The 72,089-nt window shown below is 31.3% G+C and overlaps 1 protein-coding gene across 3 annotated transcripts; it reads right to left on the bottom strand.

The window, feature by feature from the left end:
• Nucleotides 1-34,604: 34,604 nt before the first annotated feature.
• Nucleotides 34,605-68,364, bottom strand: LOC143044514 (uncharacterized). Of its 3 annotated transcripts, none has more exons than XM_076216568.1 (4): nt 68,267-68,364; nt 59,306-60,042; nt 39,506-39,643; nt 34,605-35,756 (listed from the first exon to the last, which is right to left on the bottom strand). In XM_076216568.1, exons 2-4 carry the CDS (start codon nt 59,613-59,615, stop codon nt 35,650-35,652), a joined length of 555 nt encoding a protein of 184 aa, XP_076072683.1. In that variant the 5' UTR covers nt 59,616-60,042; nt 68,267-68,364; the 3' UTR covers nt 34,605-35,649. The 3 variants fall into 3 exon arrangements, with proteins under 3 accessions (XP_076072683.1, XP_076072685.1, XP_076072684.1); XM_076216570.1 differs by having other exon boundaries at nt 59,306-59,930; nt 68,267-68,360; XM_076216569.1 differs by lacking the exon at nt 68,267-68,364 and adding an exon at nt 63,695-63,756.
• Between the last annotated feature and the right edge of the window lie 3,725 nt (nt 68,365-72,089).

Raw genomic sequence — 72,089 nt, 5'->3', positions numbered from 1 at the left:
TTATATTTAACGCTTTGAAGTAAATATTTAGCGATGAGTTCCGTATTTAACATAGTATCAACATAGTTCTAACGCACCAATTTGCAAGTACCAGAAACACCTACAAACATAACTTAGTTTTCCTCTCGTTATATCATTATAGATGTCTAGTTTAGAATGCTGATGTTTCAATTTCAATTAGCACACTACAAAGAATTTTTTCACTCCAAATCAGACAACTTTAAACTGATGTAACTCATTTCATCATTCTTTATATTTTTTAAATGAGGTATCAAAAGAAAGAAAAAAAGATTAATCTTTCAAATTGTGATAATTTCGTTATGGCATTACTATTACATAATTAATTGTCATGTAATTAGTTGCTACATTGTGATGTCCACACTTAAATGAATTTAGCTTCCTAGTTAGTCATAGCATCCCAAAATATTTTATAGATTCTTGCACAACACAGTTTGACCCCCAAAACCATGTCTCAGATTTTTCTTTTTATATTTTATTCTCTCATAAATCTGTCAAATTGACCGATATGTTTTACGTTAAAGTCTTACAACAATTTGAAAAGTATAGAACTTATCAACGACATAATTTCTAATCAAGTGAAAAGCAATTATACAATGATATAATGTAGTTTCTGGCATTTTAACTATCGTTATTATTGATCATGTTGATATGTAACATCAATGTTTTTACAATTTCGAATATTACTAATATGAAACTTTTCACACGTTGAAATTTTATAGATTAGAACATGCCCTATTCCATAATGGTGTTAAATTCATCATGAGACTACCATATCTGGCCGAGACTTAAGTCAAGCGCTAATATGGGTCGAGGGATTATATCAGGGCTAATATGAAAAAAACATGTTGAAATATCTTTCCCTTGTTTCATTGAAAATATACGATAAGTTTCGATATTCTAAATCTAAGATTAATATGTCTTTGAATTAATCTGTACCAGTCTCTGTCGTCTAATGAATCTAAAGTACAGAAAAATTAACTGATATGCCCTTCAAATTTATTGATGAGAGCGTCAATGATGAGTCTTTTTTAGACGGAACACGCATTTGATGTACTATTTTAACAGCTGTTATATTTAAGAGTTATTACTGATATGTTTAATGACACAAGACATATCGCCAAATCATCATAATTAATGTATAATATTAAAAGTTGATTCCAGATATGTGTGCCAATGAACTTACCAAAATACAGCTGTCAACATGTCAAGAGGTACGAACCTATTATTTACACCCACAGATCAATAAATATAGAGAAATCGAGGATTGCTTATGAAAGTCCTACTTATTACTTTTCTTAGTTAATTACTTGTTTTGAAGTTGACAAGCGATAAACATGAACGTCTTAAGGGAGCTGGTTTAAAGAAATTTCTAAAGGTGCATTTGCTATGTTAAGAATAGTCAATGAAACTCGCCTCTTAAAAAGAAGTCTACTATTATCATGATTGTACTCTGTAACAAATACGAATGCAAGATAGTATTGATTTTAACATTCAATGCATAAAAGCAGGATTTAATCAGTTGTTGTTTTGAAATCGTACTATCAAACATTGTTTTATTGGAAATATTGCGAGCATTTTGAAAGCAAAACTTAGTGTATAAAGAGTTTTATTATTGAGATAAGTATGCATGGCATCTGATTTTAAGGTGGTACCTAATACTTTACTAAAATTAATTTGGCTTGATTAATTTTCATAAAATTTGGACAAAATATTTACTTTGACCCTTTTACAAAAATATAAAAATGTCAAAAAATTTGAACCTACCAATTGATCAGAAAAATTACACTGGTTATATAGCAGTTTGACAATCACTTATTTTGATCTTTGAGAAGCATAATATTCCCTTAACAACACAACGTAATCAAAACGTTTAGCTGATTTTTTAGAGTTGTCTCCCTGTAGTGTTAAATATCACCTTAATGAGTCAATCAAAATTGCTACACTTTAGTACTTTTTCTGATAAATACACACACTCTTTATACAGATGTTTGCTGATAAATACACACACTCTTTATACAGATGTTTGCTGATAAATAGACACACTCTTTATACAGATGTTTGCTCACAGTTAAAAGGCAAAGATTAAAAGTTAAAAAACAATTGGATTATGGTAATGTTTCAATTCATTATCATATGAGTAACATAACTAGTATGCCATGTCAAGTAGAATCTGCTTACATTTCCTTTTTAGTTGGGCTCACTTAGCTTTCAGTGTGAAATTGTGTTTTGTGATCAGTTTTTTGTGTCTCAAATTTCCTAATATGGGTGGCATGTGCGGACAACAATCTGGAAGCTTGATTTGTGAAGATCGCGTTACTCAAAGTATGTTATTTTGTTTTTGGTTGTGTGTTTTCCTACTCGGTTTTTGCCATATAATTGTAAATATAAAAAAAGAAGATGTCGTATAATTGCCAATGAGACAACTCTCCATAAGAGACCAAATAACACAGCAATTAACAACTATGGATCACCGTACAGCCTTCAACAATTAGCAATGCTCTAACCACATGATTCGTTATAAAAGGTAACAAATTGATAAATGTCAAACAGTTCAAACTAACGGCCAAATTTATGTACAAATATTAACAAACAAAAAATTGTGTAAAACATAAACAAACGACAACCACTGAATTACAGGCTCCAGAATTGAGACAGGCACATATATTCGGAATGTGGAGGGATTAAAAATGTTTACGGGGTCCACGCCTGAGACAGTGGTGTACCAGTACAACATAAAAACGAACTATAAAAATCAATCAAAAAAGGCTTAACACATGAGATTGATACAAATAGAAATACATCCAACAAAACCCCATAGTCGACTTTCCATATCCCTTTTATGTCTGCCTTATCTATTTTACGAAAGATAAACTATTGTCGAAACTTGTGATGATTCAGTGTTTGTTTTCTTGTAATACTCTATATAATTTGTTTTTATTTTATTTTTTCAGTTTTGTATTTTTTGCACCGAATGAATTCTACTAAGGGAGGCTTGATGTAAATAATTATGAAACAGAAGGTCAACAATAAAAACACAAAGGTCAAACGAGTTGGTTAATGATACAATGTTAGTGTGCCATCTCACTGGAAATATTTCTGCATTTGTTTTCGATCTTTCAACAGACTATCGGCATTCCAATGGGAACGAATTCTGCCCTCTCCTTGTCGACTTGTTTCTTTATTGTTATGAGGCTTACTTCATACAGAAAATTCTTAGAAAGAAAGATCAGAAGTTAGCAATATCCTTTAACCCCTTCTTTCCGCTATATAGAGGATGTTCTTTCACTAAATACATGTAATTCAAAATTTGGTGAACGCATCTATCCCATTTAACTAGAGATAAAGGATACAACAGATACAGTTAAGTCAGCCTCATATCTTGACTTACATCTAGAAGTTGACAATGAGGGTCGATTGAAAACAAAACTTTATGACAAAAGAGATGAGTTTAGCTTTCCAATTGTGAAATTTCTTTTACTAAGTAACAATATTCCATCAGCACCTGCATACGGGGTATATATCTCCCAATTGATACGATAGTCCCGTGCTTGCATTTCCTATCATGATTTTCTTGATAGAGGGTTGTTGCTCACAATGAAGCTATTAAATCGAGAGTTCCAAATGGTGAAATTAAAATCATCTCTTCGTAAATTTTACGGACGTCATCACGAGTTGGTTGACGAAATAACCGTTTCACAAATGATATCAGATATGTTCCTGATGTCGTGACTACAATCCTCTTCCCTTTCATAAATGTGACCTACCGAATTAGACTATTTACAGGATTTGTTATCCCATAAGCAATACGACGGGTGCTACACGTGGTGCAGGATCTGTTTACCCTGCAGTAGCACCTGAGATCACCCCTAGTGTTTGGTGGGGTTCGTGTTGCTTATTCTTTAGTGTTCTATGTTGTGTCAAGTGTACTATTGTTTGTCTGTTTGTGATGTATATTAAGCTGAAAACCCCTTTTATTTGAAATAATAAAATCACAATTATATGCTGACCGGAAAGGTTTTTTTCTTGGAGACTATTACTACAAGTAAGTAAGCAAGCACGCGACATGTTAACATATCACATAACGTCAGTTTTGTAGATATAATAGTTAAGCTTATGTTGAATAATTTCAATACAGTATTTGAATACGCCTTCCTTTTTGTAGTTGAATTCAACCAAATGATTGATACACTAGTATGTATTTTTGTTTGTTTTTGGGGGCAAACGTTTAGTATACGTACAATAAAGGGAAATATACAGATCAACAAAATAATCGTCAAAGAACGATAATACACTGTGTAATCTGGTGATCTGTAACCTCCATTGATTATTAAGATTGTATTTGGTTTTGCAAGCTTTTTTGGTATTAGCTATTTAAGAAATAAACGCTGTTGTTAAAAAAGGTCAAAATAGATAATGTTTACAATTTTTTCCCTAGAATCACAGAATTAAATACTTTCAATTGATAAAAACTGATGTTGGCTGTTGAAGATGATGAAACGGTATTCATTATTACGATGGTGATTCTTTGTTATGTTTTAGCTTTGAAGCTTTACAGAAGGATGCTCATTGCTTTTCCACCAATATGAAAAACCAACGACCTAATATAAGTACAGATGTAGGAGGCTAACTTCTATGTGGTATTTGTGTCAAAGGTGACTTTGCATGTTCTATTTGTCAAAGTCACGATCCTTAACCTTGCATATGACTTCATCGACTGGACTCTTAACCTTATTTTCTGTCCATACAGAAATGCAACAGATGTCACATGCATTGTGGAAATTGCGCAGTACCCTATCAACAAATCTTATATTCGAATCGATTCGATGTTTTGTTGCTCAGTTTTAAATTTTCTACTTGGTTTTCGTAGGACTGTTCAGTCTGTTCAGTCTCGTATTGTGTCGTTTTTTCGACAAATGTTTTCTTATTGTTATTCCCATTCATTTATCCTCTCTCAGTTATATTAGTAAATAAGTTCTTTGAAATGATAAATTACATTATTTATATCTATTGTTATATTAGTTTTTGTGTCTAACATTTGTATAACTGTTCTTTTCACACGAGTTTCAGTCCTTCATATCGTTATTATCGAGACGATAGTCAATATCCTAATATGAAAGTAGGCTGTAGTTTATACTCTCCAATATGCATAACTATCATCAGTGCATAATTGTTAAATCGATGTCATAACAAAGTCAAAGATAATAATTGCATTTCTACTACCTTCTATTGTATCCTGTTTATATTATTACTAGAGCTTTGTGGTAAACCTTCATTTCCTATCGGTATTATGTTTTTGAACGATGAATTGCTGGATTCAGAATAACTTCAAGTATACGATGGTTATACAAGAAGTTTTCAAAGAACATATCGTCATTATGATAAACAAAACGATGTGCTCTATGTATTGGTATTTTTGTCTGGAATATGATGATAATCAATTAGCAAATTTAACTGACCATATCGGGAAATAGGTATTTAGTCGGATCTTAACACGTACTTGTGATTTGTTTAAAACCGGTTTTGATAAAAATATACGAAGAAATGTCGAAATGTTCAGGACTTAATTAAATCCGTATTTCGGTAAGATGGTGCAAGCATACGATTTGTATTGCGTCTTACACTTTGAGAAGCGAATAATCTTTAACTACTTTATCAAATATTGTGTAAAAACGTTAATTTTGAGCTTTGAAAGTCAAGTGGCTCGAGCATTTTTCTGAGGAAGTTTTTTTAAAATTGCAAAGAAATATTTTTACAGTGAGTTAGCTTTCATTAGTCTTCACTATCTATAGATTAACAACTTTTGGTTATATTTATAATTTAGAATCATCATTGAAGGTGGAGCACGATTGCACAGTTAATTAGTTCTATTGATGTGCCATTTGTATGTAAGAGTGACATTCCGTTGTTTTATGTGCCAATTCGAAAAAGTTATGCGAGTATTGTCTCCCCTTAACAGGTTCATTTTTTTATAATTAAGTTTAGGTTTCTGATATAATTTTGAATAATTACAAAATGTATCAATTCAATATATTTCAGTTTTTGTTATTGGTGTATCAAAAACATTGATTTACGAAAAAATTTCATAAATTTGAAACGTCTGAAATGATTACATACCAATATACAGAACCGTTCATCATTTTTGAAAATGACTATGAATGAAATTCGAATGATTTATCTTCTCTTGATGATAGATTGATTGGGAAATGAACCAGAGTTATCTAATGGTTATCACAGAGAAAGACTACCGAGCAATTTTTAATTGCAGCTTATTTAACGTTAAAAGAATTTTCCACTATAAACGAATGTTACTTTATACAAATATAAGGACTTTGTTAGCTAAATCTACAAATTTTATAAGATATTATGATTTTTATTGCAATAGATTAATATGCTAAATCAATAGATAGTTTCAAATGACCATTTCAAGAGACAGAATTATAGACAGAGGTTTACCTTTATTCGAACCTCGTCAATTCAAATAGAAGATACAGATTATATTATTAACATCAGAATGAAAGGAATCATATGGCTCTGAAAGGATCGAGGCAACTTTTGTTGACAGAGTACGCATCTTCTGCCATTCGAATCCACAAAGCGGTCAGGTATCTTAGCAAACAGTTTTCTTTTGAACCCATTGACGATAAATACATAAATCGTGCAGGATAAGTCTATATTATATTTTCTGTATTTCATTGACAGCTTATCATTTTACATACCAGAAATGACTATGGACGACACTCCAATTTGTTTATGTTAAAGTTTAATGCAGACAACAGTTTGGTTTGTGTTAGGTTGCTTAATTACATATCCCAATTGGCCGTTTCGTAATGTTTCCATTGACGTAAACGTATAATGATGTAATGTTGATATAACGACAATAAAAAATAGTGAGTCCTAAAATAATATCTTAATAACTTGAGGAAAAAATATTATCACTACGTCGAATTTTAGCAAAATGGTTATTTGTGAGGAATATGCATAGTTGATTCTGATTCAGTGGCTAATTTAGTGAAAACATAATTGGGAACATTTGAGAAAAAAGGAAGACATATAGAATGTTAAAAAACTATGATAGAAATTTGAGATACTAACAACGAAATGTTTAGGAACGAAAATTAATTTGTACATGTTAAAGACTAACATAGTCTATAGTTGTTACTGTTGTAGTTCCTTATCTAGATATTTTGATTGATCATTTCATAAAACTGGTTCCACTAGCCAACTTATAACGTATGGTGATATAACACGTTTGTCAAAATGAGACTAATTATTAAACTTAATAATATATCGATCTTCCATATTTATTTTCCTTTTATCCTTTTTATAGATTCATGCAATTGTTTTCACTTGATTAATCTTGATATATACATGCACATACAATGACAGTGATAAATGGAGGATCTATATTATATTCAGTTAAGGATCACTAACCAGATGCATGGCGGGAATAACGGCTTACTAAAGATACTCTTAGATCAATTTGAAAGGGCAAAGTCCATAAATCACGAAACAATCAAACGTTTTGCTCAACCATACGAACGAATGGAAAGCAGCTGGTATATTCTTGACTTATTGTGGTAACGAAAAGTGCAACACATCCGGAGTCATAGGTGACGCAATTTACATTTGTTTTATAAATGTAATACATTTTTTGTTTATTTTCTGATACCTTAATTGTTTGTTAATGTCTATATTCTTATTCCTCCGTCTTTAATAGAAAGTTTCATCAAACTTGTTTCATTAAGCAACAATTGGTATGTTTTGTCATTCCTTTAAAATTGCTTCGAAAGTAACAATATTCACAAACACAATACATGGCTTATATTAGTATGATTTCATCTTATCAGATACAATTTATAATAAATCCAATTAATGTAACACCCCTTGAGGATACTTTATTTAGCTATGGCTAGAAAATGAAATAATTTCTCAATAAACTAAAACAATGGAATATAATCTTATCGACAAAATGTCATGCTGATATATTCAGTGCTATATATCAAGGCTAGTATCGCGATACATATTTATAGAAGGATTGTGTATGATATATCTTTGAATCTTATATGAAGTTTGGTATTTTTGATATTACATTGTGTTTCTATATTAATTAAAGAACAGGTATATTTTTTGTACTGGAAATTTGGAATATTTTTTTTTTTAATTTACAAATTTTAACATAGACATTTAACTCTTTTATATGACCCGTTTTCTTGTAAGTCTACACTCTAAAATATCTGTCTGTTATTCAATTCTATGTTGTCATTTCTGACCTTCTTTGGGTGCTATAGGGGAAATTACAGGTCAGACATTAGATGAAATATTCCATATCAGCATGATCAGTTATTAGCAATAATTTAGAAATTTGGTTGTAAACATGCAAAGTGCTGTACTAGATAGTTACGGAAATAACAATGACTTTTCATCGATATCAATATTTTATTCTACCATAACTCGTTTATAAATATTATTGCTTTTTGTGATTAACTTCAGATATTGCATCGATAACTTGCTATTGTTAAAGACTTCTGTTGACCTCTAGACGTCTTTTGGTTATCAATTGTAATTTTTGGGGTATTGATGACCTTTTCACATTTGTATGCATAATGTAATTTCAGTCTGCCCTTATATATACGCCATGATGCTTGGTTGTAAAAAAGAGCAAGACAATTTCTTAAATTTTCTAAACATGAATTGGTATTATATTTGTAAATATTGTTGATACTAAGCGTTATAAATTGATGCAGTGACCTTTATTACACTTCAAATTAATTCAATATCACTTGAATGGGACAATCAGCCCTGGCTTTTAGATAATTGGAATATTTTTTTTAATTTATTAAAACAACGTCATAGAGTTGCAGTCAACAACACATCATGTTATTTGTTTAAACCTTCAGCCAACCTTATATCAACACTCATACTTCATTTCACAATACTTTACTATGATCTGTTTAAGGCCGTGTTCACACAAAACGTCGTGTACAGTAAACATGTTTACATTTGGTGTAATTTAATGTACACTAGTTTCACACTAAATTTGTTTACTATACACCTTGTTTAGCTCCCTGTACATAAGATTTGTTCACACTTGTAAACTATATGTCATTTAAATGTTCATTACGTGAAACCGAATTTAAATTTTGGAACAACTTTTCTAGCAATTACGGAACGACCATTTGACTTTAAAAAAAAGAGGGGATGGATTTTTCCACAATTTGAATAAAAAAACATCGGGTCAATCAGATGATTAGAATGAACAAATATTCCCAAAGTTTCCCCATACATTATAATGTTAAATATTGAATTGGTACCATCGAAAAAAAAACTAATTATAAACGCGACAATAATTCTGACTAAGACCCCCCCCCCTCCCATTTTTTAAAGTAAAGTGGTTGCTCCTTTAGGAAAGTCATTTTGGATGATTTGCAGTAGTTTAAAGATGTCTAGATTACGCATTAAAAACGTAGGCTCGCCGTCGGCGTGCTTACAGACAAAGAAAAATAATTGCGATGTTAAGGATCACTACATTTCTATCTTTTCTGTTTGTTTCAAATGGTTTTTTCTTCTCCAAGGAGTATCTGGCAAAGGGAGGGGGTAATGATTTTTTTTTTAATTTCTAATTGTATTTTAACGGATCTGAGATACTACACAAACAAACAATTAACCTCACCCTTTTTTCAGTAATGCAATTAAGAGTGAATCGTTGTTTGAGTATAAACCCAGTGGCAAATATTTCTTTAAGTGTATACGTCCAATCGATTCGGGAAGACCTTTTCAAATGAATTGTGTTGATGGATAAGTCCTGATTAGGGATTAATAAGGCTACGTAAAGGGTTTTAATAACAAATAAGTATATGAAGTTTAGTCAAATATTTCTGTAAAGAACTTTATTAATAAGTGTTATAAGTTTCAAATTTATATAGAAATTGTTTCCTTTTTAAATACACATTGGACAATTAAAGTTCTGAATACCTAGTTTTGTGTACACTTAACCTACACAAGGCCTACATCGACTATCGCATGTATCGACTGCATGGAGACACAACATGATTTAAACTACATGTAAACAGTGAGTTTTATCAAAGGGAACGTAATTGTGTTTAGTTTACGTGTGAGTTACACTAACACAACACCGAGTTTAGGTCAATGTGAACAGGCCTAATTCATACATATTCTACATCATGTATATATTGTTATGGAAATATGTTTTTTGTTAAAATTTCAACATAAATGTATGACACTTCCAATCACTTTTGTTCTATCAACACAGTTCATTATCACTTTCTATTGGTGTGCGATTTAATTATCGATTAGTGTTAAAAATCAAAGCGAAGTCAGATATGTGCCTTCAGCACACAATTTTGAAAATAAAATCGCAAAAAGGACTAAGTTATCTATGCATGTGGTATAATGGCACGAGTTTATTCATAGTAAATTATAAAAATAATCGCATTTATTATTTTTTTAGAAGAAATGTTTTGAAAACGTCACGTGTGATACACTTGCAGAAGAAGTGGTCTGGTGATATTGAAAACTTATTTTAAAAATCAAGGCTTACAATTTATTTCTAAAGACGCGCGTTTCGTTAACGTCAGACTTATCAGTAGCGCTAGGATCAAAAAAGAAATTAGGCCAAACGAATTGCACTGAATGAAACAAAATTCACTTGGAATTCAGATAACCAACAGAAAAAAAAGTCCCCGCTTTCGTGTTAACAATATTTTAAACAGTTGTAATTTTTTATTTGTTTTGTAACAGATGATGATAAGAAATAAATCGGTTCGGCATGGATTGAAATGTTTTATTTTATTTATAACTTGTGTCACTGTCTGTCCTGATATACATCATGTACATCATGACGATCAATTTTAATGAAAAGAACGCATTTTATCAATCATCAATGTTTTTTTCAGTCATTCTTTTATAATTGCTTTAAAAGTTAAAGCTAATGATCACCATAGAACATAACTGATATAAGTTTATTTTATTTTTTGGATGCATGCGTCAAAGGGAAATAACCCCGAATGAGTAGGTCGTGTTAAACATTTTCTGTAACGATAAAAGGGTCTCAACTAATACTTACTAATATTCATATTTTTACTTTGTGTTTGAAATTTGAAAAACATTTTAAAATGGCAATATGATATTGCAAAGATTAATAAATGTTTCAAGAACATTCTTCAGAACAAAAGAGTGAATTTAAAAAAAAACAACTAAGCGGAAGACAGATAACATATTACGATATCCAAAGGAGATGATTTATTCACATCCTTGATAATAAAAGTAATCGGATATCGGAATGCAACAATCATGTCTAGTTTATGTTATTTTAAAATCAATCTAAATTGCGTAATACAACCATTAATAGTTTTTCGACGTATCGTTTTAAACATTACATAATCATATACTTTACAATTGAAAAATTTCTATAAAAAACAACTCAATTTTAATGCATCCACTCTTTACCTAAAAATGATTGCCTTAGATTTTGAGATACAACAGTCCATGCTGTATTTCACATATTATGTCGTGACATAATATTAATAAAACGAGAGAGACAAGAAATGGCAAAAGTGCACTAAACTGATAGTTGAAAAAATCAAACATGTAAATGTAAATATAAATAAGAAGATGTGATATGAGTGCCAATGAGACAACACTCCATCCAAGTCACAATAGTATAGCCATTCGACTTATGTCTAACTAATGTGTCTTTTATTGGATTCCAATGAATTGCATTTCTTGTTTTATGTCTTCTTGATTGTACTTCTTTTTTTCTTATTTCAATATATTTGTAGTCAGTCATTGTGTGTTAGTGAGCTTATTTTCTCGCAAGACATACATTTTAGGTTGTAATAATTGCTATTAAAGAATGAAGAATGATGAAAAGTAATTTTATTTGATTTTCATTAACAAACTTATAACAAATCAACACCCCACATCTCGTCTAGTCATTTAATACTACAGTAAAACAAGACATCATGCACGTTTTTCTATTTTTACCCATGACATTGAAAATAGACAATGTTATTAGGTGTCCCGAGATAATCATTTATTACCTAATATATTCATATTGGTCAAACCGTTGTCACAGAACCCCGAAAATACACTAAAAAGATGTGATGTTACCATATTTGTATATCATACTGCTATTGAAAATCATGTGATATAGGCCATTTCTTGAATCAAAAATATATTTTTCTGAAATAATGTTTGTAAAGCAAAATTACTTTTACTATCTTTATTTTTTCTCAAAACCACTTCAGCACTCTTCGTGAATTTGTGCACTAAACGATTTTCCTTTGTTTCAGTCATACTTGCTACAAATAACAATTGCCTTAGCGGAGTGTAGATGTGTTCAGTATCATTCCTCTTTAGTGTCACTTGGAGATTCAATTCACAGTTTTTGAATTCAAGACTTTGTCAACTCCTGAAGTAAATTATCAGCTAAAAACCAATTTACCTGATGACATTCTAAGCCTATAACTTTTGAACTAAAAAATATAACGGTTTGAGTTGTTAGGTAAAACCGTCATGACAAAACGAAGGAACAACTCAAAATGCATGTATACATATTTTTACAAATAAATATTTTAATGTTAAATATTCTGGAAGTTATCATTACTTTTATAGCATGTAATACTTCTACTGCTACAGTCCATAGTGAGCAAACGACATATAAAGGCAACAGTAGTATACCGCTGTTCAAAACTCATAAATGTATGGACAAAAAGCAAAATCGGGGTAACAAACTAAAACTGAGGGAAACGCTTTAAATATAAGAGAACAACGACACAACATTAAAATGTAACACACACAGCAACGGACTAAGCATTAGACAACATCCGATGAGAATAACCAATATAACATCAAAATCAAATACATGAATTTGGGATAGAAAAGTACCGTGACACGTCTTATAGTAATGTGAATTCACACATATTAATTTCTATATGATTTCCTAGTAATCAAGCAATTTAAATTGTAATTTTCAAATCAAAAGAAGTTCATGGTGTTTTCAATCGTTTTTTTTTTTATGGTATTTACAAAAGGAATAATGAAGTACATGGTAATGAGGGAGGTAACCAACAAAAAAAAAGAAAGACACAATCACCATGTGCATAAAAGAGGGACAAAAGATACCAAAGGGACAGTCAAACTCATAAATCGAAAATAAACTGACAACGCCATGGCTAAAAATGAAAAAGACAGACAGACAAACAATAACACACATGGCACAACATAGAAACCTAAAGAATAAACAACACGAACCCCACCAAAAACTAGGGGTGATCTCAGGTGCTCATGAAGGGTAAGCAGATCCTGCTCCACATGTGGCATCCGTCGTGTTGCTTATGTGATAACAAATGCGTTAAATAATCTTATTCGGTAGGTCACATTCATGAAAGGGGAGGGGATTGTAGTTACGACGCATACAATGTTGCAAAACCGATATGGTCATACACATTTGTTTGGTGGATTGTATATAGTATAACATTATAGCTACATTACATGTACGTTTTGCTATAGTCCGTAGTTTTGATTGGTGACATCAATCAAAAGACATGACAATATAAAATGTAATTTCCGTTTATTGTATACATCTATGACTACACGTCCTTGATAATGTTAACAAATTATATAGAAAAACAAAAATAAACTTGATTCAGATATTTTATTTATTTTAATGTTGTTAGCTTTATATTGTAATCATAAGAACTCTTTCTTTAATTTCAGAATGTTGTAAAAGCGTTGATCGTGTTTCCATTTGTTTTTGAAAGCAAACACTTCGTACAAAATGTGCTTCGGTCCACTCTTTTTCGCCTAAATAACATTATTAAAAAGGAGCATACTCCAACAACCTTTTATATAATATGGTACATAACATATTCCTATGTAATCCTAAAAATGGATAAAACCACACAAACTGATGTAAACCGTCTTTGTTGTATATATTAATTGATAGAATGACCTGTAGTTAACACCCTTATACGTAGCTACTATATTGAAATACTGTTTCGGTAATAATGACTTGATGTCTTATCCTACAGGTCGTTTTGAGAACCAAAAGTTTATACATTATATCAAGATCTAAATTGCAAATACTGTTAATAGACATTACAGACATTTGAAAACCAAGTAATTATTAAGTGATGAAAACGGTATAAAAAACTGATAATTTATCATCTGATTTCATATCAGATCGAACGAAACATATGAAAAAATATGCTTTTCAACAGGATGTCTCCAGAAAATTGACAAATACTATGCATAAAAACGAATAAAAGAATCAACATTGGGCGTGTTTTTGTTAGAAAAAAGGAACGAATTCAGACACAAGCATAATAATAAAGTAACAACGTGCATACGTATAATTTATTTGAAACAACTATCTTAACATTATATATTATGGCAATCATTGAACCAATGTACGTTTATATTCTAACTTAGTTCTTTCTGCACGATTGTGTGTATAAAGTACGAATTCATAGAATTTAATCAAACAAAAGATATGTCATTGAGCGAATTTCTTGCCTATTAATTAACTCTTGCGTTTAATTTCAAAATTGCAGACCGTGAACTTTATAAACAATCAACACATAATATTGGAACACGACATTTTACATCCGCGAAAATAACCCGCTTTACGTTATATTTTTTATTAAGAATTATCAAATATAGGCAAATGTGACCAGGGAACCCCAAGTACTGATCGCCAATATATCAATTTATCGTTATTACATTTTTTTAAATAACAAATATATCGTTTACGTGATGTACACTAAGCTGATATCCCTTTTATTGGCAACATTAAAACAACAATTGTATGCTGACCGGACAATTTTTCCTTAAGACTATTATTACAAGTTGAGGTTTTATCGACAGCAAGCATGCGATCTGTTGATACAGCATATTCTATGTTAAGAATATGAGTTGTTATACATTCCTCTCATGTGTTTGAGCCTTTGGTTTTGCCATTTGATTAATGACCCTCCGTTTTGAACTTTCCACGGAGTTCAGTATTTTTGTGATTTAACGTATTCATTGCCAACATACCAGTTCATCTTTATTGCATATTTTGAAATAACAAATTTGTCTTTTTCCTGGTGTACATCAAATGGGAAACATCTTTTATTGACATTATAATAAAACAACAATTATATAAAGACAGGAAATATTTGTGCTGAAAACAATTACTACATGTTTAATTCTTATCGACAGCAAGCACGCAATATGTTGACATACAATATACCGTCAGTTTTGTAGATATAGTTGGATATTCTATGAAATATTTTCGTTGGGTTATTTATGTGTTTTTGGTTGCTATTGCATTGACATATACCCCACATCTTCTAAAACCTAGTTTTAATTACTATTAAGTTTCAATGAAATATGTTCGCTTTAACTCTTTCACTGTCTCAGGACAGATACATGAACATGTTCATGCTGGATAAGACAAGTTTTTTAAGTTCTCAATCACCTCCTTACAGCTTGATCGATGGCCAAACGTGTAGTACATTAAAAGAAGTAATCATAATTACTAAATAATCTTAAAAGCACGAGTGTGAACGATGCAATCTTTTGATATTAAACCTCCATAATTCATTAAGACTGTTTTTTGGTTGCAAGCTTTTTGCTATTTTAAGTATGTTAATATTGTTAAAAAGAAATAAATACTGTGATAAATAAAACGGTCGATATGGATGATACTGACTAAAGATTTTTCCAGTATCAGAAATTAAATAACAATAATTTAATGAAAAATACGGCTTTGTAGTTAACTAGAGGTACTTTATATCGTTTAAACTATCGATGATATAGTTAAGACAAGTATGAACGTACATTTTGTTAAGATTAATGCAAAAGTATTGGGTTATCTAAACAGACTAATTTATTTAACAAATAAACCAAGTTATTAGGTTAATTCATAAAAAAGAAAGTCCACAAGAAATGACAAAATCAAATGCTAAACTATTCTTCACGTGTAAGAGATTTTCCCAAAGAGTAATCTTAATAAATATTTCTTTATTGATTATATCCATTCATAAAATTGTATTTTAACATAATAAACATCCAAAACATGAATTTGATAAAAAAATCTACAACAAATTAATATAAAAAAAAATATAATGAACAAACAGAACGACAAATGTTTTTTTTTTACTACATTTCTTGGTATCATATTTCAGTAACATAGCAAGCAATAAAATTGAGAATGAAAATAGGGAATGTGTCAAAAAGACAACAACCCAATCATAGAAAAGACAACAATAGAAGGTCACCAATAGGTCTTCAATGCAGTTCTTTAGAAATCAAATCACGATTGTAACACAGATATGTAATTTCAGTTTTAAGATGAGTGTCAAACTTAATCAGACATATACTATATATACTAAACACGTAGTCATGTAAACAATTTTGATAAGTTATAAAAGTGTTACACGAGCGATTTCTCGAAACATGAATATGCACATCGTAATGTACTATTCAACTTTTACATAGGCACATGACTAGTAATAGCATTGTTAAACTAAACGCAAAACTTTGCAAAAATGAAGAGTCTAAAGGTTTTAAGGGCACATAAATGAATTTTAGAAATATTAACAAATCAAGAAACAAAATCCGAAAATAGACAAAAAGTACAAACCGGTGTTTAAAAGGAATTTTAACATTGTAAGTGCACTAGAATTAGATAAAAGGGGAAAATACGTCTTAAATATTTTTTTTTTTTTTTTTTTTTTTGTAGTAAAAATTTGCAATGATCGTTACTTCGGATAGAATATTTGTATATTCACACTCGGAGTTACATGTAAAAACTGTACAGTCTTTTTTTACTTTGACTGTTTCGTATCAAATTTGATTTTTTTGGTAGCTCGTTTTGTATAGTTTCATAAATTTGTTTACTTTCCTGCCTCATTTTTTTATCATGGTATTGCAGACAGATTTTTCAGAGACGTTTGTTTTTAATTAGATACCAACTGTTTGAATATTTTTAAGCAGAACATAAAAAAAACGCATATTATATTTTTGTATCGAGCAACTATCTTCATAAAATTATTTCTCTAAACGTATGGATATTTTATCTCTTTTTATTCCTATTTTCCAATTAACATGTTTTACAACCCGTTAATCTTACTGATAGCACTACAAACCAGTAAAAGTCTGAAATGGCCTATATCTGTACTAGACTGTACGGATTTTTACTCGACCTTTCTGAATTGGTCTGAAATTTACTTGATAATACTCGACTGTAGTCAGAACCATACTTAACAGTCTGAATTTGTACTTGACCAGTTCTTAACCATTTTATACGAGTCTGAACCATGCTTGGCCTAGTCTGAACCATACTTGACCTTTTCTGAACCGTACGTGACCTAGTCTGAACCATACTCAACCAAGTCTTAACCAACCTAGACCTATTCTTTATATCTTATCAACTGAATTTTATCAATTAAGGAAATATTGTTAATAAAAATGAAATTTGAACAACAACTTGATATTAAAAATGTATTCAATATCGTATTGAAATTAAAATTTCACAATAATCAATCATAATATAACTTCAACACAATAATAATCAACACTGACATAATAATATATATCAACCTTAGAATACAATTAAAACAAGCTGATCAAATAATCTAAACAATGAATTGTGACTAATATTTTCAATATTATTCAAAATTTTATGAATATTTCTGAAGTATTCTATGCTAATTGGACTATTTTCACCATTAACTTAAGCCTAGTATAGATTTATGTTGACAGTTGACTTTAGTCAATAATGCAGTGAATGTTTTTTATTAATATTTATATAAAATAGTATATAAAACAACTTAATATATTTAAAAAAAAAGTGAGACCTCAATTAATATAATCATGATAATAGAATTTCCATATCGATCCTTGATAACCTTTTTAAAAAAGGAAATGTGTTCCAAATTAACAGTAAAAATTTATTTCAATTGATTTAGGTATTGTTTGTCAAATCAAGACATGGCATTCATTAAGCAATTTAATATGGTCTAATTGCCTCAGTACATGTGTGTTTTACCTGTAGTAATAAAGGCCCCATTTTCTTAAATTCGTGAATTACTTATCTTGTATATTCAAAAGGCCTTGTTTTTTTAAGTTAAACAGGATGTTGCAATTTTGAATAAATGTTATTTAGAATTTAATACCTCTGACCAGCTGTGATCTTATTTATGAGTCTGCCCCTAGCAGAGGTTATACTTTATATTTCACCACTACTAAAGACCTTTGGTTAAGTATGGTTTAGACTGTAAAAATAGGTCGAGTACAGATCAAGAATGGGTTAAGACTGTTTCAGACTGATCGAGTAATAGTTCAGACTATTTTCAATGGCAAAGATAAGGGTCAAGTACGATTCAGTACAGTCGAGTATAGTTCAGACTGGGGTTGAGTAATGTCAAGTAAAAGTCAGATCAAAAATCATGTCTACAAAATCTCAGCCTGATCGAGTAAAAATCAGTACAGTCGAGTACAGATATAGGCCATTTCAGACTTTAATGGTTTGTAGTGTAGGTTTTCGAAAAAAGAAGAAAGGGTTAGATCAGTTTGCTTATTGACATCTCGTGTGACAATAGTTCAGATCAACTTCAATTGTAAAACACATGTTTAAAAGTGATGTGAATTTTCCGAGAATTTAAATTAAAGAACAAAACATCCAGCAATGACGTTGCTCTCTTTACGCACTTTATTCGTTGCATATATCCTTAGGTTATGTCAAAGAAAAAGAAAATTACCTCGATAGTTTATATTAACTTGAATTATTTTGTATATACAGTAAATAATAGACTACAAGAAATGTTATGAGTTTAAAAATTTCAAAGTCATTAAATAAAGAAAATAAAACAAAAAAAAAATATCAAGTTGAACGCCCAATTATGACTTATTATGTGATTGACAAACAATATTTAGCTTTATAATAAACATTGAAATTCCCTCAAAAATTTATTTGTTTGAGTTTGTGAAGATCTAATAACAGAATTTCTATCACGATTATTCTATAAAAAGGAAAAAATGTGTTCTACATTTCCTTGTATGGTTTTGTTTTGATTTACAGTATGGAAAAAGTTAAAGAAAAAAACTAATAAAGAGACGAATGATAAAAGCTGTTTATTATAAACAAACACAGGATGTTTAATGTCGTGAACAGAGAATTATGAACCAAAAATGAATTAAAAAAAGATCCCCAAGACTTTTCTCGAAAACCCCGGATAGAAATATAAGAATCAACTAGTCAAAAAGATACATGAAATTAAAGGATTACTAGTGTGTTCTTATCATAATATATTTCGATGCTTTTCATCTAACCGATGTGTTTATATTTTTATAATATCAGTTTGCATTTGAATGAAGTCGGAACATTAATTTTCATTTGATTAAAACTTAAATTTGTGATGCAGGGTATCTGTCATTTCAACAACAAAAAATGAAATAAGAGAATGATTTTTGTTCAGTTTTAGGCAATTAACAAGGACCTGTAAAATAATTCATTATATTGATATTTAACATTATAAAAGAGGGACGAAAGATACCAAAGGGACAGTCAAACTCATAAATCTAAAACAAACTGACAACGCCATGGCTAAAACTGAAAAAGACAAACAAACAACAGCACACACGACACAACATAGAAAACTAAAGAATAAACAACACGAACCCCACCAAAAAACTAGGGGTGATCTTAGGTGCTCCGGAAGGGTAAGCAGATCCTGCTCCACATGCGGCACCCGTCGTGTTGCTTATGTGATAACAAATCCGGTAAATAGTCTAATTCGGTAGGTCACATTCATGAAAAGGAAGGGGATTGTAGTTACGACGTAAGGAACATATCCGATATCATTTGTGAAACGGTTATTCCATAACAGTCAACCAACTCGTGATGGCGTCCGTAAAATTTACGAAGGGATGATTTTAGCTTCACCATTTGGAACTCTTGGTTTAATAGCTTGATTGTGAGCAGCAACCCTCTATCAAGAAAATCATGATAGGAAATGCAAGCACGGGAATATCGTATCAATTGGGAGATATATACCCCGTATGCAGGTGCTGTTGGAATGTTGCTACTTAGAAATGGAAAGTTCATAATTGGAAAGCTGAAATCATCTCTTTTGTCGTAAAGTTTTGTTTTCAACCGACCCTCATTGTCAATTTCTAGATGTAAGTCAAGATATGAGGCCGACTTAACTGTATAAAGTACTTCTTTTATTAGTAAGTATGAAACAACGAGTTTATTAATTAACACAGTATCAAAATAGTTCTAACGCTCAAATTCGCAAGTCCAACCAATCACTTACAAATAAATTTTGTTTCCTCACGTAGTGCTAAAAAATTGTATTTGTCCAGTTTATAGTGCTGTTGTTTCCGCTAAGACTGACAGGTAACAAACTTTATGTCATGGGTTATAACCATTATTACATTAATTGCAAGCAGATATCGTGACTTTCCTGTCAAATTAAGCTATATAATACTTCTGAAATACATTTTATATTTTTTCGTAGTTGACGTCATACAACAATATGTGTTGCATAGCCTTTTTCAACGACATCTTTGCTAAACAAATACAGAACAATTATACACAGAGATAGTTGCTTGCCATTCGTCTTTTGATCATGTTGATATCTAACACTGACGATATGAAAAACTACTTCATGAATTCAAATAATACTGATAAGCGTAAATCATGTAAATATAGATATTATTGGCAAAGATCACTCATTTGCAACGAATATTTATGAAAAATGTATTGTTAGATGAATCGTTGAAAATTTTTCGATATTCTAAATGTAATATAAAATTTTCTTTAAATCTACTTCATGGGTTAATATTCTATACAAACCTCCGTCGTCTGATGAATCTAATGTACAGGATGATAAACTGTCGTCTGTTTGTTCTGCTTTGTCGTTGTCATCTGGGTCTTTTTATATACTTGCCACTGTAAGTTGTCGATAGTGTGTTTTTTATCTTTAAGTTGTATTTACAATGCATATATATAATAACCAGCGAATTAAGAATAGTAATGTAGCTCATGAAAAACTGATCCATTTTGGAGCGCAAATGCAGCAAGTAGTATAAGACCCTTTAAAACATGATACACATTATCGCTAATTCCGGCTGACCCGACCGCTTGAACTTTTGACGCCTACAACAATCACTTTTCCATTGTGGCGTCAGATATTTTGTTTTATGACGTCAAAATTTTACGGGAACTTGTTTGATATCCAGTAATGGCAGACAAATAGCAATAAGTTCTATACATGCATCATCTATCTTTCGCATGTGTCAATTTTAAGACTGCTGTAAATCTTATTCATTGAAGAATACAGATGACTTAAAAAAAACATTGTTTGTGAAACTATTTTGCTGTGTTTTGGTGTAACTTTAGATTTTTGTACTGTGTAACAAACAATAACTGAAGTCATCGTCATCAGCTACACTCGACCACAGATTTGCATAAGGTTTTAGATATTTTTGTTTTTAATACTTTTTAAGTGAGTATACAATGATACACTTCATTTCATGCGTCCCAAGTGTTTGTCTATACTCAACCGTTTTTTAAAGTTTTAGTCCTCATTTAAACAGACCAGACACTCATTTACACTCGAAAAGAGATACAGATACGTCCGTCATTACAATTACAAGAAACTTAAAGGTTTTCTCAGAAACTACCAGTAACACATTCAGAACCTATTCAGGACTAAAATGAATGAAACAATTTTGTCGAGTCAGCGCAGCGAACGATCGAGATAAAACAAATCCTTCCTGTTGTGTCGAGCAGCTGATATTATACAATATCACTAATAACCTGATAATCGAATTTTTGGGTTGTATTTTCGTCTTTTTGACGTGTTTTCTTTGTTTCACCAGCAAACCGGAAGATAACTTGAAAAGTTTGGGTCAAACCTTTCAACGTTGGTTCAAAAAGAATGAAGTAGCTTACATTAGGGTCAACGTTATTAAGACCAGGTCATCGTATGCGATGACACAAAGCCGTGATATGCAGTTTTATTAAGAGCTTAACAGAGCGATACAGACAGTGGGACGACCGATAAATGTATATATTGTCAAGCTATGAATGGGAACAAATTTGAGTAAGGGGAAGAGAGAAGAAAAATCCTGTCCATTTGTGTTATTTAAAAAAAAATTGTTGAGATTGAATAAACTTGTAAGTCTTTTTAACAAAAGACAAATTATGGGTTCTTGTAAAAATGACTGTTTTTTAATATTTGCGTCGCCAATGCACATAATTCCTTTTGATCGTTTAATATATAAATGTCAGCTGTTTCAATCAAACAAATGTACCTGTAGGAGAGTTCCGAGATACTTTCTGTTTTACTGTAAAAGTTGTAAAACATTCTCAACACAGGACAGTTCTTTTAACAATCAATTTACAAAATTGTACATGTCAAGAGATGCATACTTTATTCTACACCCACATATCAATAAAGAAATCACATGTTTCAATGGAACACCTACTAACCAAATTACTTTGTTCATTAGTTGTTTTAAAGTTGACAAATGATGATAATGAACGTGTCAAGGGAGCACGTTTCCAAAGAAGCGAATAATCAAGACATTCGCCTTATGTGTCGAAACTAATACAATTAAAATATAGCAATTACCCTTTTAAAATCAAATTCATTACATGCAGGTTTTAATGGTTGGTAATTGACATCTTATTATCAAGCATTCTGTTCTTGGAAATATTGATAGTATTTTAAGAGCAAAACTAAGTGCATCAAGAGTTTTGTAATTGAATTAAGTACATGAGACCAGATTAATTGTTAAGTTAATTTCGACTGCAGCAACTATAGGTATCTACATTTTGTAAGAGATACGTGAACACAAAATCATCGTACAGTTGCTTGTGTGCAGTTAAAACATGTGCAAATCTATTGAATTTTCTTTCTGTTTCATTAAATCATAAGTTATTTGACGGGTTTCAAGCGTAATGCAGGATCTGGTATGATTACCCGTTTTGGTGGAGTTCCCGTTGCCCAAAATCTGAACTTGTCTTTTGTAGCCATTGTTTTGTCCTCTAGATGTTTTTTAAGTTTGCAAAACCGTTGGTTTCTACCGCCTTTATTTTACAAAGAAAAGGCTTGCAATACAACTCATTTCATTTTTCATTTTTTTAATTACTTTCTACGCTCCCAATAACTTAAATAAAAATAAAAATAAAAAGTGGTGTAAATATACATGTATCGGGTAAACTTGTCTTTTAACTTTCATTAATTTTACCGCTATAGAAAAATCTGCGAATTAGGATCTGCTAGCATGTCCCGTCTTTTTTTCATGTTTTGAGTTTGAAATTGTGTTTTGTAGTCTGATGTTTACCTTTACAGTCTGTGCAATGTTATTATAACTTCCCAGGTTTAAGTACACACACATTAACATGTTAATGTTGGCCGATTAGAAAGTTTTCTTCAGATCTCAACCATCCACCTTTGACCCAACATAAATGAGAAAACGTAAGGTTCATCAAAGAGAAGTAAACATAAAACCTAATAGTCACGAGTGTCAACAGTGTAATCTTGTGACCTTTAACCTGCATAACTTATTTAAACGTTGTTTTTTTTTTTTAGGTTTTGAAAGGTTAAGTTATTTATTAATCCAATAATTGAAATACTTTAAGAATGGTAGAAATATATACTGTAGTTCAGAAAAAAATGGTTGATTTAGAATGATTTTACCGGGATCAGTAATTTCTTATAACATTTAAATGAGAAACAGAAGTGGTTGGAAAAAATTATGAAATGGTAGTCCTTATTACAATGATGATTCTTTGTCGTAGTTTTTTTTATAGACCTTTACAGAAAGATGCTTATTTTCTTCCTCAAATATCAGGAAAAAACCGACACATTTATATAAATAAAAATGTATAAGGTTAACTTCTATGTAGTATTAGAGTCACAGGTGACAATGCATGTGCAATATGTCAAAGTCACAACTATTTTCGTGGTACATGTTTTCACCTACTGCGACACATTACCATACTTTCTGTCTAGGCTGCAACAGATGTCACTTGGACACCAGAAATTGCTTTCACTTCAAAACATTTCTTTTTTAAAATTCGAACGGGTTTTTATATTGCTCGATTTTGAATGTTCTACTTTTGATTTTTGCAGGTCTGTCCCGTCTGTTTAGTCTCGTGTTGTGTCGTTTTCCGACTAATGTTTTCTTTTGTTCTTTTATTCCAATTCGTGTATCCTCTCTAAGAAAGCAAACAAGATATTTAAAATGATAAACTACATTGTTTTGTCGGTCATAGTGTCGTTCATTTCCCCTCGAGTTTCAGTCCCTTATGTTGTTATTATCGAGACGATATTCAATATCCTAATATGAACGTAGGTTGTTGATTATACTCTCTAATATAAATTATTTCCATCATTAGTGCATCATTGTTAAATCGATGGCATAACAAAGTCAAAGACAATAATTGTATTTCTACTAACTTCTATTGTATCCCGTTTATATTATTACTAGAGCTTTGTGGTAAACCATAATTTCCTATCGGTATGGTGTAGAAATTATAAGTATTAGAGAACAAAATAATAGTAAGAAGATCTGTCTTCTTGTAATACCGTCTTTGGAAAATACCGGCAATAAGTGAACGGATGAAAACAACCGTATTTGAACGATGAATAACTGTTTACAAAATTTAGAATTTTTGAAATACTAAGGCTTTTCTACCTCAGGCATAGATTACTTAGCTGGATTTGGCAAAACTTTTATGAATTTTGGTCCTCATTGCTCTTCAACTTCGTAATTTATTTGGCCTTATTAACTTTTTTGGATTCGAGCGTCACTGATGAGTCTTTTGTAGACGAAACGTGCGTCTGGTGTATATACAAAATTTAATCCTGGATCTATGATGAGTTTATTTACTGGATTCAGAATAACTACAAGCAGACAATGTTTATACAAAAAGTTTCAAAAGAACGTATCGCCATTATGACAAACAAAACGATGTGCTCTATTTATGAGTATTTGTTTCCAGAATATGATGACTTTCAATGGTGTATTTTGAAACCGCAGTGAATTTCCAAGTCCTCTTGTCAACTTCGAACTTTTGAGCTGCAATTTGTCATTTCAGTATTAAATTATGGGTAGAGGTTTGCCTTTATTTGAACCTCATCAATTCACATAAAACATACAAATCATTATAGGTTGCAGTAAGTTCTGTAAATATTGACAATGCAATTTCCCACAGGAACTCTTTTTACGGCTAAAACTGTATCACTTTTACTATGAAGCTTTGAAAAAATCTTTTCCTAGAATTGAAAGTTCATATGCACCACAATTTTTTTCAAAGGTCAAAATATAGAGCTGTGCGGCATATTTTTAACGTTAAAGTGCCTTGAACTTCTCATAGTTTAAACTAACACGAATTTTCTTAACTACCCCTACCTCGAATGAAAGGTTAACACAGATTTCAATGTAAACAATATGCACATGTATATTTACTGGTAACATTCACAAGTAATGTCTCTGTGAGATTGAACACAGAGAACATAACTGGGAACCAGTATGTAAACAAAATTAATTTTCTATGAATATTCAAGATCTCCGCAAAAGAGGCGTGTTTTGAGAAACAACTGTATTTACAAAGTGCAACCTTTAAACACAAGAATAGAATAATACGTATGACCTTTGAATGAGCGGGACAACGTTTGTCTACAGAGTACGCGTCTGCAATGCAAACATCACCTGCCATTCGAAAAAAAAAAGTGGTCAGGTATCTTAGCCTACAGTTTTCGTGTAAACCCATTCAAGTCAAATACAAGAATTAATAAAAGTCCGTGCAGTTATGTTTCAGGTGTATATATCATATTTTCTGTATTTCATTGACAGCTTTTAATTTTACATACCAGAAATGACTAATGACGGCACACTAATTTGTTTATGTGTTTGATTCATGCAGACAACAATTTGCTTTGTATTAAGCTGCTTATTTACATATCCCCTTTTGACCATTTCGTAATGATTTCGTTTGACTTATAGATCTAATGATGTTATGTAGATTTAACGACATTACAAAATTATGAGTCCTGTAATAATATCTTAATCTCTTCTATTCTAATCAAATTAAAGAATATATCAATCTCTTTGAAGAGGCATTCACTCCAGAGTATTTTTATTTTATTTTTTTATAACGCCTTTTTTGCAACCTGAAGTTAACCTCTTATCCTTTTACATGTGTTATTGGTTCATCAATGAATATTCAATTTTGGACTTGATAAATCTAAGTTATATACATGCAAATACAATGTCAGTCAGACATGAAGGATCTATGTTGTATTCAGTTATACATCACTAACCAGATGCATGGCGGGAATAACGTATTAACAAAAAACTCTAAGATAAATTCAACAAGGGCAAAGTCAACAAAATATGACACAATCAAACGTGTTGGTCAATGTTGCGAGCGAATTGAAAGCAACCAGTATATGCTTGACTTGGTACATATTGTGATAACGATAAGTGCAACATATCCATAGTCATAAGTGACAGAATTTACATGTCTTATATAAATGTTATACATTTTTTGTTAATTTTTAAAACGCGAATTGTTTGTCGATATCTATATCCTAATTTCTTCTTCTTTAACGAACAGTTCCCTCAAGAGCAATTATGAAGCATTCTTTTATAGTTATAGCTTGTGTTTATATACGTCATGACGCTTCATTTAGTTGCAAGGAACGAACGTGTTTCATTTAGCAACAATTGGTATGTTTTGTCATTCCTTTAAAATTGCTTCAAAAGTAAGAATATTCACCAACACAACACATGACTTATATTAGTATGATTTTATCTTATCAAATTCAATTCATAATAAATCCAATTAATTTTATATCCCTTGAGAAGACTTAACTAGGCAAGGCTTTCAGATAGAAAATGAAATTATTTCTCAATAAACTAAAACAATGGAATATATGTTGATATATTCAGTACTATATATCAAGGCTAGTACCGCCATACATATTTATGAAAGGATTATGTATGATATATCTTTGAATCTAATATGAAGTTCTGGTTTTTTTTTACATTTTTTTTTCTAGAATAATAGGTAAATTTCTGTACTAGAAATTTGGAATATTTGGTTTTTTAATTCTAAAATTTTAACAAAGACATTTATTTTTTTTATATATTAAAACTTTGATGTGGTATAATTTCCAATGAGACAACTCTCCACAAGAGATCAAATGACACAGAAATTAACAGCTATTGGTCACCGTACAATATCCTGTTGTCTTGTAAGTCACCTCTATAAAATATCTTTTTGTTATTCAATTCCATGTTGACATTTCTTACCTACTTTTGGTGCAATCGGTGAGCAAGCAGCTTAGACATGCAAGTTTAGAAGATGAAATTTTCATTTCCGATTATGCAAGACAATCAGATAAAGTATTCCATATTAGTTATTAGCAATAATTTAGAAAAAAATTTGTTGTAAACATAAAAAGTGCACGTGCTCTATCAGATAGTCATGGAAAAATCAATGATTTGTTATCGATACCAATATTTTATTCTGCAATATTTCATTTATAAATATAATATGTTTTTGTGATTAATTTCCGATATGGTATCGATAAATCCTATTTCAGAAGACGTATGTGACCTCTAGACGTTTTTTGTTATCAATAGTGGATTTTGTTTGGTATTGATGCACACTTCACATTTGTTGCTTCAGTCTGACTTTTTTTATGTACGTCATGACGCTTGGTGGTAATAAAACAAATTATTCTCTTATTGGTGCCATCAAACGCAAATAAAGTATTTATGAACAAAACCTCAAACACATATCTATGGGAAACAGCTCGCCAAGACGAAAGCAGCAAAGTTTTATTATCAAATAATTCAACTGTCCTCAAATCACTTTGCCAGCACATTAAGACCGCTGCAGCATACATGTCTTACATACATATCTACAATGAGAAATAATGAAATAGAATCTTTCATATCACAAAAGCATATTTTAAAAATGTTCTTCTTAACATCTGCAGAAAAAAGGTAATGCGTTCACAATATTATAAACTTATACAAAACATGTTCAAAGGGGGAGGGGGAAACTTCACTGCAAAACTTCACTGCAAAACTTCACTGCACTAAGACTGATCTTCGAATGATCAAGCTTTGAAAATGTATTTTCAATGTTAACTTTTACCGCAAATGACCAGTCCGTGCTATCATACAAAGAACTTTAAACTCTTAACATTGTTAAGGTGACTTATTGTTATGCTAAAATGATTTAAATATTATTGGTAAACATAAACACATTTTCCCAATATAGCAACAAACCCATGTGCTATCGATAGTTAATAAATATATACAGTATTACAAAATTACGATACATTTCTTCAATATCATTTTTGAAGCATGAGTTTATATCAGATTTGTCACTATTTTCTACTGAGCGTTACTAGTATTAATTAATCCAATGAAATGTATTATACGTCAAATCAATTCAATATCGTTTCAATGCACAATTATCGTTATCTTTTAGATACATTTAAATAATTGTGCAATTCATTAGAACAATGTGATAGAGCTGCAATTAACAATAATCATGTTATTTATTCAAACTTTTAGCCAATGGCTTATATCAACACTCATAATTCTTTTTACAATACTTTACTATATAAAAAGAAGAAGATGTGGTATGATTGCTAATGAGACAACTGTCCACAAGAAACCAAAATGACACAGACATTAACAACTATAGGTCACCGTACGGCCTTCAACAATGAGCAAAGCCCATACCGCATAGTCAGCTATAAAAGGCCCCGAAAAGACAATGTAAAACAATTCAAACGAGAAAACTAACGGCCTTATTTATATAAAAAAAAAATGAACGAAAAACAAATATGTAACACACAAACAAACGACAACCACTGAATCACAGGCTCCTGACTTGGGATAGGCACATACATAAATAATGTGGCGGGGTTAAACCTTGATGCTAAGTAGGATTGATGAGGAAGAACGACTTAAACGGACACAAAATAAGGGTTAAGGTGTTGGTGTCTCAACTCACATATTTGTTTGCAGTCTTACATTTATAGATACCAGAATAGTCATATCATCTGTCATTTTATAGATTGTCTTCTATTCCTGAATGTGACAGTTTGACTGAGTAAGAATTCGCATGACGAATTAGGAGATAACTATTGTATTTAAAGCTCCGAAGGCATCAATTTGGGATTTGATGGTCGTAAATTGAGTTTACTGGCGACGCGTTAAATTGGGGATTTGATGGTCGCAAATTGAGTTTACTGGCGACGCGTTAGCGGAGACAGTAAATGGGTATTTACGACCATCAAATCCCCAATTGATACCGTCGGAGCTTAAAATACAATATTGTTATCTCCATTCTAATGAAAACAGACCGAAAACAACGTTAAAACATGTATTTAAAAACTGTCATATGCCGTCTGCGCTTGCGCGTAGGTTCCATCGCATCAATTGTCAATTGATGCCATGTAGTTCAGTGACGTTATCCAATCAAAATGAACGTTACAAACGTTATTGCATTAGAATGATACATGTACGACGGCCGATACTTACCCTGTCGGAGCATCGAGTTCATTGGAATCAATCAGAATGTATTTGCATTCTTGAGTTATCTTTTTTATCGAGTAACAGCTTAATTTAAATTTGTTGTACATACACCCTTTTAGAATTGATGTCATATAAAAAGTATTTGCAGATCTCATATAAGTTTCTCATGAGTTTATTACTATTGACTTGTGATGTCTCTATGACTTTTCAATGTTATAAAGTAATTAGTTTTTTTATTGCTTAAAGCAAATATGTGTCTGACATTAATATTGCGTAATTATAAAAAAGTAAAATCACAAAAATACTGCGCTCCGAGGAAAATTCAAAACAGAAAGTCCCAAAACAAATGGCAAAATCAAATGATAAAATACATCAAACGAATTGACAACAACTGTCAGATTCCTGACTTGGTACAGGCATTTTCAAATGTAGAAAATGGTGAATTGAACATGGTTTTATAACGCCAAACCTCTCACTTGTATGACAGTCGTATGTTAACATTTGTACCACATTCTTTGTAATTCAAGTAAAAATGTATTATATACATGTCCATGTTAGACAATAGTACCAGGAAAGAAATAACGTGTTCTAATTGTTTAGCGATCAATGGAATATTTTTTGCTGAATGCCGTTAAGAAAAGCAGCTGATATTATAAATGTATCTTTATTAAAAAAAACTCTTAGTAAACCAATGGAATACTAGTAAGTTGTTACGCACATACAACTATTCTTTTGCATTTGAAAGATATAATTGCATAAATGAAAATGTTTTTGTGTTTTTAAAAGTATTCTGTATTGATATTTTTTGTTGATGCTTTGATCTAATTGATTAAGTATGCATGGGAATTTTTTTTTTTTTTTATCTTTTCGTTTGCATGTAACTGAGATAACACGTTTCGAAATCAAGATCAAATTTCTACATTTATTCTCCGTAATTAAATGCAATATAATAATTGAATTACAGTCAAAAGTAAAATCACAAAAATACTAAACTTAGAGGAAAATCAATTCGGAAAGTCCATAATCACATGGCAAAATCAAATAACAAAACGCATCAAAAACGAACGGACAAGAACTGTCATATTCCTGACTTGGTACAGGCATTTTCAAATGTAGAAAATGTTGGATTAAACCTGGTTCCATGGTTCAAAGCGATGGATATTTTCTTAATGGACATATTTCTTACTTCACTATATTTGTTAGTTCCCCGTTGACCTTTCTATTAGACAAGTGTACAAGCTTTAAATCTTGTTCTGTTTAAAAGCAAAAAGATAATCTGTCAATATGTTACAATGCGTAATTACGGTTTCATCAAACTATGCATTCTTTAGAAGGGCAAAACAATTTATAACCACAAAACATGGATTGTATAGTGTGCTTTAATCTTATTGGTAAAGATTCATTTTTATAAATTTAATTAAAATCATATCTTCAGAGACTGTACATTAGATTCGGCGTTTAGAGAAGAAAAGCTACAATTTCATAATCAACTAAAACAATGTAATTGAATTTCTATTGACAAAATGTCTAGTTTATATATCCCAAAGTACTTATCAGGGCTCTTTGTTTCTTCAGTGACAATTATATTTGACTTAAAACTCCCAAAAGATCCATTTAATTCCATTGCGCAATACAATTCTGTTGAAAATTACTCGTGGTTTCTAATTTAGTTATTATCTTTTTAAGTAAAAGAATTTTAGCACGCTGGATACTTTAGACACTTGGTATTAAATGGTTTTGTTAAAGACATGTATATAATTTGCAATTGTATTTTTGATCATTAAGACTTTAAGACTTAAAAAAATAAGAGACAATAATATTATCTGAATATCTGTTTTTTGGTAAAGACCGTATATTGACGTTTTCTGTTGTTTTTGGTTCGTTAGTCGCACATTGGTATATTTAAAAGCCTATGTTCATTTCTGGTGTTTTGGGATATTTTTTTTACATTTATAATCAAAAGATAATTCTGTTATTTCCTGATCGGATTTTTTCTCATGCCAATCTGGATAGATTTATCTTGTATGTTTTTATAATCATATTCACTTTCAATATGGCCACGGTCAAGAGGAAATAAAATTACGTAAACCTTTTGAATTTTAAATTTCCCGCACGATTTTATAAATAATAAGGATCTCTTGTCAGACTGGTGTTATGCAATTAATTAGTCAAAATTGAAAATGGGCATCGGTGGCCAATTGGTCTAAGTATTCACACGACAGTATCACTAGCCTGTCAACAATCATGCTGTGAATTCGAATCTGCATGTGGCAGGTGGACTCAAATTTTACTTGACTAGGTTTGTCAGTTTGTCTACCGTAGATCGCAGGTTCTCTCATGACACTCCAACTGCCTCGACCAATAAAACTTGACTGCCACGAAATCGCACAATAGTTTTGAAAGTGGTATTAAACATCAATCAACCAGAAAAGAAAAACAACCTATTCCAACATCGCGTCAAAGGGAAATAACCCAACATCAATCAAATTATGTCATACCAAAAAACTATCTTTAACGATAAAAGAGTCCCGGCCATAACTTCCTGATATTCCAATTTTTCTCTTCTATTATCAATTGAGAAGGAAATATAAGAAAGACAAATGATAAATGTTTTAAGGATATTCTTCAGGAAAAAAAGAGTTAATTGCTTTAAACAAAAAAGCGGCCAATTAGAATATACTATGACAAGCAAAGAAGATGATTTATTCACATCCTTGATAATAAAGGTAATCGGATATCGGAATCTCACAATTATGTCTAGTTTATGTGAGTTAAACTTCAATATAAATTGCGTAATGCAATTACAAATAATCTTTCGACGCTACTGTTTTACATTTTGTAACAATACATAATCAAATACAATTGAAAATTTAAAAAAAAAGAAGAGCAAATGAATTCTAAAGCATTTTGTTCTTTACCTGAAAATCGTTAGTCTTAGATTTTGAGGAAAGATAGTTATAAATTTCCTGTTAACAAAACTTTGAATTTTTCGAAAAACTAAGGATTTTCTTATCCCATGCGTAGATTATCTTAGTCGTATTTGGCACAACTCTTTTGAATTTTGGATACTTAATGGTCTTCAACATTGTACTTGTTTGGCTTTATAACTAGTTTGATATGTCTTATGTAGACGAAACTCTCGTCTGGCCTACTAAATTATGATCCTGGTACCTTTGATAACTATTTCTTCATTGAATCAAATAGGAAATGCATTCACCCTCTAAATCATAGGTTCCGGACTCATATTTAGGACATGCACATTTAGCTTGTGTTAACAAAGTACTGATTTGAATGATGAAAATCATAGTGCAGGGAATTTTACAGCCTTCAAAAATATTTAATAACGCCACATTCTATATGTGCCTGTCCCAAGTTTCAATTCATAAGCCTGTAGTTCAGTGGTTGTCGTTGACTCATATCTGTCACTATTTTTTTCGTAAATTGTTTTGGAATAAACTAGGCCGTTAATTTTATCAATTCAAGTGTTGTATTTTTCTTTCAGGGCCTTTTACAGCTGAGTACATGTGTTCATGGTTCGGGGTTTTTTGTTGTTGTTGAATGCCGTACGATTGCCTTTTTTGTGTTATACATCCATATAATGTTAGTACCTGTTGTCTCTTTGACAGTCATACCACATCTTAATTTTTATATAAAAGGAGACGTGTACCTCGTCCACGTACATTTTATCGATGTCTTTGACAATCATGCGATACCTTCTATTATTACTACTCCATTTGTTAATTCAAATTTATTTCACTAGAGTTAAACAAAAATCTTTTAATTTATATTTCAAGTTTAAACTTTATGAAGGTAAAGTATGTTCCTTGTGTAACTTTAAGACGACGCCGGTAGTGATGAAAGTGGCACCAAGCACCAAAAAAAAAGCAATACAATACATCAGGGTTGATTTCAGACGTGTCCTACATCGTATTTTGGTTTGGCAAACAAGAACATGTTAAAAGGATGAAATGATGTGTTTTGCAAATTTTGCTCGTGTTTCCCCCATTTATATGCAAAGGGCTTAGTGTAATGCAATTTTCCACAATACTATTTGTGTATTATATATTTAATTTCTTTTTGTATCTAAAACATGTACTGTTTTTTCTCGATATGTTTGTAATCAGTCATTGTGTGTTAATCTGCTGCTTTTATCATAATTCAAGCATTTTATATCACAAAAATTCATTTGATATGAGCGTCACTGATGAGTCTTATGTAGACGAAACGCGCGTCTGGCGTACTAAATTATAATCCTGGTACCTTTGCTAACTATTTACACCACTGGGTCGATGCCACTGCTGGTGGACGTTTCGTCTCCGAGGGTATCACCAGCCCAGTAGTCAACACTTCGATGTTGACATGAATATCAATAATGGGGTAATTTTTTATAAATTTCCCGTTTACAAAAGTTTGATTTTTTCGAAAAACTAAGGATTTTCTTATTCCAGGCATAGATTACCTTAGCTGTATTTGGCACAACTTTTTGGAATTTTGGATCCTCAATGCTCTTCAACTTTTTACTTGTTTGGCTTTATAAATATTTTGATATACGCGTCACTGATGAGTCTTATGTAGACGAAACGCGCGTCTGGCGTACTAAATTATAATCCTGGTACCTTTGCTAACTATTTACACCACTGGTTCGATGCCACTGCTGGTGAACGTTTCGTCTCCGAGGGTATCACCAGCCCAGTAGTCAACACTTCGATGTTGACATGAATATCAATAATGGGGTATTTTTTTATAAATTTCCCGTTTACAAAAGTTTGATTTTTTCGAAAAACTAAGGATTTTCTTATTCCAGGCATAGATTACCTTAGCCGTATTTGGCACAACTTTTTGGAATTTTGGATCCTCAATGCTCTTCAACTTTTTACTTGTTTGGCTTTATAAATATTTTGATATACGCGTCACTGATGAGTCTTATGTAGACGAAACGCGCGTCTGGCGTACTAAATTATAATCCTGGTACCTTTAAAGAATAAAGAAATCTGTTAAGAATTCAACATTATATTTTTTTTATTTTCATTAACATATAACAAATAAAGAACTTCCTACATCTCATGTAGTCATGCAATACTACACTAAACATGACACCATGAAAGCTCTTCTAGTTTTACCCATGACAATAAAAAAAGGACTAAGGTTCTTAGATGTTGCTAGATACGAATTAACTACCTAACATATTCATACGGGTCGAATTGTTGTAATAGAACACTGCAAATGTTCTTAAATGATGAAACCATATTTGTAAAAACATACTGCTATTGAATGAAAATGTAACAAAGGCCCTATAGTTCTTTAAAACAAAAGATATTGTTTTGCACTAATGTTGGTAAACAAAACGCAAGTTTGGTATCTATAATATTTATTAAAACTATTTCGTCACTCTTGTTTAATTTGTGCATTAAACAACCTTGTGTTGTGACTCAATTCAACTCTCGCTGCAGTCATATTTGCTACGAAAGACAACTATATAAGCAGAGTTTAGATTGGTGCAGTATCATTTCTCATTAAGTCGCACCTCAACGATTCAATTCACATTTTTTCGAATTTAAGAATTTGTCAAATCCTGACCTACATTATTAACCAAGAATCAATTTACTTGATGACATTCATAAATCTTTAAATTTCGAACTGAGAAATCATATGGTTGTGTTGTTAGGTAACACTATCACAAACAAACGTTCAAAACTTTCCCTATAATCATATAATTTGAATTGTAATTATCAAATTAAAAGATAAAAACGGCATCGTGTTTTTAATTGTAAACAAATGCACTTCATATTAAAGAATAAGAAACAGTGCTTATTTGTAAGGGTAAAAAAAAACTTACATAATAAGGAATCAAAGACTAATACTGACGGACATGTTTTCAAAATTATTATAATACAAAAATCTTTCCGGTTAAGTGAGGATTTGGAACAGTGGCATATTATTTTGTATTTGTAAATCAGAACTATATACGAATTACATTCTGCATATCTCTGACGATAAATTAAGACATGTTAACCAATAAAGTTCATGTTCTTGTTTCAATTACAAAAAGCTTTCTTCTTCCTCTTCAACTTCTGACTCCGTGCTATGATCACTCGAACTAACCCAATCATCAGTGTCCAGTTCATCTTGTTTGTCATCTTCTGAAACTAAATGTAATGATACTTTCTGTACTTATAAGTAAGCCATGGAAGTGGTTGTTAAATTTGATAAATGCTTTTTGTGTTTCTTTGTTAAATATTTGTTTGTTTTTGTTCTCATTGAGATTGTGACAGTCATTACTGCTATGTCCTTATTTTTAAAATTTTGCCTATTATAACTGTTTTGGTCACGCATCATTGTAAATATAATGGACTTTGATGCCAATGTCATACAAGTGAGAGGTTTAGCGATATAAAAGCAGATCCAATCCACCATTTTTTACATTTGAAAATGCCTGTAACAAGTTAGGAATATAACAGTTGTTGTCCATTCGTTAGATGTGTTTTATCAATTGATTTTGCCATATAATTAGGGACTTTCCGTGTAGTATTTTCATCGGAGTTCTGTATTTTTGTGATTTTACTTTTAAACTGACAACACACTTGATTTCTTTTTAATTAAATTAAAAATGTAAAATTATTGAAGATAACTAAACTATAGAACGAGCCTCGTGTATACTATTTATCATCATATAATATTTGTACTTTACGTGGTAAAATATTATCAATACATTAAAGTACACACACTGCCTTTAGAATTCCAATCACGATTGTAACACAAATGTGTACACTAAGTTTTAAGATTAGTGTCAGACTTAATCAGACATATACTTTATATACTATATACGTCGTTATAATCGTGTTACACAATCGATTTCTCAAATCATGAATATCAGATGCACACAATACTGTTTTTCCAACTCTTCGTCAACATTCTCTAACCACACATGCTTAAGGTTTTACCCCCTTTTCAATGCAAAAATAATAAACACAATTCACAATGTATGCTATATTTATAATACTTTGGGTTAAATATTTTCACCTTCAAAAATTAATTAATGTAATTTCTGCAATTTACTTTAATCTTTTTTAAACATTCTTTTCTTCTCACACGTTTCAAAAAAATATAGTAGTACCAATGCAGTTATCATTACTTAAGGTAATAGGTTCGAATTAATGCTGTTTTTTTAAATTGTAGGGGTTGATTTTAAATTTTCATCAACCTCTATATTCATTTGGATTTTTGTATTTCCACTCGATCACATCCGACGAGTCTGATGTTGTCAACAAGCACTACATAATGTAAGTTCTTGTAACAATTTTGTTGATGAGTTCTATGTAAAAAATCACGCATCCGGAATACTGAATCATAAACTGTTTGCTTATCAAGAGTGTTATCCCTATTACTGAAAAAACCTTAATTTTTAAACAAAAGTACACTATTAAACTTTAACATAGGCACTGGACTGGTAATAGAATTTTTAAACTAAACGTCAAATTTTGCAAAGAAGAGTCCAAATTGTAAACATACTAACAAATCCAGGGACAAAAACGAGAAAAGTTGAAAAGGACAAACAGGTTTACAAAAGATTGATTTTAATATTTTAAGTGCCCAAGAATTGGCAAATCGGGAATATTCTTCTTGAATGTTTGTAACAAAAAGGTAACAAAAACTTGCAATGCTCGTTACTTTGGTTAGATTTTTGAATGTTCACACTCGGAATTCCTTGTAAAATATGTACAGTCTCTTCTGACTTGGACTGTTCCGTATACAATTTGTTTTTTGGGTACCTTGTTTTGCATAGTTTGATATAGTTGTTTACTTTCCGGCCTTATTTTTCAAAAAATCTGATGTTGGTATTGGAGACAGATTATTCAGAGACATTTGTTTTTAATTTGATACCAACTGTTTGAATATTTCTAAGAAGATCTCGAAGACCGCATATAATCTATTTGTACCGACCAATTATCTTCATAAAAATATTTCTCTAAAAATATTGGTATTTTATCTCTTTTTATTCGTAATTGACATGTTTTACAACACGTTAATCTTACTTATATGTATATGAAAAAATAAGAAAATATTAGATAAGTTTGCTTTTCAACATATCGTGTGGCAATAGTTCAGATCAACTCCAATTGTAAAACACATGTAAAAGTGTGATGTGAATTTTCCGAGAATTTAAATTAAAGGACAATACATCCAACAATGACGTTGCTCTCTTTTTACGCTTAATAAGCTGCATATATCCTTGGGTAGTGTCAAAGGCAAAGGATAATTGCCTAGATAGGATACATTGTCTCAAAATATTTTGTAAATACAATAAATAATAGACTAAAAGAAATGTTTATGAGTTTAAACATTTTAAAGTCATTAAATGAAGAAAATAAAAACAACAAAAATGTCAAAGTGAACGCCCAATTATGACTTGTTATGTGACTGGTAAATAATATTTGGTTTTATAATGAACATTAAAATTCCCTCAGAAATTTATTTGTTTGAGTTTTGTGAAGATCTAATTACAGAGTTTGAATTTTCTGTCACGATTATTCTTTAAAAAAGAAAAGATGTTTTCTACATTTCCTTGGATGGTTTTGTTTTGATTTACAGTATGGAAAAGGTTAGAGAAAAAAACTAATAAAGAGACTAATGGTCAATACTGTTTGTTATAAACAAATACAGGATGTTTAATGTGATGAACAGAGAATTATGGACAAAAAATAGATAAAAAAATCCCTAAAAGTTTTCTCGAAAACCCCGAAAGAAATATAAAAATCAACTAGTCAACAAGATACATGAAATTCAACGGTTACTAATGTTTTCTTATCATGATATATTTCGATGCTTTTCATCTAACCTATGTGTTTATATTTTCATAATATCAGTTTGCATTTTGATCAAGTCGGGACATTAATTATCATGTGATTAAAACTTAAACTTGTAATGCAGGGTATCTGCTATTTCAACAACAACAAAAAATGAAATAAGAAACGGATTTTTTTAGCGTTAGGCTATTACCAAGAACCTGTAAAATAATTCATATTATTAATATTAAACATTATAAAGTACTTTTGTTTAAGTAATTATGAAACAACGAGCTTATTAGTTAACACAGTATCAAAATATCCCACGCTGAAATTTGCATGTCCAACCAAACACTTACAAATATATTTTGTTTCCTCACGTAGTGCTTATATTATAGTTGTCTAGTTTAGAGTGCTTCTGTTTCCGTTCACACAGACAGGTAATAAACTTTGTGTCATGGGTTATAACCATTATTTCACTAATTGCAAGTAGATATCGTGACTTTCCTGTCAAATTAACCGATATTTGATATTTGAAATACATTTTATATTTTTCTTAGTTGACGTCATATAACAATATGTAATCCATAGAAATTTTCATTCAACGACATCTTCGCTTAACAAATACAGAACAATTATACACAGAGATAGTTGCTTGCAATTCGACTCTTGATCATGTTGATATCTAACACTAATGATACCGTATGGCGGGTTATTTTCGCGGGGTGTACATTTTCGCTTATTTTCGCGGAAAGAACATAATCGCCAAAATAAATTCCTCCAAATTAAAAGAGAACATGAAAGGCACTGATAAAAGTTTTGAATCCATCAAAATAATAACTTCAAAAATATTTCGTATACCTTAGTCAATCAAAATTGCGAAATTTTACACCTGCAAAAATAAACCGCTATACGGTATTAAAAACTACTTCAAGAATTCAAATAATACCGAAGATCATAACATATAGACATTATTAGTAAAATTCACTCATTTGCTTCGAATATTTATGAAAAATATATTATTCGATAAATAGTTGAATATTTTTCGATATTCTAAATGTAATATAAAATTTTCTTTAAATGTAATTCGTGGGTCATTATTCTATACAAACCTCCGTCGTCTGATGAGTCTAAAGTACAGGATGATAAACTGTCGTCTGTTTGTTCTGCTTTGTCGTTGACATCCGGATCTTTTGATATACTAGCCACTGTAAGTTGTCGGTAGCCTGTTTTCGATCTTTTAGTTGTATCTACAATATAAATATGTAATAATTAGCAACTTAAGAATGTTTATGTAGCTCATGAAAATACTGTTCCAATTTGGAGCGCAAATATAGCGCGAAGTATAAGACCCTTTAGCATGTGTAGTATATTACATTCATTGTCTCTCTTTCGCAAGTGTCAATCTTAAGACTGCTTAAGATTACTTAAAAAGCTTTGTTTGTGAAACTAATTTGCTGCGATTTGGTGAAACTTTAAATTTTTGTACTGTCTTCCAAACAATAACCTATCTAATCGTCATCAGCTACACTCAACCCAGCATTTGAATAACGTTTTAAGTCTTAAGTATTTGTCTATATACATATATTGAACCGTTGCTTGGAACGCTCCAATTTAAACCATTCAGATAAGAAAATACGTACTTCGCTCATAATAGACTTATATGGCCACCACAAGAACTAAAACAAATAACCTACAATAAACTTGAATTATGCAATGAAATTTCCTTCCAACTTGTTGAAAGTAGCTTCAATGAAGTGTTTAATTTAGACGGAACACGCATCAGGGGACTATATTACCAGCTGTTACTGAACTGAATGTTTATAAGTTAGTATTGTATATGTCAAATGACATAAGAAATATCGTCAATTATTGAAATTAAGATAAAATATCTAATGCTGAAATAAGTATATAAGTGCTGTCTAAGAATATAAAGGATTATACTTCATATGATTCATAATTAAGACTTAGTCCTCTTCGGCGGATTCACCATCGTTATTTTAAATAGCAAGTTCGAAAACAAAACAAAAAAAGTTTTACAAAGTCGATTGCCGATTTAAAATGCACATCCTACAACATTTGTCGCCAATACACATCTTGCAAGTATGTACCTGAAGTTATATAATTGTGCCTATTTCATTTTATCTTTGTTTCGTTCTGGTAATTCATTCTTTTGTTTATTCGGGGAAATTCATTATGTTTTCTAAATAAAGATTATCATTTCAGGATTACTATTAAATAATTTAGTATAGGGGACATAACTAGTGTTATATATTGAATTGACACTGGACTATAAATTACGAATTTCAAAATAGTTTGCCCTGTTAATGTGAATAGCATTTGATTTATTTTAACTTCACAAAGACAACAAACACTGAATTAAGGATAAGCTTGAATCTAGAGGTAAATTCGATCTGCAAAAGTTTATAGATGACTACACAACACGGACACCTCTATATAGCTCAGAGTATAAATCATTGATGAACTATATGACTTTCAAAGGTCTGGCTTTAATAGAACTTTCAAAAACGGTAAACACAAATGCTTATATATAAATATTTTTGTCAACAGTATTATCCCTATTTTTTGTTCTTTTTAAACATGTGAAATGTGTAATGAATTTAAAAAAAAAACATACTTTTTTTATTTTCACTGATCACAACGCATCTAATAAAGATATAAAATAAAGAAAAAAAAAACAAAATAGTATAATGCATCTATAGATTATACGTAAAATTTAGAATTTAGACCAAAGGGTAAATAACAGCTAAAGGTCTTCAACGCAGCGATCAATCCCGAAACCAGAAGTGGGCTTCAGGTAGCCCCCAAACAAAAATGTGTATACGTTCAGTTACAATGGATGCATACTGAACGCCATAACATATAAATGGACAAATATTTAAAATAAAAACATACGAAACTAACAAAGACCAGAGGCTCCTGACTTGGGATAGGCGCAAAAATGCTGCAGGGTTAAACTTTTTTGTAAGATCTTTACCCTCCCCTAGACAATATGAAACAAACAGTAACACACACAGTAAAACTCAGTATTTTTTACACTGTAGAAAGTAAAATATTAGACGTTCGTTTAAACAATAATCAAACTACATGACCGTATCAGTATGAAATTAAACTTAGTTCCGTACAAAATTTTACCTACAAAGGCATTTGTTCATTCAATTATTCTTTACGTGCAGAGAGCGGTTTATGGTCATAGCAGTGGTTTTTGGATGTTTTGTCCTAATTAAAACGGACTTGACACTCATTTACACTCTAAAAGAGATACAGAGACGTCCCTCAGCACAATTTGAAAGTTTTTTGGAGAAACTACCAGTACATATTCAGAACATATTCAGACTAAAATAAATGAAATATTATATTTTGTAAAAGGCCAATAGGACGAGACCTAATTACTTCTATTAAAACTGTCACTGACATAAATAAGTACCGTTTATCAGATTGTCTGCATATTGATATTGTAAAATATCAGCTGCGAGTCACAATATGAAGCTTTTTGTCAAGTGAGCGTAGCGAACAAGATAAAAAACGCCTACCTATTGTGTGGAGCTGCTGATATTTTACAATATCATTATATAATTTAATTTTGGATGTAACGCGTCTTCTGATTGGCTGGCGTTATTTTGTTATGAGCCCATAGACATAATTTAGTCATGTGACCGTGACGTCATCAACGTTTTTTCATGGTTTTCTACGGTTTAAAATGGAATTTAGAATTAAATTATAAGAAATGACTGTAATATTTTTTCTGTCTATTCGAAATAACATAAAAAATGTGGAGCACACTGTTAAATAACCCGGTACGCGCGTTATTCAGTGTGCACCAAATTTTTTATGTTATTTCTTCATAGACAGAAAAAATATTACAGTCATTCTTTAAGTGGATAACGTGATAATTGATTTATCGGGCTGTATTTGCGTCTTTTGGAAGTGTTTTCTTTGTTTCACCAGCAAACCGGAAGATGACTTTATACCTTTGGTTAAAACTTATAAACGTTGGTTAAAAGATAATGACGTCACTTATTTCCGGGTCAAATTTTAATAAGACCTGGTCATCGCCTTTGACGCTACAAAGCCGAGATATGCAATTTTATTAAGAGCATATCATAGTGATATATATAGTGTGACGACCAATAAATGTTTATCTCTTGACAAGCAACAAAAGGGAACAACATTGAATGAGTGAACGAAAAATCCAGTTCGATTTTGTGATTGAAAAATTTGTTTCAATTTGTATTAAATTAAAATAAAATTGTTAGTCTCTTCAACAAATGAAAAATAAGGGTTTCTTTTAAAAATGACTGTTACTTTAATATTTGTATCCCCAATGCACAGAATTCCTTCTGGTCATTTTATATATAATGGACAAATGTTTCAATCAATCAAATGTACCTTTAGGAGAGTTCAGAGACAATTTGTGTTTCAATGTAAAAGTTGGTCATCACATGACAGTCTTTGTACCAATGAATTTACAAAATTGCACATGTCAAGAGGTGCATACTTTATTCTACACCCACATATCAATAAAGAAATGACATGTTTTAATGGAATACCTACTAACCAAATTACTTTGTTCATTAGTTGTTTTAAAAATAACAAATGATGATAATGAACGTGTCAAGGGAGCAGTTACATTGTGAAGGATAATCAAGACATTCGCCTTTTAAAACGAAGTGTTAATTTATGTCGAAACTAATACAATTAAAATATAGTAATTACCCTTTTTAAAAGCAAATGCATTTCATGCAGGTTTTAATGATTGGTAGTTGACATCTTATTATCAAGTATTCTGTTATTGGAAATACTGAGAGCATTTTAAGAGCAACACTTAGTGCATAAAGGGTTTTATTATTGAATTAAGTACATGAGACCAGATTTAATTACATGTAGTTAATTTCCACTGCAGCAATAGTATTTATCTACATTTTGTATGAGTTGCGTGAACACGAACTCTACGTACAGTTGATTGTGTGCAGCTAAAACATGTGAAAATCTATTGCATTTTCTTTTTGTTTCATTACATCATGAGTAATTTGACAAGTTTCAACCATGAAGCAGGATCTACTATCATTACCCGTTTTGGTGGGGTTCGCTTAGCAATCTGAACTTGTCTTTTGTAGTCATTGTTTTGTCTTCTCGAAATTACCAATGTCATTGTCAGTTTGCATAACCTTTGGTGTCTTCCGCTTTTATGTTACCACGGAAAGACTTGCAATACAATTCATATATCATTTTTCATTTTTCTATTTTCTACGCTCCCAATAACTTAAATGAAATGATACGTGGTGTAAAAATACATGTATCGGGTTAATTTATTTTTTTTCACTTTAATCACTTATGACACAATCGGTGCTATTTGCAGAGCAGAATCTGCTAGCAATTTTTTTGTGCTGGTCGCATTGCTCATAGTCTGGAATTGTGTTTTGTAGTCTGCTGATTACCTTCACAGTGTTTGCAATGTTATTATAACTTCCCAAGTCTGGGTATAAACCCATGAACCCATGAACATGTTCATGTGGGCCAAAAAAAGTTGTCTTTAGATCTCAACCATCCACCTACATCAATGAGGAAAAGTAAGGTTCATCAAAGAGAAATAAACATAAAACAAACTAGTCACAAAGGAACGAGTGTAAACAGTGTAATCTTGTGATCTTTAACCTTCATAACTTTTTTATACTTTTTTGGAGTTGGCAAGGTTAAAGTTATGTATTAATGCAATTAATTGGAATCATTTAAGAATGGTAGAAATAAATACAATAGTTCAGAAAAAATGGTTGATTCAGATCATATTGACTAATGATTTTACCGGGATAAGAAGTGTTTATAACATTTAAATGAAAAACAGAACTTCAAAATGATGAAACGGCAGTCCTTATTACAAAGATGATACTTTGTCATGGGTTTTTTGTCTATGGAACTTTACAGAAAGATGCTTATTTCTCTTCCTCAAATATCAGGAAAAAAACAGACAACCTTATATAGATAGAATGTATGAGGTTAACTTCAATGTAGTATTTAAGTCCCAGGTGACAATGCATGTGCAATACGTCAAAGACACAACCTTTTTTTTTGTATATGTTTTCAACAACTGCAATTCATTACCATACTTTCTTTCTATGCACAAAAGCAACAGATGTCACTTGCATAGCGGAAATTGCTTACATTTTATTTTTATTTTAATTCGAACAGGTTTTTGCGTTGCTCAATTTTGAATTTTCTACTTTGTTTTCGCAAGACTGTTTCGTCTGTTCAGTAGCGTGTTGTGTTGTTTTCCAACTATTTTTTTCTTTTGTTATTCTCACTCTTGTATCCTCTCTCAGTGACATAGTAAACCATGCAAATTTTTTAATTGATGAATAACATTGTTGTGTTAGTCTAAGTGTCGTAGCTGTTTTCCCCTGAGTTTCAGTCCCTCATATCGTTATTATCAAGACGATATTCAATATCTCAATTTGAACGTAGACTTTGTATTATACTCTGTAATAAAGATTAGTTCCATCATCATTCCCTAATTGTTTAATCGATATCATAACAAGGTCAAAGACAATAATTGCATTTCTACTAACTTCTATTGTATCTTGTTTATGATGATACTAGAGCTTTCTGGTAAACCTTAATTTCCTTTAGGTATTGTGTATGGATATAAGTAGGCAATATTAGTATGCAAAGCAAAGGAAGAAGATCAGTCGTCTTGTGAGACCGCCTTTGGAACATACTTGCAATAGTAAAATGATCATATGAACGTTTTGACTTATGAATCATTAAACATTGTTGGATTCAGAAAAAAAAAATGTTTTTTATGAATATGGCCGTTAGTTTTACTTATTATATTGCTCTAAATTTGTCATGTTGGGACCTTTCATAGCCGACTTACTGTAGGTTTTTTTTCCATGAGGTTGACTGTACTGTCGCTCATTATTCCTTCCTTCCACTTCATTTGAACTTTGATGTATATTTGTCTCACTGTAATCATACCACACCTCCTTGTGTTTATAAACGTTATACAAAGAGTTTACAAATTATATATCGTCATTATGATATACAAAACAATCTATTCCATTTATGTGTATGTTTTTCTATAATTTCATGAAGACCAGTAGGGTATTACTAAAATCAAGATTATTCTACAAATTTTGTTTTCAACTTCCAACGTTTGAAAAGCGATTTACTATTCCACGAGACTAAATTAGAGACAGATTTTTATCTTATTCAAAAAAAGTAAAATTACAAAAATACTGAACCCTGACGAAAATTCAAAAGGGAAAGTTCCTAATCAAATAGTAAAATCAAAAACTCAAACACGTCAAGCAAATGGATCACAACTGTTATATTCCTAACTTGGTAAACGCATTTATTATACAGAAAATGGTGGATCAGGGTTCTATAGCTAGCTAAACATCTCACTTGTACATGTATGACAGTCGCACCAAATTCCATTATATTGACAACGATGCGTGAACACAACAAACAGATATCATACGTAAAATTGTCAAAAACAGGGGTACAACAGTTAATCTTGTGATATCATCTCAATCACTTTGAAAACTCAACAAATAGAAAATACAAATCAAAATAATAAACCAGAAATAGAAGAAATTGTATGACTCTTAAAGGAGTGAGGCAACTTGTATCAATAGAGTACGCGTATTTTGTAATCACCTAGTATTCCATTCAATAAAGTCGTCAAGTTCACAGTTTCAGAGTAAATCCAAGACGTAAAATACAAAAATCAATTATAAACCGTGCATGTATGATACAGGACAAGTCTACATCATATTTTCTGTATTTTTATTTACAGCTTGACATATCGTTTTACATACACTAAACGATTATTGATGACACATTAGTCCGTATATGTTTCAGATCAATGCAGTCAGTAGTTAGCAATGTATTCAGTTTCTTCTCTACATATCCCAAATGGCTATTTCGTAATGTTTCCATTTGACTTATAAATATCATAATGTAATGTTCTTATAACGACATTACACAATAAGTATCTCCTTAATAATATCTTAATCTGTTGAGGGAAAAAATAAAAAAAAGAGTTTCTAAATATAATCACTAACTTGGAATTAATGCAAGCATAGTATTTGTGGTTAATATTAACAGATGATACGTTATACTGATTCAGGTCCTGTTTCTGTAAAGCCGAGATTGATAAAACTTCAGACAAAAAAGGAAAACGTCATATAATTCTGTGATGAGGTCGAGAATGATAATGTTCCGTGTTAGTGTCTATAAAGTGTTTTGAAGTTATGAGAAAATTGTTTGATATTTTAATGGAAATTTTGACCATGTTTCCCAAAATTAAAAGTTTTGTATCTAACACAAAGTTTATAAAAAATCAATTAAGATAACAAGGTCTGTCTACATGAAGAGTATTTTTAAACAAATGAAGAAGTTATCGTGAAGATCTTAAATATCTCAATGTCTGAAAAAAGGAACATTTATTATTTTCGTTCAAAAATGTCAAAAGAAAAGAATCAAGAAAGGCATTGCAATTGCGTTAAAGAGTTAAAGTAGTATTCAATTGACTCTAGCCGAACTAATAACTAATCCTTGAATACAGTCCATACAACCTGACATAATCAAACATTTCTATCAACCATCCAAACGATGTGAACATAATCGTCATTTTGCTTTCTCCATCGTGGTAACGAAAGGTGCAAAATATCCGTAGTCACAAGTCACACAATTTTATCTTTCGTATACAAATATAATAAACTTTTGATATATACTAATTGTAGGCAAAGGGCTACATTATTCCCCGTTCTTCTCTTATCAACAGCTTTCTTACGGCCAACAATGCAGCATCTCTTTCAACATTTTGTTGTAGGTTGCACTTTGTAAATACAGCTTTTTCTCAAACCACGCCTCTTTTGGGCAGAGATATAATATTCATAGATAATTTTATTTGTTGACATACTGGTTCCAATATATGATCTCTATGTTTCATCTTATAGAGACAACACTTGGGACTGTTACCAGTATAAAATCAAACTTTTGCGGTATATAATAAATTCTGAAGTATGCAAAAAGTGATGTTAGGGGTAGTACAAAATTTTAGTATAAATTTTAACATATCAGGGCATTTACATGTTAATAATATGCTGCACATCCCTGTGTTTTGAATGAAATAGTAGTACAAATCAACTTCCCATTTCATGATATAATTTTTCACGAGAAAAAGTGTTAGCCGACACGGAAGTTCCTATGAGAAATTGCAATGTATATATTTACAAAAATGCAACTTGAATCATGTTTTATATACTCCGTGATGCTCCATTTAAATGTCAGTAATGTGTTTTATTAAGCGACATTTGATATTTTCAGTCATTCCTTCAAAACTGATTTGAAATCAAAATATATTCATTAACACAAAATATAGCTTAGATTAGTCACTGATATTAGTATGCTTTTATTTAATCAGATGCAATTAATAACAAATCCAATTAATTTAATAATCCCTGAGGAGATTTTATTTATTATGGCTTTCAGATAGAAAATGAAATAATTTCTGATTAAACTAAAACAATAGACTAGAATCTTATCGACAAAATGTCATGTTGTTATATTCAGTGGTATATATCAAGGCTAGTAGTCACGCTTTACATATTTCTGCAAGGTTTGTTTATGACATATCTTTGAATTGAATGTGAAGTCGATAATTTTGTTATTACATTGTTTTCTAAGAATAAAATATGTTACGTTACCTTTCAAGTCACCTCTTTAAAATCTCAGTTCAATAATGTCATTTCTTACCTTGAATGGGTGCAATCGGTAAAAATGAGCTCAGACATGCAAGTTAAGAAGATGAAATTTTATCTGGATTTTTCAAGACAATCAGATAACAGTTTCAATATAAGTTATATTAATTAATAGCAGTATTTTAGAAATTAAGTTGTAAACATCATGAACATGGTGACGTGCTGCAGCAGATGAATATGAAAATAAAAATGCCATCGATGCCAATAGCTATATTCTATCATAAATGTATAGATACATGGTTATGTTGAAGATTGTTTGATGACCTCTAAACGTCTTATGGTTATCTATAGTAAGTAGGGTTTTTTATTGACGCACGCATCACATCTTTTGATTTTTATTCATATTGTTGTTTTAACTTGCACTTATAAATACATCATGACGCTTGGTTGTATATAAAAAAAAAACAAAGGTTTTAAAATTTAGAAAAGAAGTTCGTTCATGCCATTCACTAAGCTACGATAAACAATTTTGCGTATTATATTTGTCAATATCTTGTTGAGTATTAGCATTGTATCAAATGAAGCGTATAATACATCAAATTAAGAGCCAATCCGCCAGAAAACCATGCAATATTAAGAAAATCGTCCAAATCGACAATCACAACTTGACAAAGTTTTATACATCTTCTTAATTCTTGACATAAAATAAAAGAATTAGACCACTTAATTTTTCCCAGAATCGTATCTATTTTTTTAGTAACAGCTTTATTTGCATAATTCTGTAAATCCATCATGACACCAACGAAAAATACAACTTGTGTATGCCTTTCACGAATGACTCAGAAGCATATTAAATAGGACAGTTGAATTTTTTTTAGTAATGTCAGCTGGAACCCATCCATTTGACTATGTCATGATCAACACGATTAAAAATCTAAACGATTAGAAACATTGTCAGGAGCACGGACACAAAGACAGGTTTTTCATACATGAATTTATGTTATTTCATTCGCTCCTATCTTGCAAGACCCATTCCTGATATGTTTGAAACTTATGTCGGTTTTAACTATGGGGTACGTTTTATATGGGGACGAAGTCCCCAATAACAGTAGAAAATTCAATAAAAAAAAAAAATTCGGGAAAATTTCCCGAATTTTTCATTGTACTAATGAACTCAAAATCGTTCAATTTTTTTTATGTCATGTTTTGAAATACCGGACCTGCGCAGAAATGTACAATCTACTTCCTTTTTCCGGTCTCGTTTGTATGAAACTTTGAGTAAAATATATATTTATCAGTCTAGTATAAAATAGGAAGGAACGCGCAATACTTATTTCATTTTTAATAATTCCTTGATATGAAAAAACGTTACCTAATGATAGCGTTTCTTGTTTACATTGCATATGACGTCATAATTTAAATAACGTCACAACTAAAATCCCTAACAACAGAACCAAAATCGGAAACGTTACTGTATTTCCGTGTCTTTTTTTTGACAAATAATTGAGTTACAAAAAAATAATTCATACAGACTTCGTCCCCATTTACAGGTAATGCCTGCCTCATATTATCAAAACAAAATATTAACAAATGACTGTTATATGTTAATTTATGCCTCTAAAGAATGGTGGTTTTACTCCCAAACTGACACATTTTGATTTTGATTTTAAGTTCAAGGTATATAAACGTTGAAAATATGGTGTACAGCACTATGTTTTGAATGAAATAGTAGTACAGTTCAATTTTCCATTCTATGATATAATTTTCCACGAAACTTCATAGTAAAAGTGTCACAGTTTTAACCGCAAAGGAAGTTGCAATGTATATATTTACAGAATTCGAAATGCGATTAAATCATTTAAGCAACACTTGGTGTTTTGAGTCATTCCTACAAAATTGAGTCGAAATCAAAATAAAATATAGCTTAGATTAGTCACTGATACTAGTACGCTTTTATCTTATCAAATAATATTTATAATAAATCCAATTCATTTAAGACCCCTTGCGAGGACTATATTAGCCATGGCTTTCAGATAGAAAATGAAATAATTTCTAAATAAAATAAAACAATGGAATATAATCTTATCGACACATTGTCATGTTGATATATTCAGGGCTATATATCAAGGCTAGTATCGATATATTTAAACCATTGTGGTGACGTCAGCCTATTCATTTACCGTGGATTCTTTTTCCAGAATCAACGCTTCCTAAATCTGTCGCTGAAATGGACTCACCATATTATATTCTTTTGTTTCCTTTGTGTGCCTAATTTCATTAAGTTTGAATTGACTAATTTACTGATTTCTGTTCACTAATGGAATTGTTCTAAAAACTTACCTTTACTTTTTTTGTAACTTCTATATGCCTTCACTGGGAATCGAACCCGTCCATGAATTCTGTTACTTGTTACTGGTATCAACATATCGACAAAACCTCTGGCCTACCAATCGGTTACAATTTAATTGTCTATTTCATATATATAAATGAATATATGTACAACAGACACACAGGGCTTGTACCTTTATATATACATAATAGGCAAACGTATAGTATGAATTGGTAGCCACAAGGTTTCATGGTTAAGATAAATGGATTTAAGGTATGGACTTGTCTGTTTAGGTTCGAATCCCTGAATTCTCGTTGTTGTCCATATTCTGTAGTTTTCTTGTTTTTGTTATTGTTTAGTATGTTATTGTAGAAATGTTGTGTAATAAAAGCGAGTTTGTTCGTTTATTATCATTTGTTAACTTGTAAATAGTAAGGCACCATATCATTTAATGATTTAAATACAAGTATTGCCTTTTTGTATTGCATGCGTTTATCGGACTATTGTTGGCTATTCCACATGGTTGAAACAAAAATGATTACATTCTATTTGTCCTTTTTTGATTTATAAATTAATATAATATGATTTCGTCTGTTTACTACATAATTTTACAACTGTAAGTTTGTAAATTACTATGCTTGAATATCGTGATGTGCTTTTTGTTAAAGATTTCGGAAACATACTTATTGTGGACAGTTGTCTCATTGGCAATCATACCACATCTTCTTTTTCATTATTATATGCACTATGTATATGTTCTTTGTCGGGTTGTTTTATCTTTGACACATTCTCCATTTTCATTTTCAATTTTTGTAGAAATAAGTTTGAATATATCTTATTTTGTAAATATTCAGATGCCTGCTAGTATGAAGATCATTATGGACAGACGTCCATATATTTGTATTTTTTTAACCATTTAATTTTGATATTTAATTTATTGTAATGGATCGTTTGACACGAATATATGGTTATTTAAACTCACTTACAATACCTTCTAATTAAGAATAGGCGTTAATTTTAAAAGGCATTAACACAATAGTTTAAGTTATAGATACAATGTATAACCGTTGATTCATGAAAAACAAACCATTCGCCCTCCGGGCTCATGGTTTCTTTTTCAAGAATCAACGCTTATCCATTGTATCTATATCACATATTTGTCGTCAGGGATATTTTATGATATATCTTTGAATCAAATGTGAGTTTGGAATTTTGTTACCACATTGTTGTCCAAGAATAGAATATTTAACGTTGCCTTTCAAGTCACCTCTTTTAAATCTCAGTTTAACAATTGTAATTTCTTACCTGGTTTGGTTGCAATCAAAGAGCTCAGACATGCAAGGTAAGAAGATGAAATTTTAACTGGATTTTTCAAGACAATCAGATAAAAAGTTCATTATAAGTTATTAGAAGTATTTTAGAAATTAGGTTGTAGACATGGAGACGTAGTGCGGCAGATGACTATGAAAATAAGAATATGACGATGTCAATAGTTTTATTCTATTTAATTTATAAATATAATAACTCTTTTGATTAAGGATGTTCGCTGCTCAGTTTCAAAATAAATAACTTTCTATAAAACTAATATATATTGATAGGGTATTCATTTAGGATCCAAAAAAGCTAAAAAAAAAAAATAAAGGGGTCAATGTGTTTGTTTTCGAGATATAAGACATTGGAATTTTGGCGGGAAAATGTTCCTTCTTGATTTTTCATAGCTTTATCATTGACCAGTTAAAGTTCTCAAAAACTATTAAAAAATACATAAATTTTTATATTTTTGACAAACGGCTTATAATCATACATGTAAAAGATTTATGAAAAGAAAAATGGGGGTTCATGGGCAAAAAATTTTAAGGCATTCAAATGGATAAAACCAGAGGATTTCGAAAATCTGACAAAAATTCCAAAACATGATAAGCAAACATCCCTAACTTTAGATATTGTTTAGATAAATGTCTACTTTTGAAGATTGCATGATGACCTACAGACGTCTTTTGGTTTCAATAATGGATTGTTTTTATATTGGTATACACATCATATCTTTAAATTTGTATGCATATTGATGTTTTAGCCTGCCCTTATATATACATCCCGACGCTTGGTTGTAGTATAAAAAAATGTTTTAAAATTACTAAATATTTCTCTAATGTCATAATTCAAGCTATGTTTAAATCATCCCAGTATCTTACAATGATCTATTTAAGTCGTACATATTCTAAATGTTGGTATAAAGTCAGTCAGGTGTTTTGAGCACGTCAAATTTCAAACCAAAATTACCAACAAAACGACTTAGGTAATCTGTTTCTGTGGTACAATATCCCGAGTTTATTTATAGTAAATAAACAAAATTATCGTATCAATGATATTTCATGTCAATAAAAATGTTCTGACTTATTGGCTTGTGATACACTTGCAAATGAGGTCATCTAGTGATTCTTAAAACTTATCAAGGATACAAGGCTTATAAGTTATTTTCCCAGACGAGAGTGTCGTATCCGTAAGACTCATAATTGGCGGTAGAATTGAAACAGGTCCAATAGACAACTTTCGAGTTCGATGCATTTCCGTCAAAAACTCTGGTTTTAGTGAACGTCATTTGTGCGTTTAGGGGCGTCGTCACTTCCATTCTAATGTAGAGCGAGTGGTTGGAAAACTATAATTCTATATTGTGCGAATTATTCGGCAAATTGAATTCTCAATAATTACAATCAGCACTGCTGTCATTAGAGAATTGTCATTAAGTACCTACAGAACAACCATTATGTCTAGTTTATCCTGCACAACGACGATTACTAAGACGCTTGATGAACGTTAATGGTGCAGGGGTACAGGCGAGCCCCTCTATCTGGTAAATGACGTCATAAAGGCGCGCATAATTGACGAGGTTTTTTACGGTGACGGATGAACTCGAAAGTGGTCTATTAAAGTACACTGAAAAATAAACAAAATCCAAAGTTTCCCTTAATTTTTATCAGATAATCAGAAAAATTAAATTTTCCATTTTTAACAGTTAAGGATATACTTAGGTGAGGTTTTGGAATTTGTGTCAAATGTTCGGACTCCTTGGTGTTTTTCCATACAATACAATGTAAAATATTTTGCCCCATAACACCCATTTATTTTTTCATATAAAACTTAGTAGCTCATGAAAGGTCATTTACCAACATTTTAGAAGATTCTTAATTTTCTTTCTTTTGTTTTGAGAACTTATTATACCAATGCAAATATAAGGTAAAAGCCCGAGACAGCCTTTTCCCGCCATATTTTAAATCTCAAATATCTCGAAAAGGAGGTCCATGACCTGTCAATATTTTTAGCTTATTTTTATCCTTAATTGATGCTCTACCAGTTTATAGTATTAATTTTAACTTCTTCATTTATTAATTTTCACTTAACCTCACCTAAGTACATCCTTAAGTGTAATTTTTTGTTCTGGTATCCATCATGATGATTGATTCAAATAAAAGGCATGCATTTTATTAAATAACATTTGTTTTTACTCACTCTTTTCTAATTGTTTTTAATGTAAAAGCTAGTTATCAGCACAAAACATAACTGATATAAGTATCCTGTTTGTTTTATCTGAATAAAATTTTTCATCAATCCAATTAATTTTACATCCTTGTGGAGACCTGCAGCCTTTTCATAATTTACTTTTGGTCATGCCTTTAATGTAAACTGAAGTATATGTAGTTTAACAATATACTTAAAAGGGAATGGCATTTTACAACAAAACTGTATGGCTGTACCGAGTCAGGAATATGACAGTTGTCATCCATTCGTTTTACGTGTTTGAGCTTTTTATTTTGACAATCGATTACGGACTTTCCGTTTTTAATTTTCCTAGGAGCTCAGGTTTTTTTTGGTTATTTCTGTTTTCATTTCAAGTTTAATATTTACATATGAATGCAAATTTCCGCACCAAGATTAAAACACTTGAGTAAATTTTAACATTTTTGGTTACAGTCAAAATGATGTTGGTTTTTCTTCATAATTCTAACTTCACTTTATTTGTTAGTTCGCCGTTCACCTTGTTTGTAGACGCATGTAAGAACTTCAAATCTCGTTTACTTTATAAACAAATAAATCACGTCTCCAAGTGTTACAAGGCGCAACTTGCGTTTTTATAAAAAAGGTTCATACTTTAGACGTAGACAAACAATTTATTACCACAAAACAATGGCTTGAAAAAGTATATTTTAACCTTATTGATAGAGATCCATTTTTATAAATCTAATTTAAATCATATCTCCAGAGACGGTATATAAGATGTGGCGTTAAGTGAAAAGAAGATACAATTTCATAATCAACTAAAACAATGTAATTGAATTTCGATCGACAAAATGTCTAGTTTATATATACCAACTGTATATCAAGGCTCTTTGTTTCTTCAGTGACAATCATATTTGACATGAAACTCCCCAAAGCTACATTTAATTCCATTCCACAATATAATTCCGTTAAAAATTATTCGGGTTCCTAATCATTTATTTATAAAGTAAAAGGATTCTAGCACTGCGGATACTTTAGACACTTGGTATTAAGATATGTTGTTCAAGGCATGTGAACACGTAAAAACTATGAATACAATTTGCAATTGTATTTTTGGTCTAAGTTACTTGTAGATTTAAATATAAGAAGATGTGGAGACAAACATATTATCTAGATATCTTTCTTTTATTGATAACCGTGAATTGACGTTTTCTGTGGATATTTTGTGGTTCTCCAGTCGTTGGTTGTTGGCTCACTGGTATAATTCAAAAGCTTATGATCATTTCAATACACTGTTTCCTAATTTGTGTTGTTTTTTTTTCTTTATTATTAACATTGATTATTTAAAAACAATTATGTTCTGGCTTGTATCCGTTATGTTTTCATAATCATGCATATACATACAACCACAGGTATGTCTATTTTAAAGAAGAAATAAATTCCTGAAGCATACAGCTACAGTAAGAATCACTCATTTGTGCACTTTTTGTGCTGACATGAATTCTCATTGATATGGTTATATTTATAAATTAACTGCTTTCAAAATTTTGAATTTTTTGAAATACTAAGGTTTTTCTACCTCAGGCATAGATTATCTTAGCTGTATTTGGAAAAACTTTTAGGAGTTTTGGTCCTCTATGCTCTTCAACTTCGTACTCTATTTGGCCTTTTTAACTTTTTTGGATTCGAGCGTCACTGATGAGTCTTTTGTAGACGAAACGCGCGTCTGGCGTATTTACAAAATTTAGTCCTGATATCTATGATGAGTTTATTTATTTCCATTTGTTTTTTTCTTTTCATCAAAACCACTCGTGTTTCTGTGATTGTAATAACTACGTTAACCAATTTAGGTTTTTCATTAGAATCATAAAGTACTAGTAAACAAAAAAAAAACAACACCTCGAAAAAATTTCCAAGCAGGAAAAAGAGCGGGGCTTTGTCAAATCTGTGTAGTTTGCTTTCCACGTAAATATTGTTTAATTATGGTTTATTTATATACTTGGATGGACAGTTGCCTCATTTACACTCATACCACATCTTCTTATATCTCTACATAAAGGCAACAGTAGTATACCGCTTTTCGAAATTCATAAATCGCTTGATAGAAAACAAATCCAGGTGAGAAACTAAAAACGAGGGAAACACCCCAACTATCAGAAGAAAACAACAAAACAACAGAAACACTAAAGTGCAAAAAACCAAACCAAACGGCAATGTAAAACACACAGAAACAAACTATACAATAACAACTGCCATTTCTTCGTTACGCTCTCTTAACAATGACACGATATATTTGTTATGGTAAAATATCTTCAAAAAGGTACGACAATGTCATGGAAATTACCTAATACTAACAGATACAACCAATACACAAAATAGGATATCGTACTTTCAGATACTGATTATCGAAACAGTGTAATGTTTAATCATAAAACATTTAGATAAGTCAATAAAATTGCTAGTGATATGAGAGTGACTTATTAATCTCATATTAAAGGAAACAAATGTGCGTGTAAGATTGATATTAACGTTACAAATGACGGTATGATAAAATAAATGTAGTAGTGAAAGTATCTGTATTGACGTTTGTGTCTTGACAGCAGTATAACAAATTTTAGTTAATAAAAAACAGGAATTGCATTAATTCCAAATGGAGCTAAACCGATTGAGAAACCGTTAACATCTCCTATTATGCATTCATCATCTGGCAAATCAAATACAGTAGAAAACAGTGTTACTGTTAAAATGATCGAGCACCTTCATTTGTTGATCATCAAGTCCCAGTAGAAAGATTAAGATTGACGCGACTTGAACACGGCTTATTTACCTGCATCTTCAGAAGTCTTTTGAAACATCAGTTAAGATCAGCATGTCATCGGCAAACTGCTCGCTAGACTTTAAAAATGTTGGTTTCTGAACAATTGTTATGTCTTGAAGACTTGCTTAATACATCACAGTGACTTAATAGCCAAAGATCTCTTGTCAGACGACTTCAAGTTGGATGCACCACACATTTCCATTTGATTATCAAATATGAAAGGGGGTATCGGTAGCCGATTGGTCTAAGTAGTCGAACAACTGTAGCACTAGCCTATCAACACTGAGGTTGTGAGTTCGAAACCGCACGTGGCAGGTGAGTTTAACTTAAATCTTACTTAATAAGAATTGTTGGTTTTTCTACCGAAGATCGGTGGTTCTATCCGAGAACTACGGCTTCCTCCAACAATAAAAACTGACTGCCACGAAATATCAAACATAGTTAAAAGAGGCACCAAACAATCAATTAAGCAATCAATTAATTAACCAAACAATCAATATGAGAAACAACCAGATATATTTCGAGCATGTCGTCAAAGGGAAATAATACGAACTCAGATGACTTCATATCAAAACTTATCTCTAATGTTAAAAGAGTCTTGACCATAAATTTCTTATAATACAATTTTCTATTACAAATTTGGAAGAACATTTTAGACTGAGGGTATAGTATTTCAAAAATTGAAAAATGTTTCAAGAATATTCTTTAGAACAAAAAAAGTTAATTGCTTTAAAACGCAAAGGAGATACTTTATTCACATCCTTGCTAATAGACCTGTAATCGGATATCGGAATCTAACAATCACGTCTAGTTTATGAAAGTTATACATCAATCTAAATTGCGTAATTACAATAATAAGTTATCTTTCAACGCAGTGTTTTAAACATTACATAATAGTATAGCTAGTTTACAATTGAAGAATTTGAAGCAACTCAATTCAAAAGCATCCAGATATTTACCTAAAAACTCTTGCTTAGATTTTGAGATAAGACAGTCAGTGGGAAAAAAAGAGGAAAGCTATTGAAATGATCTTTATATAATTTAAAACTTAATCAATTTAAAAATCTTGAAACATGGAATGTAATGTTATCCCCCGAATCTTTTTACTCGCCAAAACTCAAAATTCCTCACTTAATTTCAAATGAGTTTAATCTCGCCACATATAGAAGAGGGGCGAAAGATACCAGAAGGATATTCAAATTGATAGATCGAAAATAAACTGAAAACGCCATTAGACTAGGTTAGTGGAAAAATAGTTTCATGGTGTATCAAAAATATATTGTTGAGATATGTTCATCCCCCGTCACAATAGACAAAGACCATGAAGATTTTACAACCATTTATAAAAAGATAACATCGCGTTGAGATCATGGTATGGTACGCTTCAATATTCAATATTTCACAGTTTTTACTGTTAAAAATCTTGCTACGTATAAAAAGACCTTGCCACGACTTACACGACCTCTGTACGCTTCTACCAAGATTGCATTACGATCTTAATACGAGTTTACTATACGATCAAACTACAACTCCATAACGTTTCTACTACGTTGTCACTACGCTTTTCGTTCCTATAAATAGCTTGATTCACCAGTTGTACACATACCTCTAAATGAATCAAAAGGTTGTGCTAAAAGTACAACAGAATATAGTGGCTATGATGTAGTAGAATCGTGAGGTCATACTGAAGACGATGTCGTGAGGTGATAATGAGGACGACAAGCGCGTAATATCAGCGTAGTCTATTGCCTTCCTTATCGTAGCATAAGCTTATCAAAACATAAACAAAATATGATAAAATTTGTTATTATTCAGTTGTTTACATATTAAATAATTATTTGTAAATAGTTTAAGCATGTCACTAGTAGTCCAGTTCTATTATGTCAATATAGTTTGTTAATGTACAAGAATGGAATATATTTGCATTCATCTAGAGCGCTTCGACCCAAAAGTATTATTGAATTTGTCCAACTAGAATGCTGAACAAACTATTTGTGTGTTCCTCCTTCAAGAAAAGTATGGTACGTCCAGGTAAGTTTACTCTTCAACAGAAAAATATCCTTCGCTTACAAAGATATAAACCCAAGTCAAATAGTTATATTGGCGATGAAAATAAAACAGAAATAGAGAAGAAACGGACAGACAGTAAGACACACAGTAAAGGGGATGAAAGCAACAGGGGGTATAATAGAGTAAACTTTGTTCTGTAGCTTCAAACAAATGAGCCCACTCTTAACAACTGATGCTGAAAGGGCACCATTCGTATAAGGAGCATGGCATTCCCCGGTATGGTTTATAACGTGCAACTAACAGAAAGGATCGATAAGTTGTGCATGTATGATCTCATAAACTGTATTAACAATATCCCAGTAGAACCCTTTCGGATAGAGACGAATGGCCCTGTGCTACAATGTCTTTCACTGTGGATTTTGTTTGTATTTATAAAGTTTTTTTGTGAACGGATACACTGTAATGAAAAAACAAACGAACCAAAAGATTGTCTGATATGACAATCCAATCTTCTAAACGATATAAATGAACTTACCCCTAGTGATTGGACAGTCTGTTTCTGGTACCTCCATCGTATCTAAAATACCTTTCGGAATTCGTTTCACCGGTACTTTTTCCACTTTGATTCTATGACAAAAACCGTCATTTTGTAATTTTCGACACACTCGGAGTTCTGCATTGTTAAGCGTAAAATAACGTCCACATTTATAAAATACTTGTAATTTTGGAATCTGTTCTTTATCCTTGTAACTTTTAACTTTTCTTTCTAAATCCGTCTCTGTGAGTAAATCTTCCGACAGATGTTCGACGTTGGTGTAGAAAATATTTAAAGGAGACAGGTACATGGTAGTTTTGAACACGTATTGTTCCAGTAACCAATAATACTGAATCGTTGGAATCACAGATATTGTCTATTTTTTTCAGTAATTAATTCCACTTTAACATGTGGTCATCACAGACGTCCCGGGTCCATACAACACATTCACATTCACGTACTATTTCCATAATTTGATCTCTTTACTTTATTCTAATTCTCTTTTTTTATAATCGTGCAGATAGTGATTGAATAAAAAATCACTTTTTTTAACTGAATGTCGAGTATAAAAACGGTAAGTAACATATAATATGATTCCGCGCCTCGAGTGAAATATCAAATTATTCTGAAAATATAAACCATTGTTGAGACAAAGCCTCTTTCTCTTTGAAGATGATTTGTGCGTTTAGCTTCGTATACCATGAAGTTAATCAATAGTGTTGAACGACTCAATTTTCCTGGAAACAAAATATAATATAGTTCATATCTATGTTATGATATTGCAATAAGCTTTAGGTGAGAGAATGATATATACGGTATTATCAGTGCTGGTGATCATTTGCATGTAATGCCTTTAGACTATAACTAATGAAACAAATATCCAATGTATGTAAAAATAAAAAAAATGTATAATTGTGTTTTTTTTCTTCAATTCTCATATCTACGAAAATTGATATTTGCAAATACAAAAGAAACACTATAAATTTTAAATGATCGCATCTAAAATTCTGTTTGGATCTTAAGCACGAACACATATATTTATAGGACTATAGATTACGTTTAAAAGATAAATACTATTTATTGAAGTGTGATGCCTTGTCAATAGACTGGAGCAAAAGTGTCCAATACAACCGCTCTGTGGTAAGAGCAAAATAAATAACACTCAAACGTATTTTGTAATTTGCACAACAGATGGTTTCCTTTTTTTTTCCTTTGAGGTTAAGTTCTATCATTTGAATAAGAGTGAGTATAAATATTCGACTAATCAGTTCAAAAGTATTACGCACTTGTATTTTCCATTTCGTTTCTTTTATGTATGTATAACTTTGCCTGCGGCTATTGTTTATCGTTAAATTTCTTCTTTTATCCATTATCAACTTTAACACGTATTTTGTTGTCGAGAAAAAAATCAGCGAATTATAAATTTCCTTAAAAAGGATGTGTGGCTCATTATTGCCTGAATGTTGTTTGACAACGTCCAGTGACAAGTTTTCCATATATATTAAGTATAAAAAAAGAATCATTGGAAAACTTAATTTTATTTGAATAGGTCCGATATAACTTGTGATTGGCAGGAAAGAGGCTACAAGGTTGTTTGTGTGTTAAATAAAGCAATGGTCCAAAGCTTAGATATAGGAAGATGTGATGTGAGTGCCAATGAGACAACTCTCCATCCAAAAAAAATTTTTAAAAAAGTAAACCATTATAGGTCAATGTACGGCCTTCAACACGGAGCCTTAGCTCACACCGAACAACAAGCTATAAAGGGCCCCAAAATTACTAGTGTGAAACCATTCAAACGGGAAAACCAACAGTCTAATCTAAATAAAAAGAACGAGAAACGAGAAACACGTATGAATTACATAAACAAACGACAACTACTGTACATCAGATTCCTTGTTTGCATTGCCAATAAAAAAAAATGATATCATGCATTTTACTTGAGGAAAAAAAATAATATTAAAGTGCTTTTTACTTATTTCTTTAATCGTACTTTTTCGAATTATAAAATGTTAAAAGACCAAAATTGTGTTTAAATTTATTTTGATGAGATTTAGAAAGAGAGAAGAGACACTAAACATGCATGAAAAATCATATTAACATATACTATGACACATACTTGTCTTACTGAATAAATTTCTGCAATAATAAGTTTTCGTCTTATTGCGAACCCAATTGAACCTTTCTATAGATTCACCTGATAGTTACCTGTCCATTTAAACTTTTGGCAGTTCTATTGTCCCATCTAACAAATACAACAGGTATTGTTCTCTGTATAGTTTATTCACTCAGACCTTTAAATTTCTTCTAAGAGAAATCTATCACTCATTGATTAATCTACCTGAGTAAAAAATTAACTGCTAAATTAGATGGAAATAACATGTTAACTATTTATAAAAAACTGTATATGAGTTTGAATGTATTATATTTTCAATCTGTTGAATGTAAACACTGATTCAAACATTAATAATAAAAGTTGATTTCTGAAAAAAATCCACATTATTCCTATTTCGAAAAAAAAATTGATAAAAAAAACCTAAAAATGTTGATGTTTATATATTAAGGCCTTCTTAAAAGTATTCTATAACTAAACAAAAACTAAAAGATGCAAATTTTCATACGAACAATACTTTTTTTTTTAAAAACAAACTTTTTATGATTAAATTATTATTTATTTTGAACAGATTGAAAAAAATATTTAATTTGTTTTAATAAACATCAAATCACAGGCATTTTTTTTTATGTGAAACATTTTATATCCATCAATTTAGCAGATAAACTTTAAATTACTCTGGTAGATTAATCAATGAGTGATAGATTTCTCTAAGAAGAAATTTAAAGGTCTGAGCGATTAAACTATACAGAGAACAATACCTGTTGTATTTGTTCAATGGGACAATAGAACTGCCAAAAGTTTAAATGGACAGGTCACTATCAGGTGAATCTATGGAAAGGTTCAATTGGGTTCGCAATAACAATAAAAATAATTAAATAGCAGTTGTGTCCATTGTGACATTAAATATTAGAGTAACATGCCCTTATAGATCATATTTTTGAAATGAATTAATAGTTTTTCAGTGTCTTTACCATCGTAAGATAATTCTTTTTTCTTTCTTCGAATAATCGAAATCCACAAAACTGATTAATCGATTTAAAAAAAAAACTTAAATATGGTTGACTCAACTACAATTTGAAATCGTTATCAACTGTTACAGATTAGAGATCTAAAACAAATCTATGTCAACAGGAACGACAAACTTCATTAAATAATAAGTCAGCCAACAACCATACTAGCAAAGGCGGATTAGGGTAGGGCAGGGGGCCCGGCCCCCCTTTTTGGGAAACAATTTGGTTCAATAGGGTATCACTGAAGCGTGACTGGAGCGGGCCCCTCTTAGGTCAGTCAGTGGGCCCCCACTTATGAAAATTTCTGGATCCGCCACTGACTAAGGCTGGCGTTCATTGTCGAGAACGTGGAGTTGTGCTCCTTTAAACTTAAGTATCGAACAGACCGTGCGGCGTATTGTATACATCCTACGCCTGTAAAAGGACATCTCAGTATTTCATAATGTCACAGGACTTTTTATGTCCCATATAAGGGCATTTTGTTTTCTGATTTGTGCGTCCGTTCCTCTGTCCCGCTTCAGGTTAAAGATTTTGATCGTGGTAGTGTTTGGTGAATTTGATTTGATTTTTGGTGTTTGAACGCCACTTTAAGCATCGCATTTACGCAATTCGTGGCGGTCAGTTTTTATTGAGGAAGCCGCAGTGCCCGGAGAAAACTTCGATAAGAAAACTGAAAATCCTAGTCAATTAAGATTGGAGTCGAGTGCACCCACATTAACGAGGTTCGAAATCACAACTTCAGTGTTAACCGGCTATTGGTTAAAGAAGTAACTACTTAGACCACTCGGCCACCGAGTTTAAGTCCAATCAACTTAAAACTGTATACATGTTCTTTATGATATGATTTTTCTAATTTTAATGCCAAATTATAGTTCCGACCCCTATTTTACGGTCCACAAAACATAGAAAATTATAGTGCGATTGGGGCATCCGTAGACTATGGACACATTCTTGTTTTATTTTAATTTTTAAATCTCGGTCTTCTGTTGATCTCTGTTGTATTGACTAATTTAAATGTATCGTATTAATTTCGTTTTGTTCCCCAACAGACATTGGCAAAGAACGATGCGACAACAGCCCATCATTGCAAAGCAAAAACGCCGATACAAAACATTGTCTACTATGCGGAATCTGCCACGAAAGACTAACAGTCTATATTTACAATTTTTTTTATATTTTTTTTAGTAAACATTCATTTGGTGTGTGTAGACTTACCCTGATAGAATAATAAGTATGTAATAAAAACACCTGAGTAACAATTACCTATAATTGCTACATTCCTTACTGAACTAAACACAACTTCGAACTCGTTCTTAACACTTTGCTTCAATATATATACATTGTACGATACTCTTGAACTCTCATGACACTTATAAAATCCTAATTGCTACAAAAAATCTATTCAATCTCAGTTTCTGATCAATATGAAAGTTATTAAATATCAGAACCGTCTCAACTTACATTCATTTTCTAAATACTGTATAAAGCCTTAATCCATGCATTCTATGATTCATGAGACTCGTATATACTCATCAATTAAAGGAACACACCATTTTTAGTAATGTCCTTGAGTAAAAATTCCCATTGCATCCGGTAAACTTTTGAATAGAGATAAATTTCACACAATCTGTGTGCATTAATTAGCAATACATTCTATGAACATGAAGATTCATCTATTTTTCAGTACTGACCTCTAAAAAACATATTCAGCCACAAAGTGAAAAAATGATCAATGTGTAACTGACTAAAGTCATGTGTATCTTTTCGCTAAGTTTACTTTAAAATGTTGTTTCCTAAATTAAATCGATTTTTACAGCCGATTTCATTAAGTGTGTAGGGAAAGGTAGAATCCTTGGTTAGAATGGTTGTTAGCTAAACGGTGAAGTCACTATTAGGATAGGTAAACTACCCTCCTTTTAGAGTAGACTATTCCGACAAATGACCAATCTATTTGTCTGCAAGACTAGACTACTTCGAAAGAAGGGTAGTATACCTTACTTAATAATGAATTCACGGTTCAGCTAACAAGCAAGCTAACCAAGGATTCTACCTTTCCCTATGCACTCAATGAATCGGCTGTAATGAATTTGAAATTAACTAATCTTAGACTTTCAATTTTGACTGTGCTGTCGTCGTCTAAACTAAAAGTACATATGACATTCTCACCACTAAAACGAAAATTATTCTGTACACCAATGGTTTATTTTGAAATTGTTTCGCAAAAACAATAAATTATATTAAAAGTGGTGTGTTATATGTGAGGTTGAGTATACAAGTTGCTGACCGTAAATTGTTCAATATCTTGTAACTGTAATACAATTAACCAACAAATTGGTTATTGATATGGATAATTACTTCATATGGATAAATCTATATATTTTCCTTTTGAGGTATAAAAATGGGTTAGAACTGTTAATTAAGTTTATTAAAATGAATCTACAAGGTATTAATTATAGTTTTTAATATACACAGGTGATAAATGAAATTCTACTTGCATTGATTGAACTAATATTATAGAGTTAATTAATCGACAAATGGAAGCGTTTGGTTTTATAGTTTAATAATTACATGTAATTTAGATGTTTGTTTCATAATATAATACGTTATTATGATTGGCAAACTGCACATCTCGCGTTATTCCTTAATCAATTGCATTTCACAATAAAATTTATCCTTCATGATGACACGAGGTCTAACAATAAAGTGCACAGGTGAATTAAATAAAAACTTTATAAAAATCGTGTTTTCATGATCCTAGCTAAAAACTGTAATTATAAGTATTGAATGCTTCTTTTTGTAACTTCATAGGGTTGTAAAAGCGTTGACCGTGTGCACGTTTTTACAAAATGTACTTCGGTCAACGCTTTTACACCCCAATGAAGTAACAAATCGTAAAATAGAGAACGCTTATATTTACCTCTGTAAGGCATCGACTATTCATCGGTTGTGGCGAAATGGCGAGGTTTTTTTTTATCTAATTTTTGTTTGTACTTGAAATAACCCCCCCCCCCCCCCTTTTCCCTAAAAAAAAGGGAAGAAACAAATAATCAAAACAAAAACATAAACTGATCAGTTGTTTTTTTTTTATTTACCTGAGCTTTGTTGTGAAAGCTCATGTCATCATGAAAGTTACATTCATTTTGAAATGAAGGTTGATTTCAGAATGACGCGATATTACTGTTTGTCAATCAAAATAGCGTAAGTTATAATGAAACATGATACATGTAATGCAATGTTGTTGTTTTTTATGATGACACGAGCTTCCACAATAACAGGTAAATAAAAGAAAAAAAAATAATTCGAAATTTTCATAGAATTGTAAAAGAGATGACCGTTCTAGTAATGGCATACGCCTCATCAAGAATTATTTCTGTAAGTGTGGTAATTCCAATACCTAGTATAACCGATACTGGTTAATCTGTTCCTAAATTGTAATTATAAAGTAAAGTACAAATACCAATCTAAAACGTGGTTAAATATCACGACGTTGCTCACATTTATACGATATATTGATCAAATCTATATAATAAGTATTTATATGAAACATTATCTATTAAAGAACAGGAAACGTCTTTTGTTTTATTGCCTATCAAATCACGTTTTACAATGTTGTGAAATGTCAAGGAACAACAACAAAAAATGGTTTGTGTTGAAAAATAATATAGTGGGACTTATCATCTCAAGTGTTAATAGTCTATACTGTATCAATTTAACCTAAACAAAGCAGAATTTAAAGCAACCAATTATTTGAGTGACAACAAATAGATACCTGTGCAAATGAACTCTGTTAGTCAGGAGCCTAAAATTGTGTAGTGTTTTGTTGTATATTACCAACTTCCGAAGCAAGGTTGTAGGCTCTCCGGACATTCCCGAAGTCCTGCGTTTAACACGATTGCTGAGTTTATGAGCTTCAGTCCTTGCTTATAGAAGTTGGTATATTACATGTATATCTATTCTTAATTTGTTTGAAAATGTGATATGATTGTCAATGAGACAACTAGCCATCAGAAACCAACATGACATAGAGGTTAGCAACTATGTGTCGCGTATGGGCTTTAACAATGAGGAAAGCCCATACCGCATTGTCAGCTAGAATATAGTTTTACCTTGGTGGTGATGTTTAAAAGGCCGCACAGCTACTTTAATAGTCAACATCTATGAAATTTAGTCACTTGTGGACAGTTGTCTCATTAGCAGCAATCATTCCACATCACTTTTTTTCATAAAGATAGAATCATTAAGAAAGTGAATCATTTTCATTTCGTTATAAGCACATGCCAGTTCGTAGCACTTGTGAGAACGCATTCTTTTTTTGGAAATATCTAGCATATTCAAACTTTCGTTGCATTGAAGACCTGTTGGTGACCTTCTGTTGTTGTCTTCTCTGTGGTCGGGTTGTTGTCTCTTTGGCACATTTCCCATTTCCATTCTCAATTTTATTGGAAGTGTATTACAGAACTCAGTTGCTAATTAATGTATCACGATATCTGGCATCGATCGGACAAACATTGCAACGACAATAAATGTATCTAAAGTTCTCGCAGTGTCGAATTTCGAATAGCAATGTCACGTTAATGTTTGATTTTACCGCTGATCGTGAATAATTTTTATACATTTAGAAGGTAAAAAATCATGCCTGTGGTATCTTTTGTTTTTTTTTAGATCTGTACATGCATATCTGTTATTGCTATTTGCTAATCCTTTTTAATCGCCATGACATGATCGCACAATTCTTGTTGATAATGCCACGTGCCTTAAAATACTCAGTTTATTATAGAAATTCAACGCGGTAATTTATAAGTTTGTGGCAAATAATTTGTAACTCGTCTAAGCTGGCTGATTTTGTTTATATTTGTCAGATTTCTTTCCTTTTTCATTCGAAATTTTTAGTCATTTAAGAGCCCAAATTCACCTTCGTGAACTTACTCTTTATTTTTATTTCCATTTTCCAAGTACATGTAAGTGATATATTGTTGAAGATATTTCTGTGTGTATAGTTGTCTCATTGGCAATCATATCACCCTTTTTCACAAATTTCAAGGAACAAACTGTCCGAAAGTGCAGGTTGATTGAGTGTTTTGTGATTCACGTCCAGTAGCAAATATGTCATGCATGTTAAGGACGAGAACAAATTAACAATGAATATAATCTGTATGTCTTACAATACAGGCCATGCAGAATGAAGGTTGCGGAGATTTGTACTGCCAATGGAAAAAGTGAGTATTTTGAAAAGGGGCTGAAATTTAGCCTTGCAACATACCCTTCAAAGAGTTGTTGCATTATGATTCCTAACGTGCGTGACACTCTGAAAGTGAGGAAATGAAGAAACATAATTATATAAATATCACACAACAACAGTAAACATATGATATAAGAGCATACATCTCAGGCATTGGAAACTTTATATGATGGCTTCCATAAAACACGAATGACAAAAAGAAATGTTGTGGTGTATCAAAGCACAAATTATAAACTATTACACACACATAAGAAATCATAGGCAAAGGTTCATCACTTTTCTCGTGCTTTGAGTTGAAATTAGGCTATGAAATTAAGCTTTCAGTCACAAGTACAAGTAAAACATCTATACCGGTACTTTTGGGTTTATCGTTTGGTTTATAGTAATTGTTTTGTGTCTTGTTTTTGTAATACCTTTCTGATGAGTCAAGAACTTTTTTCCAGCTGATTTTTACAATTTGATCATACAGGCGGGGGAGTGTTCAAAGACAACTCCACATTCTCTATGTAAAAATATGGAGAGTTTATACAATTATTGCCAATGGGAGAAATTTTTACCAAAAACCTAATGACAAGTTATTAACAAATATGATTTACCTGTCCCAGGACAAGAGCCTGTAGTCCCCATAAGAGCTCAGCACAGGACTTTTTCCTCCCGCAACTCTTAGGTTAATTATTCATTATATAGCTGGAGGCAAGTCTAATCTAACCATAGACTTGACAACTATATTTATAATCTATCCGCCAAACAAGTGACATTGAGGAATAATGTGATTATATACAGATAATTAGGAGGATTATCATGCGGATTGTTACTCAGTGAACTAGCAATTTAGACTCTGAGTCAGCGCGTCGGTCTAATTCTCAGACGGGTTCGTTGGTCTTTGACACATTCCCCATTTCCATTCTTAATTTTATCAAATATATCCAGTTCTTGTCTTACTCGTCTTTGGTCGCCAAGGGGTATGATCTAGAGTGATGGAGGTTGACTTGATCGTAACACTTGGCTCAGAGAGGCTAGTGTATTACTCAGTTGTTGTTATTCCGGAACCTTAAATTTTCATAGATTTCTTGTTATTTAAGTTTTATGATTGTTTATTTTTGTAATTTCATTTGGGGTTAAAAGCGTTGACATTTTGTGCGAATAGCAGAAGTGTTTGTTTAATAAGTTAACAGCATAAATCATTATATTGTTCTCGTCTTATTATGTTATACATGTACGTATTTGCCATTGCACTTTCAGCATGCAATTAGCAATCAATGCATATGCATATTAGCAGGTTTACCAACTACATGTATCAATAGCAGAAATGATTTATAAAACATAATCCTATACGCGATCTTGAAAAAGACATAATGCAAGGTAATGGCGCTTTCATTTCTGTACATGATTGTCACGTGACAGTTATGCCTTCAACACAGGTCAAACTTTTCTAAACATTATCTTCAGTTTCTATAACCGCATTAAGAATTGTAACACATTCGCATCCAAACTGAAACTGCTTGCATGAAAATACGGATTTTTTGTGTTATTAAAATTTGCTGTTACAAAATGATAGAAATTATTATAAATTAAGGAATGTATCTCCCTCATGCAAAGCTCTGATTCCTTTCACGGATTTGGCTATACTTTTGGACCTTTTGGATTATAGCTCTTCATCTTTTATATAAGCTTTGGATTTCAAATATTTTGGCCACGAGCATCACTGAAGAGACATGTATTGTCGAAATGCGCATCTGGTGCAGGAAAATTGGTACCGTTAATGTTATTGCATAATATTAAGCAAAACAATAATGTAATTTTAGACTAATTATCGTTCCTCAAATGTATAAATGTCTATATGGACAAATTGCAAGTAATTACAATTAAGTCAATCGACAAAGCCCGCGTGACTGATCTACGGTTGTATGTCAGAAACGAGTCGCACGAAGATTCGACTAAATATAATTTGTCTGAATGTTCAATTTCCTTTTTAACACTTTCTAGATCAAATATTAAACAAGTTATGACAACTGTCAGAAAAGCAATTTCCTGGCGAAAAGCATTCTATCTTTTATAGTGAGCACAGCAAATTTAAGATTCCGCCAAATACCAACACGTTATGATACCATATTAGTTTTGACATTGGAAACAGCATAATTTCCTTTTTGGTGTAATTTTCGATTACATGTTTGATTGGTATTTGACGTAACATTGTTCATTTCCAATTTGATAATTTATTTGTTCGCTTCGTGACAACAAAAGTTGTCATGAACTGACAAAGCAAATGTTTATTTTAAATGAAGTTCCGAATGCAATTAACTAGCGTATGCGGAAACAAATGAAAATCTAACAAATATTCCAATATCATGCATGCACATAATGATCGATTGAGGGTCAAAAAATATTCACAAATGATATGTTACAAGAATACATACTATATAAAACGTGTCCGGACCTATGTTCGTCAAATAGATGTACACATCAAATAACCAATTTAAAAAAGACATGGACAAGTATCCCGGATTCATTTTTTTTAAATAAATTAAGCGCATTTATACATTTGTACATGTATATTATAACCAAAACATCGAAATTACTCACACTCTAATACATGTTGCAGTACATTGCGCTTGACATACGATATATACAGTGGGAGGTTGAATTCTCAAACAAATAATCAAATTACTTACGATATAACTAGATACGAAATAGTGTTCGTGTTCAAAGTCATGTACGTTAATGTGTTCATCTTTCTGGGTTTAAATAGCATATATTATGTGGTTCTTTACTTCATCTAAAACATCTAAATTGGAGATGTTATGGTGGTGATGAACTTGATAATTTTTCCAATGTTATGTTGGGTTGCTATCTTATTGCTTTAAACTAACGTCTCCTTTTATTCAACCGCTTACTGTGGTTTCATGTATTTGTATGGGCAGCAATATCGTTGATTTAGGAAAACGTTCATGTTGTTTACATTTAATTTCGTCGATTTGTTGAAGTCTTCATAAGAGCCTACAGGAAGTTTGTCATTCGTTCAACATTTAATTCCGTGTTTCGTCTATACCCATGCAATCCACGAAAATTGTTATCCAACGAATAATAATGAAATCCCAGTACTATGTATTATGAGTTCATCAGATATATATTATATAAGATGGTGGTCGTGTTTTAAAAATAAATTATTTATTTGTTTAGTGGCTCAATTGCTGTTTGTCTGTCTGTTGTAATTGTGTTTGTTTTGCCATGCCCGACTATATATGGCATTGCCTGTCTTTTCTTCTGATTATGGATTTTTATAGAGAAGTGAGAAGCACCAAACATTTAGAATCATATTTAAAACAGTGTGGTTGTGGCCATTGATTGACGACCCAAATTATCCCATTGACTGGGACAGATTAGGTGAACGTTTGACTGTAACGAACACTGCTCACTACTTACTTATTATAGAATCTAAACAGTGGGGTCACCAAAGGTTCTTAACGCCTTCAATAATAAAATAATTCGAAAAATTAATCAGGAATAACCTTTATGTTTTGATTTATATTATTGATATAAATCAAAACATCGTATTATTACTGATTAGTTTTTCTAATTACTTTATTTAGGTGTTGAGAACCTTTGGAGACCCCACAGTTTCAGTGTCTATAACAAGTACATAGAGAGCAGTGGTCGTTACAGACAAACGTTCACCTAATCTGTCCCCGTCAATGGGATAATTTAGGTCGTCAATCAATGGCCACAGCCACACTGTTTTGAATATGATTCTATCAATAGATATAAGAAGATGTGTTATGAGTGACAATGAGACAACTCTCATCCTAGTCACAATTTGTAAAAGTAAACCATTATATATAAAAAGAAGATGTGGTATGGTTGCCAATGAGACAACTCTCCGCAAGAGACCAAATGATACAGAAATAACAACTATATGTCACCGTACGGCATTCAACAATGATCAAAGCCCTGGCCATGATACCACACAGTCAGCTATTTGTATTATTTCAGTATGTTTTCCGTTGCGAATTGTATTTAGTTTTAAAATAGTGTTAACCTGAATAAATTGATATTTATCGAACTAAATGACATGTTCTGTTACCTTTAATTGTCATTGAATATACATAATTATCTATGGAATATCTATAATAACAAATACGGTAATTGACTTGAAAAATGATAATTGCTTCGGTCATTTACCTCAGTGAATATAAGTTTTGTTTTCCTTCAAAAGTCAACAACCAACATATTTACCTCATCCGTAATTGAATATACTAGTATAAATATATACAATTTAAGTTTGTACGTTAGTGTGTGTAACCACTATATCAGCCAAATGGGAAAACGGAAGTAAACAATTAATAAAACGTAATTCTCTTGTCTATGACTGTTAACGACATCATTTGTATAGTTCTTAAGATATATTTACCATATACATGA

Source organism: Mytilus galloprovincialis, chromosome 9 (genome assembly GCF_965363235.1).
Source record: "Mytilus galloprovincialis chromosome 9, xbMytGall1.hap1.1, whole genome shotgun sequence".
In the NCBI taxonomy this organism is placed as follows: domain Eukaryota; kingdom Metazoa; phylum Mollusca; class Bivalvia; order Mytilida; family Mytilidae; genus Mytilus; species Mytilus galloprovincialis.
The sequence above is the reverse complement of the archived record's forward strand: the minus strand, read 5'-3'. Positions and strand labels throughout refer to the sequence as shown.

Coding starts and splice junctions, on each gene's coding strand:
- LOC143044514 (XM_076216568.1), bottom strand. CDS start 59,615: ATGTACCTGTCTCCTTTAAATATTTTCTACACCAACGTCGAACATCTG. Junction 39,644..59,305: donor AGACTGTCCAATCACTAGGG/GTAAGTTCATTT, acceptor TTTATATTGTAG/ATACAACTAAAAGATCGAAA. Junction 35,757..39,505: donor AGACTCATCAGACGACGGAG/GTTTGTATAGAA, acceptor CATTACATTTAG/TTTCAGAAGATGACAAACAA.